General features: G+C 31.9%; 4 protein-coding genes and 1 long non-coding RNA gene across 14 annotated transcripts in view; 4 read left to right on the plus strand and 1 right to left on the minus strand.

The window, feature by feature from the left end:
- The first annotated feature begins 4397 nt into the window (after positions 1-4397).
- Positions 4398-9685, plus strand: LOC136274066 (uncharacterized). 2 transcript variants are annotated; one of them, XR_010712357.1, is made up of 3 exons: positions 4398-4451; positions 6575-6617; positions 8688-9685. It is a non-coding gene; the product is annotated as an uncharacterized lncRNA (long non-coding RNA). The 2 variants fall into 2 exon arrangements; XR_010712356.1 differs by lacking the exon at positions 4398-4451 and having other exon boundaries at positions 6313-6617; positions 8688-9170; positions 9323-9685.
- Positions 9686-22357: 12672 nt separating this feature from the next.
- Positions 22358-41098, plus strand: LOC105344909 (uncharacterized). Of its 7 annotated transcripts, none has more exons than XR_010714200.1 (7): positions 22358-22648; positions 24448-26130; positions 26626-26694; positions 28941-29801; positions 29951-30021; positions 35057-35159; positions 40874-41098. XR_010714200.1 is itself a non-coding variant. In XM_034464593.2 (7 exons), exons 2-7 carry the CDS (start codon positions 24984-24986, stop codon positions 30855-30857), a joined length of 2124 nt encoding a protein of 707 aa, XP_034320484.2. In that variant the 5' UTR covers positions 22358-22648; positions 24448-24983; the 3' UTR covers positions 30858-31638. The 7 variants fall into 7 exon arrangements, 6 of the variants coding, with proteins under 6 accessions (XP_034320484.2, XP_065941415.1, XP_065941475.1 ...); XM_034464593.2 differs by lacking the exons at positions 35057-35159; positions 40874-41098 and adding an exon at positions 30792-31638 and having other exon boundaries at positions 28941-29033; positions 29124-29801; XM_066085343.1 differs by lacking the exon at positions 35057-35159.
- Positions 41099-42188: 1090 nt separating this feature from the next.
- On the minus strand, positions 42189-45120 carry LOC105332177 (C-type lectin lectoxin-Thr1). The gene is made up of 4 exons (XM_011434642.4): positions 44962-45120; positions 44778-44860; positions 43415-43502; positions 42189-42449 (listed from the first exon to the last, which is right to left on the minus strand). Exons 1-4 carry the CDS (start codon positions 45020-45022, stop codon positions 42235-42237), a joined length of 447 nt encoding a protein of 148 aa, XP_011432944.3. The 5' UTR covers positions 45023-45120; the 3' UTR covers positions 42189-42234.
- A 12715-nt stretch (positions 45121-57835) lies between these two features.
- Positions 57836-61073, plus strand: LOC105332176 (U-actitoxin-Avd3l). The gene is made up of 6 exons (XM_011434640.4): positions 57836-57928; positions 58063-58119; positions 58230-58275; positions 58476-58643; positions 59255-59342; positions 60952-61073. The coding sequence occupies exons 2-6, from the start codon at positions 58084-58086 to the stop codon at positions 61034-61036; spliced, it is 423 nt and encodes a 140-aa protein (XP_011432942.2). The 5' UTR covers positions 57836-57928; positions 58063-58083; the 3' UTR covers positions 61037-61073.
- Positions 61074-62352: 1279 nt separating this feature from the next.
- The window catches only part of LOC105332175 (galactoside alpha-(1,2)-fucosyltransferase 1), a 15011-nt gene continuing 5274 nt past the window's right edge, over positions 62353-72089 (plus strand). Inside the window, exon 1 of one of the 3 annotated variants that reach the window (XM_066085810.1) lies at positions 62353-62452. The gene's annotated coding sequence lies outside the window, so the exon portion shown is untranslated. The remainder of the gene's footprint in view (positions 62453-72089) is intronic. The other 2 variants (XM_066085859.1, XM_066085838.1) reach the window with 2 other exon arrangements.

Consider the following 72089-nt stretch of genomic DNA (forward strand, 5'->3'; position numbering starts at 1 on the left):
GGCATTTTTACGCTTGTACTTCCTAACAACCGATTCGGACCTATGATCGGTTCTACTCATATCTTGCTCGTCGATGCCCGCTTGATAGAGCTGGGTAGCACAGGTCTATTACCGGAATAATTTGTAAAATCCCAACAAGTCCATCGTTTCCGGTTATTTCTCTCACCAGACCCTTGATTTTGTTTATCCCAAGAACTTGCTCGCTGTACTTGATAACACTTGCCAAAGGTTGTCGGTAAAATGCACCCCTGTATCCGAGGGCTTCGATATGTCAGCAAAATATTTCCCCGCTAAAATACAAAATTAGAGATCGATGGTAACGTTAAATACTGTATTTACAGATACAAAAAAAAACAATATAGCTTCTCTATTTCCACAATCCTAATACCACGTAACCTTAACTAATATCTCATTGAAAATGCACATTATAAAAATATACATTTTAAACTTTATTAATATTCACAAAGTTTAACTCACCATTGAGGCAGTAGTGTTTGATATCCTTGTTTTGCAACTGAATAGGCCTTAGGCCTCCTTTATAAGTTGTTGATGATCGTCCATGAAAATGAAAATGAATGTATTTCCCTCTGTCATCACAGCCTAAATCAAACTGATCGCATTCCAGTGATTTGTGTTCATCATACACACATAGCCCAAAAAGTTTACAGTTATAAAAAACGTGTATAGCAACGCTTTAGAAGAATGCATACCAAATACATTTTGGCTCCAATTTTTTTCTTCGTCTTCTGGTAAAATTGGATCCGCCTGGCGAACTTTTGTTCCTAATCCCTTTGACAGCAGAGGCGAGTTCAACAGAGCAAGCGCTAGCGAGCGCTCGGCAAAATTTCCTATACCCGCAACACAAATTTTGGCTCGCCCTGTTGAACACGCCTCAGTTCTTTCATTCGCGCGTCTAAAACCCGGTGATTTTGAGAAACATACAAGTATATAGAATTTTACACATAGAATATCCGTATTTCTTGATGTAATACTATTGACTATGGTAATATCAAATTTAAAAAGTCTGCTTTATATAGAGTTTAGTCTTTATTTGCAATATACAAAAACTCAATTGTCAACAGATTCGAAAAAGAAATATAATATGCATTCATTAATCAAGTTTCCATCCTTTCTTTTGGTTGTTAAGGTGCTTTTTGTTCAGAGTATCTGAATTGTTATTCATTTTTTAATCAAAGTCACATTTCATTATTACAATTTGGGTATCGTGTTTTCTCCTTTTCATTATCATTTGAACCTTGTTGGAAAGAGATATTGTTGTTTTTCTTTATTCAAAGATCTCTGAACACATCCTCTCTTTGAATAAAGTCATTGAGCCCTTGGAAGTTTACTGTAAATATTTCTATCTTTGTTCTGTTAGATACAACTATAACCATTACCCCATTGTAGAAAAAAAAGAAATATAAAACTTATGAAAGTAACGTAATAAAAAGTAATGTGCCGGCATGTCTTGGTTAGAGATTGGCGTGTAGAGTAACCAAAACAATTAATCTTAAAGTATCTTGTACCATGGTAATAAATAAATATTTTAAAAAACTGTGACATAACGAAAATACTCATATCGGATGTACTTGATGCCATACATGTAAGCACGCTCATTCGTCTAAAATATATGGACTCTAGAATTGTGGAACCTGAAGAAAACAGTTGAAGAAAAAAATTAAAGGGTTAACAGAAAGAAAAGAAAATACAATTGAAATAGTTCACATATCAGAAAATGCGGCAGTTTACGTGCACATAAGAATTACCTTTGTAAAAATATGTCTAAGGAATGCATGTACAAGCTTAAACTCAAGATTTGTAAAACTTATAGAAAATTAATCCGAAAAAAGTGAAAAAATTAAATAGTTCACAAATAAATTAAAAAAACACGTTTAAAATAGTTCATATATCATAATAATATTGGAAATATTCGTGAAGTTTCTGTGCACATGATGATCACTTATATATTAACCTAATTCATGTATTTATACCATTTAACATAAACTAACGGTTTACCTGAAAATGCTTTAACAATCTTTGTAGAATCTAATCATTCCAGTCTCATGAATTCGACCAGCGATCGTCTGACATGTTTATACGGTGGCATGACCGCTGAAGTGGTTCCCGTTATCTTCAACAGAGCAAGTGCTGATCACGGTTTTTACCTCTTCACCTGTAATATCTTTGTCGGCAATGAGTCTTGGTCCAAGTGTGTCCCTGTAACCGAGTTACTATAGATGAACACTTATTTGTCTATATTTATTTTCGTGTCTATGTATTTCTCTGCATACTTTTGTTGTATGTTATAAAGTAGTTTCCCTCTTTCGCCCATTTCTTCAGGAAGTTGGTTTTCAACGCCTGCAGTTGATTTGTATTCCTTTAAACTTTTAAGTTTTTCATTTTTTTATCTTTTCTTGTCTACCGGCTAATTGGGTAAATATGGATCTTGGGAATTTTCTTTGGGAATCAAATCTTTCCATTCTCTGAAATTTCCCAAACTATCGACAATAGATTCACCCATCCTCTTATCATTTAGGAATACATTTTTGAAAACCAATGGCAATTTCTCAGTTTTTGTTTTTTCGGTAGCCTTTTCTTCTACTCCGTTAACTATAAATTGCGTTTCATCAATCGTGATTATAATTTTAGAATCTTGGGAGGTTGTGGTATTTATTTGGGATTCGAACCGAATGACATAGTCTCTTAACATTGCCATCTCTCATTCAATTTATTTTTAAATGATTTCTGTTCAACATTTGTAAATGTGAATTCAGTGTCATGTGCCTTTTCTTGTGTGAAATTAAATCTGTCATTTATTCCATCTTTTGATTTTTTTTTTGTCATCGAGTCATTGGTTTTTTTTCCAGTTTTTGAAAATAGTAGTTTATCCAACTTTATATTTGGTGAACTTTGGAAGACTGCGGTTGGTCATGATGTAACTCTACGGAGGAGTGATCATCCTCTGCTTACAACCACAACCGCCCTGTGCTTTGTCATAATCGGAGAAAGAAAAAATCGTTAGACAATTTGGCTATTAATTATGGTCTAATAATTAGTATAAAACTTTTGATTAAGTTTATCCTTGAGATCTTATTCGTCCTTTACTTTGCCCTCGTCACGTTTAAAGACCAGAATTATCTACTCCACTTCATGGGGAGTAGTATGTTTACTTTAAAATAAGAGGAGGCAAAAGAAAGCTCCAAGTTGACTACTCTTATATTCAGATATATCAATTTAGTAGGACATTTTAACAATAAAAGGATGCTCACTCCTCCTAGGCACCTGATCCTACCTTTATCGTTTTAGAGATCCGTGTTGCTGTGCTTTATATTTGTATTTCGTTTTATGGATTTTTGAGATGGCTGACAGTTTGTTATTGTCATTTTTTCATCAATATTAATTATATTGAAGTCGATCAACTCTAATATTTATTACAAAAATTTCTGAAAATGAAATATTAGTTGTACCCCGCATCAACCCCCCTCTCCCTCTGAATCTAATAATTTTACTTAAATTAATAATGCGCGCAAGTGTAATAATTTATCATACCTGTATAGAAAGAGTAGGCGGAAAGACGGCTTCCAGATGATTACTGGGAAGCTGTGCTTTTCACAACCCAAATTTTATACGCACGGACAAGGCGGTACCACATCCCCATCCTAATTGTCAAATGTGGTCAAGTTCAAATGTGATCAGTCAAATGATCTGATGCACCGTGGTTAACAATAGCATTTTATTTATATTTTATGACCCGGCGCAGACATATTGCATATTTCTCTTTGAATATAAACAATTATACACTATCTATATAACGCATGTACTTTTACAAATTTTCTATTGAATTTTGGTTATGTTAGGACTAATGATTTTTTAAATGCATAATTTTGCCTGTGTTCATTAATGAGTCATTAATCTTTTGACAATTAACAACTGGTATTGTTATATGAACGTAAGATATTTAGAAAAAATTGAAATATGACCAAATTAACAATTTAAGTTAAAGACAGAGCATACGGATGACGTATTATAAGAGGTTTGTTTAGAAATATCTTTACACTATCTTGATGTTTCAAAAACATGTAAAAGACGTCGACGAGTAGGGTATTCTTTCCTAGATGATGCTATGAACAATATTTAATTGACATGTCAATATATATCATGAAAAACTCTGTTACCACCTCATTGGCACATAACGAAGGCTTACCAAATGACAATTTTAATCATGTGTCAACAAGAAAAATACAGGTTTTACATGTTAATGCAATTATTCAAATTAATGCAAACAAAGAGAATGATTGTTGCTGGCCTCTTCAGACATGCATGACTAAATGCATTCAGATAACATCCTATATAAAAGAAACACATAATAGCTTGTGTCATTGTTATAACAAGGATCTTAGCAAAGAAACATGGAGAAAGTTCTGGTCTTAGGATTACTGTTTGCTCTATCAGTAAGTTCAGTAAATAATTATATACCAAATCGCCACATGCATTCAATGCTAACGTTATGGAGCTTGAAATTCATATTTATTTGTATGAAAATAAGGGGGAAAATATTATTAAAATGATAATAATGTTAAAATAGATTCATCAAGTCAAACATGAAAGGCTGTGTCGACTTGCATTGAATAATAAAGTTTGCGGAAAAATCAAGGTCGTGGAAGGTAAACACGTGAAGTCATCTATAACGGTAAAATGCTGAAAGACGTTACACGTTATCGACTTCCGGTATTTTATGATATGCATAAAGCCAAAGAACAACGCACAATTTATTCAAAGTGCCGATGAATTTTAAAAGTGAGGACTTATTGACAGAGCATTTAGGGAAACATTAGAGCATTGTAAGTTATTTTATTTAAAAATAATTTTTAAAGCAAATATATACCACAATATGCTAACCTTTGAAGGAAAAACCATCTTTGATATTATCCATGGACCAAATGTACACAATATTTTTGTTATTTCAATTTTGCGACGTTACATGTGTAACCAAGCAGAAAGGAGGCAGTTTATGGTTTCAGTCAATTTATTAAATAGATGAATAAAGGCAATGACCTATAAACAAAGAAATAATACATTAGACATAAAATACAGTTTTACATGTACACTTGATATATTTTGTTTCTGAAATATTTGACAATAAGTAACCTTTACTCCAGTATTCATTTATAATATCAAAACATTTCCCCCAGGGTCGAATAGTAAAAATTGTAAACTCTCTTTTGACGACCCATAAGGAAATAAGGGTGGTAAATAAATAATTTTTTGATCTTAAAATAATTTATATGGAAGTAAAATAAAAGTCATTTCATCAAAATATATAAGGTAGAAATAATGAGATTCGACATCGTTTATATCTTAGAAGAAATAAGTTTTATTGTTTTTCAAAAGCTATTTGCATTTGAGACATGAATTTTCTAGGGAGGTGTAACTACTGTATAATCGAACATAAAAAATTGTTTTTCTTACAGTGATTTTCAAAAGCTTGGTTTTCTTGTACTAAATCGGCTATAGCAAGTTTTTAAAAAAGACTATTAAAAACAAGACACCGAAATTGTTACAAAGCAAAGAATTGCGAGATAATATCTCGACAAATGGCTGACTATTAGAGAAAATTGTGGACGCTTCACCACTTTTTAAGAAAATGAAAAGTTTTTTGCATAAATCGTTGTTACGCTTCCTTAAACGAAAAGGTAAACAAATATATTATGCTAAATATTCCATATGCATTAATTTTTAAAAAAATATTTTTCTTTTCTTTAAGGTCAGACACTTCGAGACAACGTTGTGGAATATATCTTGTCATTGTCAAGAAATCCTGACAAGAAAGCAAAATAATAAACTCGACAAATCTTGTATATGTAACAATTACGAATAACTCCGTTTAAAGTCGTTGTTACTTTAACGGAACAAACGTAGCGAAATGGTGTTTGAGAAAAACAAAACAAGAGAACAGAAACACAATGTAATACAGTTTATTCATTATTCTTTATCGGTGACGAATTAATTAAGGTCGAAGTCTTATACACAGTCAAACAGACAATATAACCAAATGATGGCATCAGTTTGATCATCTTATTTTTGCAGCAAGGTCAGGTCAATGTCATAAATTTTTCCTCTAGTTAAGAGGATGATAAAAATAGATGTAGTTAATTATTCTTGTGGTGCTGACATATTTTTAAGTAATTAAAAGTAGTTTTGAATTCCAAAAACATGTGATATTTTCCCTAACCTTTGTTGAGAAAAAATAAAATAAACCTGTAATCCATGTTAATTCGTAAACTTTAATTACTATATACAAACTGTAGCTGTGAGGAAGACAGAAGAAATCTGGTATTTTAATGATAAATTTTCTTGCATCTTAATTTAATAGGTATTTGTTCAAAGTAACCTCTTGATATTTTTATAAGTCCAAAACATGACATCTTCCATAAAACTTTTAAAAGCAGTTTTCTCTATGTCTTCTCTATGTAATCATTGTATCAGGGATTTGAGTAAACACATGAAGCGTTTAAAATACATACACTTCATTTTCGTTCATTGAATTTTGAATTGATATAATAATTCTTTTCAGATTGTAGTCAATAGCTATGGAAGTAATGGAAACTATCCTGATGGTAAGTTCGCACACATAAATGACAGTTATATAATAGCATACACATAATCTTTATAAATATTAATGAAACAAAAATGTATAATCTGCCTTGGGTGAACGTGTCACTTTTGCCTTGCATCAAATAAATAAGAAAGCCCTTTGCACTCATTTTTGTAAGGATACGGATTTTGTTGCGATTAAACGCGAAACTGTCGCAAATAAAAACGTAACTTTTGCTAAAAAAAACCCCGTAATTTTCGCAAATAAACGCACACCTTTGGCGAAATAACGCATTACTTTTGCAATGTTACGGCATTTTTCTCGAATAAACGCGAAACTTAAAATATAAATATTGTTATTTCAAACCGAAGCATTTAAGACTAAAAAATGGAACAATTAGTGAAAACAAATGAATATGGATTTAAATGAATTTTAGATGTAAGATTTTCCGTTTGTAGTTTACAACTCTTTTTTAATTCAAGCATGGGAGGTCTTCAAAAGATTGATACTAATTTGAAACGACATACATACTACTTATATTTGATAATCTAAGAGGACGTCACTCAGAATATGAACAACAAAAAACTCTATAGATGAACAATACCTAGAAAAAATATGTGGATTTATCTTTTTTCAACTTAACAATTTAAATATACTTACATTGACTTTTTATTTGTCTTAACTAATCTATCATAATTTCCAAATTTACAAATTGTGTTACATTATCTGAAATAAAAAAAAAGGTTGTAACCTAATAACAAAACTTAATGATCAAAGTAATGACCTTTTTTCTATAGTCAACTCTCCTTTCTTATGTAGCAATATACCTTCATATGGAGTTTTTGTCTCTTAGTTAATTCGATACGCAAGGGTATGCTCTACGTATGAACATTTTCTAAGGCGCAGCAAGCTAGTGACAAACACGTTGATAAATTAGGATTATCAAAAGTCTCGATTAAAATCACCTTTTCGTAAGTTCTGTGGTCGATACAACGACCTTGACAGCAAATACAATTTTCCACTTGGTTGCATGCTGACTGACGTTTTTCATACTTATTGTTAGACCATAAATAATTACCTAGTTGTCTACTGATTTTTTTGGTTTTCCCGATTACGACAAAGAGCACTCGGCGGGTTTGACCGGTCAATAGAAGATGCTCTCTTGATTTTTAACACTGTTTGTTATCACCACATGTCATGTCGCGTAGATATCACTTATGTGTAACGTTTTGAAAAACCATGCTCTTTTCAATTTACCGATGATAATTGATAATACTTGTTAGTATACAAAGTTGATCATCTGTAATACAGCTCTCTTGGAAAAAAAGCGCAATATGTGACATTACTTTTGGATCACCTTTGTAGTTTGATATTTTTGTGAATCAATGTAAAAAAAATTCCTATATATGTATTGCATCCACATTTTTCATTCAAATTGTATTATTAGTTTTGCGATTAAACGCGAATTTTATGCGTTTATGTGCGAATAATTTGCGTTACATTGCGAAGGATTCGCGTTTATTTGCGAAAATTTAGCGTTATATCGCGGAACTTACGCTCTTACTCATGAAAGTTTCACGTTAATTTTGCGATATATTTATTTTTTTACTTACGAAAATGAGGTCAATGAGCTTTGGTTAATAATTATCGTTTAAGCTATACTGATTATTAAAAAATAGAACATATATGTATGTCATCTTAGAATTGTAACGAAAGTATACGAATATAGGAGCACTGTGAAACGAAAACTCTTTATATGTACCAATTTTGAAGCAGAAAATCATAGTGAATGATTCGGTATAGATACATGTATACGTATTTATATTCGTATTAGTTTTAGCCAAACGACTTCAAAACCCATAAATAAAGTAATTTTAAAGAGATGTACATGCATGTATCTAAAAGTAACAGTTTTAATATGTTTTAAATGACTTTATTTTAGTATCAAATATGTATCAAATATATTAAAAACACGTTAATTTGTTCTATTTACAAGGTAAAGTTCTCTTAACTAGGCGACATCATAATTTGATTAATTTATTGATGAGGTTATATAACAACCACGATTATTTAAGGTTGTTTTTATTTTCAGATATTCTTTGCAGACACGTAAATTTCTCAGTGCATCAAGTATACAATAAAGTATAATATGTCTTAAAACCTACTCTGAAATAATAATGGTCATAAATGGTCATAAATAACATAAATGTTGGTCATTGAGTACAAATGCATCCTATAGTCTAGTGACATAGCGAGCGCAGCTTGCCGGTGTAAATCACTGGTGCAAAGTGAGCTCTACCGACAAGGCGTTTGCAATGTTGACCAGCTGCACATTGATCCTATGGATTTTCAACGCTATCCCAATGTTCACGGATACAACATCTAACAACTAGCATCGTTACAATTTCAAACTAAGCACGACGGCATACAATCGAGTGACGTCATAATGGTGTGCATCTTGATACAATAGAACTCTATGGCTTCAACAAGTTTTTGTTCACAATTCAAAAAAATTGAATATGGCTTCCCATGTCATGTTCTCGCAATAAAGAAAAACTATTAGGGACAACAACATGTAAGTTAATGCATTTTAAAAAATACACTTCTGTTCCTTTGCAAAGACTGGTTGAAAATGAAAGAAACTCTAACTTATCACTCATCACGTGCAAAACCTAGCTCATAAATATTTTTCAGTGACAGAAACATGTTTTGTTCTTCTGTTGATAGATTGCCCTAACGTTTTCTGTTTTATCGGACCTTGTACAATTCAAACCTGCTCTAACTTTCCAATGGCCACGTGTGTGTAAGTAAACACTGTGGATTATAAAGTGACGTACGAACCAGGTTATACAAGTTTAACTAAATTTTTTATCAAATCAAATGTCGCCTTACAACCAGAATACAATTATTAAGCATTTAATTTGAAAGTCCTACATTATCCTGATAAATAACCTTTCTTTATAAATATAACTTGCAAATATTATATATTCTATAAATATCCATATTGAAGCGGTTTTTCTGTTTAATGTTTATTCTTGCATTTTGATATTTACAGAGCTGTTTGTCCGTGTACATCATTGTGGTTCTTCAACGGAGAAGATGTGTCAAATCAATGTTGAAATAAATATATTCTTTTTCTTTGCTATGTTGTCCTTCTTTCTTTGATTTGACAATGTTTAATGAATTTTCAAGTAATAAATTTCCCTCGTTCTTTCAACTGACTGACCCACCGCTGTGACCAATTTAATAACGCGATTAAGATTAGCACTTCATATTGCAGATTTAAGGTAAATCTATGCCAAATATAAGAGAGACAATTCTAGGAACAATACTCTATCACAAAAGGTCTAGTATTATAATTCAAAATTCCACTCCCTTGAAATCCACTGTTAGACTGCATGTAGCTTGCACTACCTAGATATATCATTTACCATGATGTTTAAAATTAAAACAGAAAAAAAACTTTCTTTTAGAAGTACTCAATATTCACATGATGACTTTAGAAATAAACTGTTCCTATTGTACCTATTAACTTTTAAACACCATAAATGAAAGTAACTCCGAAATATAAATACTATTGTCAATTGAACATATGTATGGCCTCAAAATTCAACTTTATTCCAGGGCACACAAGTTTATTCATTTGCAATTTTAACCCGTTATTCCCTTCCTCCTTTTCAGAATAGCGACCGATTATTTTACACAGATTTTACACTGCTTTTGAAGATTCTAAAATATTTCAGTAGCATATAAGCCAAGACTTGGAACACTTGTTTTGTTTTGTTTTAGTTTTGTTTTTGTTTTTGTTTTTGTTTTTTGTTTTATTTTTTTTTTTTTGGGGGGGGGGGAGGGTGTGTGTTTATCCCCCCTGCAAACAAAGTTTTGGGGGTATATAGGAATCACCTTGTCCGTTCGTCCGTCCGCCCGACCGCCTGTCTGTGCAATCGTGTCCGGTCCATATCTTTCTAATGGAGAAACATTGGAAGTTCTTTCTTCACACAAGGATCGCTTATGACCTAAGGGTGTGTCATGACCTTGACCCAAGGTCATTCGGGCAAGGTCAAGGTAACTGGCAGAAAAAATGCAAAATTCGTGTCCGGTCCATACCTTTATGGAGAAACATTGGAAGTTCTTACTTCACACAAAGATTGCTTATGAGCTAAATGTCTTATGACCTTAACCTAAGGTCACTCGGACAAGGTCGAGGTCACTGGCAGAAAAAGTGCAAAATTCGTGACCGGTCCATATCTTTCTTATGGAGAAACACTGGAAGTTCTTACTTCACACAAAGATTGCTTATGACAAAAGGGTGTGTCATAAACTTAACCCAAGGTCATTCGGGCAAGGTGAAGGTCATTGTTTCAAAAATGCTATACTCTGTATGTGTCATGTCTGGGCAGGGCACACGGGACAATCTGGATTACCACCTCATTGGCATATATTGATAAACAAAGTGTACCAAATGACAGATTTGGTATGTTCCTTGTTGACACATGTGTCAATTCCTAAATAATATATAAAACAGCCTACTCTTTTGGATGTCATACCCTCAGGTCTAAGATGTATCATCTGACCAGTCTTATTATCCTAGTCAACACATTAACTAAAAATAATGATAACATATATAACAAGAGATCTATGGTCAACAACACACGTTTTACACATACTTCCTATATCATTCCATTTCGAAATGTTTAAAAATGAAACTCTCTTAAAATATTGTAAAACTCTCATATATTCCAATATTCTATGAGCCCTGTATCTTGCATATAACTCTACGACTTACTCTCAAACTTCATTTAATCATTAGAAACGCATTCCTAGAGCATTGTAAAAAAAAATTTAAAAAGTAGAATTTGACAAAAATAGTAAATATGTCCCTTTAAATGGTAGACATAGTTTTTTAGTAAGGATATAGCCGCTGTGTATCAGTTGCTCGGTTGTAAGTCTGTTCCAGGGGAGTTTTTCAATATGATGATTTATTTCCTCAACTGTTAGCGTCTTGTTCCGAGAGAAAGTTAACCGTCTACATTCAATGGTCTTCTAGAACGTAGCAGTTCATAATGGGTGTTGTGTAACTCATATTTTTCCGATATGGTTTGATGTGCAAATTTAATTTTAAACATTATACGTGTTTATACAGACACGTTCAACTGAAAAAGACCTTTGAAAAACTGGCGAAAACATGTTATTGTATTTAGTTAAAGTTTATTAATTTTTCGTTTGAACCAAGAGAAAAAATATTTAAATGTTATTTTGTAATATCTAACCTTCACAAAAACAAAAATAAGTTTTGAAGAAAGATGCATGGGGAAAATTAAGCAGTAAATAATGTTTTACGATTTGAAAATACATTTCAATTTTTCTTTTGTAGCGTCTACAATTAATCTCTAATAGTCAGTCAAATAATGACAGCCAGAGACAATACACTGTGTTGTAAACACGATTTATGTCTAATTTTTATGAACATTTAAGACATATAATATGTACAATATTAGCAAGCAGCCGCGGGAAAAAGAACGAGCTAAACCTATAGATTCATCAAACAAAATTTTTTGTCTGCGTCCCATAATGCTCTCTAATGTTTTCATCCGTGGTGCTATGCCAAAAATGGCCGACATTTAACTCGCAATTTACGGTGTCTTAAGGTTTGAAGACACGTTCTGAATACTGCACAAGCTTTGGCGAGACCCAAGAGATTTTTTACATGCTTCCATACCTTCGTTTTGAGTCGAGACACGTAAACAAAAACAAACAAGTATTCCTTTTAAAGGAATGATCGGCAATAATGATATATTGATAGCTGGAAGCAATCAACCTGATCAGTTTGATATAAAATAATTAAAAAAATACTGTATTTTTACAAAATATAGAATATTTTGAATCTGTACACCATAATTTCATTATTATAAACCGTCAACAAATTTAGTTTTGAAATAAATTTGGGGAAAGCCGTTCGTAGACTCCTTGCCTAGTTTTATAATGTATCTTCTTCTTTAGAATACTGAGTAGGGCTCTTCAAAGAACATTAACACGTATACAAAGAAAGAGTTGTATTAAAATAATTTAATGCGACTGAAAAACATTGAATGCCATTATAACTTGCTATCGAGGTCGCATTATAATTAAGGTAACCTAGCTTGTTTGTTAATCAAGCCGTCTTCCTAGCATCTATTATGCAACATCAATGGATCGAGGTCAGTTCATAGAGCATCTTCTTATGATTGAGGTCAGTTTATCGAGGTCAACTGCATTACTGAATGAATCTTTCAATCGGAATTATTACGCGTGAGACAAAATGTGCATTCTTGAATTAACAGGTCGAGCTGTATTTTATTTATGTATGTTTGCATCTCTTAAGGTAAATGAATTGAAATAAAACTGAGTAAAATGTTATATAAATACTATACCAAACTTCAAGTTTTTATAAGAACTACTTATGCAAGCGGAATGTGTGCGCACGTGGAAGCATTTGCCGGATGCCTTATATGGACACAACAGGGATCGGCCAAAGCCCATCACAAAAAGGTCATGGATGACGTCACAGTGCTCTCTTGAAATATGAGGTCTCATAACAGCAACTAGCGTGCGTTATTCAGTTTGTATGCACACACCGTTTCAGTTTTAAGACCAAATCTTTCAAAAAATAATGATTCAATGATGAGTAAAATGAGTAAAATTTTTAACATGAGTTTGAGTACAAATATACATTGTGCTTCTAATAATTAGACGTTTCACAAACCCTACACCGTAAAACATGTTCTTTCTTTCGTTATTTGTCTCTAAACTTTGTTACACGGTTGATGAATATTAATGTGATACTCCATTTGTAACGCCACTGCGCATAAACACAATGGAAGTACAGCTTGTTTACAAATTAGAATCACGTTTTACATGTCTTAAATTAGACAATTCTTATATGATTGCGCCCATGAGAAAAGGGTCCTTATGACATTTTTTTCACAATTTCAGATTTTTATGGATTTATATATATATATATATATATATATTTGTCAGAAGATTAAAGTTATGAAGTTTCATGAAGATCCATTAACTATAAATATCATTATTTGGCTTTTAAAGTTACGGGTTTTTTTACCTATGACGTTGTTCACCTTGCGACGTTACGTTATGATTTCATCAACGTCATTTTTATGTTAGGTATATAGCTCCATAGTTGTATTTGTTAATCATATATTTGCTTTTCAAGATATCATTACTAAATTCTTTTTTGATTCCTTATTAATAACTTTAAGTAATAATAATGCATTTATATCAATGCATATTTTTTACACAATTCGTGCACATTGAAAATGTAATTGTCACTAAAACTGTGAAGTTTTTTTAACGCACATTCATGTTTTCTGAATAAATCATATCTTAGTCGGTAACGAACTACTTATATAAACTACATGTACAATTCAATTAATTTTTCTAGAGTTATTCGTTATCAATAATTAAGTACAATGAACATGGCATTTTTCATTTGCATGGTGTTAATAGATATGCACATTGGACACTTAAGCACATGCTATATGAAAAAAAAAACTTTGCCAAAAGTAGATCTTTCCTTTTTTATTTTGCTCTTTTATTTTTTTTTACATTTACACATGATTGACACTTTAGTGTTTGCTTATCAATGGTTATAATTTTTTTTACTTTGATTCGTTCGTTTTTATTTCTTCATGGCTTGCTTAATTCTTGTTGATTTAATATTTTTTTTTAATCCGTAATAATTTAAATAACTATCTTTTATATTTACTCTTGTTCCTTACTACATTACTTTACCTAAAAATGTCTCTATTCACGCGTGAATTCGATCGAGTCGTTTAAATAAAAAGTCGCATTTTAAGCAAAGCGGTAGTGTATGTGCTGTAATTGGTTTATGAAAATACGCAGCAGGCTTAGTAAGATTGCTGGACGTTTCGGTCTTAGAGACAATTCGCGCCGGTCATTTTGCTCCTACGTGCATCAATAAAAGATACAACGAGTTCACCAAATTCTAAATTAGTTTATATCCATATGGTGATAATAATCATCTTCGCAAGCTTGGCATGGATTTCGAGAGTTTGACAATTAGCATAGGCATCTGCAAAACTAAATGGGGACTACATCTTGAAAGTAAGCATAATAATGTGCGAGACAGATACATGTACATTTCAATAAATTCGTAAATGTGTTTGAGTTAAAATTAAAATTAAAGTTAAAAAAGAAAATAATATTTATCTAGTCAAAGTATGAAATGAGATATGCTCTTGTTTGAGTTTAATTAAATTTGTCCAGGATCGAACGTATGTTTATTTTATCTGGCTGATTCTCAGAACGCCTACTGCCCAATTATCATTATTCAATGATACTGGACAATTATGTGGCCTTCTAAAGGGGCACAGGTAGACTTTACCTGTGTTTCATTGAATGAAAAATAATATAACAGTTTGTCATTTTTGTTAAATTTTGAATGTCTTTATAATATGATTAAAATTGTTGCATAAATATGAAAATAAAATATTGAATCAATTTTAATATATTTATTTAATTTATTAGCACTTCATATAATTTAAAACAATAAAATAATGTTTTAAAATTGCATAACATTTTATATACAATTTTCTTTTTATTTTGACACATACATGTAGCATTGTTTTATAACAAACCCATAAATACATGGTTGTCTCTGATTTTAATTTATACCTTATAATATAATGTTTTATTTCTATTTTGTTAAGATGTAAATGTAAAAATGAAGAAAGATATTTAATTTTTATTATTTTTTAATAATATTTAATGATTATTTTATTTCACCGAAACATTAAGGTTATTAAAAAAATATGGTATTTTTGATATAATGTCAGGTACATGCAGCCATTAGCACTATTTATTGCATCTTTTTATTTTTTTTAAATTAAAAATAAGACAATGTCGTCTACCTGATAACCAAAGTATATACAGGTAAAGTCTACCTGTGTCCCAAAGTATATACAGGTAAAGTCTACCTGTGTCCCCTTAGAGGGCCCCATAATTGCCTTGACCAATTACTATTTTTAATTGAGGAGTAGGCGTTCGGAGAATACACCTTTTATCTCACGTTTATTGCCGCAATTAAAACTCTTCATTGTAGTTAATTTTGTTTCCTTTTTATGTGTAAATCAATATGTAACGTTGCTGATATTACAGATTTTCATATTTTACGCGAGCACTTATTCCGCATTGTTTCTGTTTTGTGTGAAATTGCAAGAATATAAAATCGTGGAAATCGCAAGCACCAATATTTTCATAAAGTTAATTGACAACAGTTTACAGCATGTATGACAAATAAAAGCGTAGTGGGATTGATAAAAAAAAAGTTGGTTCCATTTTAATGGGAGTGATATGGGAATGATATTGTACAGAGGTATCGAATCGTGAACCTTGATTTATTTACCCTCTCCACTCGACATTTCTTTTACTGATATCTCAATACGAGCACTAAAGCTTGTGATTTTCTCTCGTAGCATTTTCTTAATGTTTTTGAAGCACGCACTATTTTTGTCAAGACAACATTGTTCATTATTTAGGTTATCAAGTTCCTGAAGCAATAAATTATAATGTGATTTTTTCAAAGAATAAAATCGGGCACAAGTTAAATACTCTTAAGTTTAATGAAAACTATAGTTTACGTCTAAATTTTATTAGAATGTAATGACTCAAAGTGTACACATGTTACTACAATGAGTTGACTCATTTGTTTTGGGGTTATTTGTCGACATTTGATTAATGTGATTAAACACACGTTAATACAATGAGTTAGCTCATTTGTTAACATGGGGTATTTGTAGACACATGAATAATTTAGCGCTTAAATATGTAGCTCAAATGTCCCGTAGTTTTTAAATGAATAGCACACTAACCTTTTTTAATTAAAAACTTCTTTCATGTTTTTAAGCGTCCTCTAAAATTACTAGTATCTTATCTGCCGAAATGCATCTACGTGTATTATAAAACAAAGTGAGCGCAGGTTATATTGTAAAAGCTATTTACAATAGATCTTGTACGCACAATTTACATGCATATACCGTTTGTCATTTAGGAAATTTTTCAGAAGAAATGGTTCAATACCTCTCCCCCTCCAAAAAAAAATATATATATATTGAAAGAAATCAGGCTCCCAAAACTTTTGGACAACTAACTTGAATTAAAAAAAAAACTAATCAATAATTAATTATTGTTTAATTCATTTGCATTGACTTGTCATCAATACAGTAGCATAAAATAATCTAAACCAGTACATGTACATCGCTAGCCAACATAAGTATTTGAAATATTAGATTACTGAATCGCTGCACAAAAAGGATCTGTAAACGTAACTTCGGAGGTAAATTTGGCCTTATTTTTTTTAATGTATTATTATTATACTACAATAAACATGTACGCTTTTTTAACACATTTTGATGACTCAGAGAAAGTAGCCGATTAAATGTTCGTGGTCAATGTCTATCTGTTCTTTACAATTTTGTTGCACTCAAACAAATGAAGAGTTGAAAAAAAATATTTAGATTTTTATTCGGAATAATCCGCACTTTATAAGCACCTATTAAATAATGACGCTATTGTGCCTAAATATATAACTGGCCGACCACAATAGAAAAAGAGCGGGGTCAAAAAGTAAGGTGTTGGTTATATTGTATAAATCTATATTCGCAACAAATAAATGACTATTGTAAAGCTCACTTGCGCCTTTGCGCCTTTAAAATCTGTATGCAACACATTTTATAGTTACGTGTAAACATTTTTTTTTGTTATACTTTCATGTTAAATACTGAAATCTGATTGGTTAAGACGCAGTTAATAATATTTACTATTACCCTCAGCGTTAGCAACGCACTTGGCAACGGGTAACATTAAAAATTGTTACATGCGCGAAAATTATGCGCGTATGGTTCGCTGTAGAATTCAGGTTATTCCTATATAAAAGCAGTAAAATTTTCTTAAAATTTTTTAAAAAGACATTCAGTATAACAAAATAAATAGTGCCTGTTTGGGAGGATAACAGTTGAAATTGACATCCCTCGAAAACCATTGTCAACCTCCGCTTCGCGTCGGTTGACAATGGTTTTCTTGGGGTGTCAATTTCAACTGTTACCCTCCCAAACAGGCACTATTTATATAATAACATTCAGTTAAAACAGTTTTCGGAGTGTATATATAATCTATAAAATCTCTAGAAAGTCTGAATAATAGACGGAGTTAAAAAGAAAACCTATCATATTATCTATTTTAAAAAATCAACAAAATTGGCTTTCTAAAAAGCTTACAATTTGAAACAACATCAAGTTATATCAATTGATAAACGACTGGATCTACAAGTAGTATCAACCTATAGACTAAACACATATTTTTGATAATAATTCCTTAAATCTTATTTAATATCAGTTTCCCCGTGCGGAGCCTCATGGTATTTTCTACAGAAGTGGATTATCTTTCTTGTTTTCCGAAATGCCTTTATAAACAGTGATAAAAATATTTATCTTGTAATGAAAAGGTTATGGTTTTCACCCAGATTCTTAAACTTCTTTGTGGACCCGAATCTTCAGATATTCAGAGCCTCATACAGGCCTCCCTGTTTCGATGAAAATGGTAGACCTACATGAAGTTAAAGTCGGTCGAGCGAGTAAACAGATGCCGACGGGCGGATCAACAAGTTATAATCGGTAGAAAAAACGTGGTCGTGATTATAATGATTTCTCATTAACCGGTAACTCTAAAATTATATTATATTCAAAACATTCAGAAATCAGATTCCGTACCGCAAGTTAATCTACGGAATATAAATTTAATCGTGTTATTTTTTCCGATGCTGCAGTTTGCAGTACAAGTTTTTCTTATGGGGATGATCAAGAGTTATGTTTTTTTTTCGTATCAAACACGCACGTAATCTACATTCGATCGTGACTTATATAAATGAGTAAAATATTAAAAAAATATCAATATGTTCATTTTATTTATTATAAAAGATACTGCAGTATGGGGCACTGCTATTAAACACGTTTCAGCATTAAGACACATGTTCATAAACAAAGTAACGAAATTACCGCGCTGCTGTTTTGTACTTTTTATTTTATGTAACGTCATTTCTTTATGACGTTATTTCTCTGTTTTATACAAAACGTCATACGGACCCTTTTCTCATGGGCGCAATCATATCAGATGATACCTGCAGCATTATTATTCCGTTATTCATTAATGTAGAAAGGTATAAATTGCTAATTATGTGTAATAACGATGGAACACGAAACGGTAAAATGAGTGAATACCCGCTCTCCCTGAAGGATGCTTGTACTGTGAGTGTCTATTTATTCTTTAATAAAAAAAATCATCTACTTGAAGTTTATAACTTATAAAGTAAAGACATGGAGGAGGCACGAACCTGAATAGTTCTTGATATTCCTTTAATTGCTGGGTCAATTCAACCCGCATTTGATTCATATATTGCAAACAAAATCAATTTCAAAAACAATAAATATAGGTTTATTTTTTTTATTTTAATTACATAAACATTTTCTTTTTTAATTCTTATGTTCTTAATTAATAGCGAATGCCAAAGCCAGGGGCGAAACTTAATACGGGGCGAAACAACAAGGTACCCTTTTATGTGATGTTTATTTTGTAGATTTGTAATTTTTCAATTCAAATTGGCTAAATTGAGCGGGGACATTACTGCAATCTTTATTTAAATATACAAACTACGCAAACCTGTCGTCCTTAACCGTACATAGAATTTGACATAAACTCAGAACAAGCTAATTTTAACTTCCTGTTTTCGGTAGACGGATCGCTATGTCACCGGATATCACTGGATATATAAGTCCATTCTACTGCCATATGTTAAAGATTAGGTTAGTTAAACACCACTTCATTACAAATAAATAATAAAAAGTATGGAACCTGGGTGTCGCTTGATCTACAAATGTGGAAATCAGATACCCTTCTAAAAAGTGAGTATAATTCAAATTTCTACTTTCGTTTTAGAAAAAACACGTGTTGAAATCAATTAACTCTTATTTTTAACCTGTTGTCTTGTATGGCAGTTATTTTCTAACATAGACGCGTATTAATTCATTAAACTTTAATATAAATTACGCTAAAATGAATAAACGAATAAAGAATCCAATATTTTTGAGGTGATTATTTTGATTGGGCGTGGTCAATTCGCATAAAATTCAATAACAATATTCAAAGAATGATTCCTTGTTACTTTTATTAAAAAAATATTTGCAATTGTAGTAAAAATGTGTAAATGCTGTATTTTAGAGCGATAAGATTTTATAAAATATTGTTGCCGAAGGGCCTTAGTTAACTGGGTCAACGAGGCACAATTTTTTAAATTGTTCATCAGCTTGATTTTCATGAACTTGATTTTTTTTTCTGTTCAATGCCTAAACTAGCTAGAATAATCATATTCTTTTCAAATAGTATAGTAAAAATAATTGGGTTTGTGGTTATTCAACGAAGGGCATTAATAAAAATACAGAATGATCAAAGTCTGAAATACCAATGATTTTTTTTATTTTAAAATGTTTATTAACTTACCCTAAACACCCGAAACGTCCATATTTTAATTTTATGAAATTAATAGCTATAGACTTGTGTCAAATATTTCTTTTAATTTTTTTTTTTAGAATACATGTGTATGATATACAAGTATAGACATGAACTAAATTCAGGAATTTTAAATAAATAAGCAATGCTGCTTAACTGTCTGGCGGTCAATATGCTGTAATGTTCGACACATTGTCATCCTAAATTTTTAGACATTTTTAAATTAGCATAGTGTTGTTCACAAAAATATTGTTGCATTAACATAGATATCAATATTCTGGAATATCATCGGAAAAGAATGTTATGTGTATATAGAAAATAAAAACAAACAATGATAAAGATGTACCTGTTAAATCTAGACAGTTTTTTAGGGGCAATTGACCCGATTTTATAAAACTATTGATTTTAAACTATACCATATACATGCATGTTTATATGTGAAACGCATTTACTATTATTTTCTGCATCATAATATCATTGTACTATTTTTGTTTTATTATTACTTATTATTAAAAAATGAATTAAAACACAGTGAAGCTAGGCGTATTTTGAGCAATGTTACAATCTAGTTTATTTAAAAAATTAGGATCTGTTTACAATAATTCATAAGAAAACATATTATGAGATTACTTGTATTTTGATATCTTATTCAGCAGATCATTAACCCTTCCGTTTATGTTAAAAAAAATTTACGTTTCGTACGTTATTTTAAATGATTTTATCTAATTTATTCATAACACACTTTTTTCCTTACCTACATCGCTGCATTAAAAAAATATATATGAATACAGTCGACGAAAACAATTAAATCACTTTTGCAACAAAAAAAAACTATGAAGGCAAGTTTGTTAAATTACTCAAAGAAGTTCAGTCATATTTGGCTTTGTTGACAAGTGAATTCTTAAACATTACGTCGTAAAAAGTGCATTTTCCCAATTTTTTATTGAATGTTAGGGGAAGCTTATTTTAAAGTAGATTTTCAAAATGAATGCTCGCAGTCATCGTTTATAATTATTTACATCATAGTTTTATCGTGCAATAATTTATACTTATAAATACTGACTATGAAAACGATAGCAAGTTAATTGTTCCCCGAGACAGCAACTTTTTCCCGGGACAAAGCTAATAGTCGGTATAAAGGTGTGGTAGTGTTGATTTTGCGTGTGTTTGTGTAAAAAAAGATCAATACGTGTAATTAAATGGGAAAAATGTGTTAATGTTCATGTTTTCATCAAATCATCATTTCATTCTATATATTCATCTTCTTTTTTGCATGTTTCTAATAAAAATTAAACGACCCGACCGACGAGACATCAACTTATTTGATTGACCAAGCCATTTTGGCGGGTAGTGAATTTTATAAAAACCATTTAACAGGTTCTAAAAATGACCAGACTAGTTACGACCCAGGGCGAAGTCGGTGCATGATTCTAGCCATATACTGTATATATAGAGAGAGAAAGTTATTTACAGCACGCACAGTAAGTAGTTTTTATCTCCTACTAATATTTCCTCTATCGAATGAGTGAATGAATGAATATTTTATAGTCTGCCATGCTTATATAATAATTCATTATTCTGATAATTTTACTTTTTAATTAAAACATGTAATGTTGAAGTTTACTTGTAACGCTCTATTCTATCCTTTAATATTTCATGTACCTTTTGATTTTTGAAATACGGCACTGCTCCATTTATTTGTAATTGTTACAGCTACATTGCCCAGAGATATTTATGTAGACTCAGCTTGATTCCATACATCGGTACAATATCCTAAAATATGCACATTATTACAATGGTATCATATGTAATTCTAGGTTACTATTTTATAGCTAATTATAACGAGTAACTGAATAAATAGTTGCTGATATCGTTTTTGATTATCAAGTTCAATAACATAACGTAATAATTTTATCACAAATGTTAAAGGCTGTGAAGCTGTGTGTTTTATTCATATAGCAAATACATGTGAACACACAAACGAAATTGTTATTTGTCATATTTTATATTAATATTTATGTTAATTTTTGTAGGGTTGATCCCATATAAATTATTATCCTGTGGTCAGGCAAATAAATGAGTTAACCCTCTACCGGACTTGTTTTACACCGGCTACATAGGCACTTATTATTCTGAGGAAACTTATTTTTTTTGCCGTGCATATTTTTTTATGGTAAACATTATAGTTATTTAACTTTGAATTTAACGTTGTGACTTGAATTTTACCGTGTTCCGAGAATGAAAATGTAAGAAATTAAATTCCGCTGGTGAATAGTGTCGATGTTCACCAGATGCAAATAACAAGGGAACTATTACACGGTTAAATATTATATCATGTTTATTTACATTCAGTAATGGTTCCATTGACATTGATTACGATGCATTATGTGTATTCCTGAGTTTAAAAAAAAAAATTTAAATTTTACAGCGAAAAAAAAAGAAGAAAAATGAGCCTTCATCTTTAAGTCAACATGCAAGGTAATTATGTCTTTTGGCGAGGAATCGATGTGATGTTGGTCATTCTAAAGATCCGAGTTTTAAAATATGTATATGATAAACGTACAAACACTAGTATCTGACAATGTGCATGCAAGATTAAACATATTAATCTTGAGATCAGCCATTCTAAAGTTAACAGCAAGTGATTGTATCAATATGCGAAATAAGAATAATAATTTGCGGATTATATATCTAAACAATAAAAATAACGATGTTGTTATGCCAATAGTATCACTTTTCTTAAGTTTGTTACTGACTGACTACAAAAATATATCGGGTTGATCAATCTCATAGATGGCGAGGCGAAGTCAGTCAGTAACAAACCTAAGAAGTGTTGTGTTTTCCCGACGACATTTAAGTGACATATTTATTTATAAAAAACGATGATCTACGCAAACCCTCGTTAATAAGTTTACATTCCGTCAAATTTAACACATTTAAACTCGATCTCACCTTTCAAATACTCTTTGAAATATTCACTACACTAATTCTTGATTACTATGTTTTGTTGGTATTTAATTTTGAACGTTCTATACCTTTCCCCTTTAGAGATTTGAACAAATCTGGACGCTGCAATTTTGTTCTGCTTCAGACAAAACAGTGTGATGTCAATATTTAACGGGCATCTACTCTAATTTTAAGAAATTCAAAGAGTAATTACTCCAAGAACTTACTGCGTGCGGTTTATGTATTTAAGGTCAAGATCTAGTAAATGATTCCATGATTCCAGACTGTCTTTTTGGTGCTAGAACCATAATGACGTCATAATTGATTTGATTAATTTTTACTCGTATTTTACGGTTTTTAAGGACTTATGTAGAACATAAAACAATATTTTAACATTCTATATTTAATCACGGAAAAGTAATCCCGGTACATATATTCTATTTGACATCATTTTAAAGAGAAGGTCAAGAGCTTGTATAATGCCGTTTTTGGAGAGACTGTAGGCATTTTAGATATATTTCATTAGTCAAAAATGGATAAAACCCTGATATTTGTTACTTTTATCCTTCATATTTCATGGAAAATGATTGTTTAAAACATGATTTTTCGTTGTGTTTACCAAAAAATAAAGCCCCGGTACACCCTATGAAACAAAGATATTATTATGAAGCATCATTAAAAGAGTTTATATTTTGAATTTCATATATTCATATATATTCATATGTAGGCACCTTTCATTTACTAGATCTTGACCTTAATAATAATAATAGACATCGGAATAAGTAGACGACGCGTAGGCCAACGAAGGCCATATTGCCATATATTCAATCTCGGCTAACAAACATAGAGATATATGAGGAAGTCACGTGCTATGTTTAAATCAATGAAATTGAAACATTTTAGTCCGGGGGAAAACAAATATGTTCTATGTTGCATGTTAATATGTTCACATAAATAAAGCAGATTCCTACTTGCTTTTAATATCTGTAGACATAATAAAGTGGCATATAAACATCCTCTTGCATGCTGACGTAAATATAGTTACAAAACATTAACATTTACATTTTACCTTTTTACATTTATAATCAGCATGTTAATGAAAGTTATTGCTATGTTAAATTGAAAACTTCCACATGCAATACAATACAATTGATACCCATGCATATTGCAGGTATAATGTTGTAGGTAAGTAAATTTTCTAGGACTTATTATAACTCACATTAAATATATTGAAACCTGTTACATCACATATATATATAGTATATATAATATATATAGTCCAACCACCAAGGTCGGACTTAATAACATACACAATATGTTTTGTTTATCAGGTTAGCGATTGAGACTACAATCTGAGCAATCATGAGTACGACAATCAATTATAAGATACGTCAGTGTTCAAAGTGTACCAGGAACACAGAGTACTTTTGTAAATCGTGTCCTTGTGATCTGTGTCGACAATGCACCGAAAACCATATACACGATCTCACAACAATAGACCACGATGTTGTGGTATACCGTGATACATTGAACTTCATCCCAAATCAAAACTCATGTGTGACACATGGTAGTATTGGCTATGGGCTGTACTGTAAAAACTGCCAAACACCAGCCTGTTCAATTTGCTTTAAGCATAAAGAACACAGATTACTAGATGTCAGAACAGAATATGAATCGATGCAAAAGCGACTCAAAGAAATAATTCACACCATTAAAAGTGTAACTTTGTTTCAGAGATCTGCTCTAAAAACAAAACTCACTGCTGATTTAAAAACGTGTCACACAGAATTTAGGTGCCGTCAGTCCGAAATGTTAACAAAAAAAAAAGGAAGTGAAGGATTTTATTGATTATGTACTAGACGATCTCATGGTTAATGTGTTCAGTGATTTCGACACCAAACACAGATGTTTAAAACAAACGATTGAAATGAGCATATATCTTGCTAGCATACAAAGTTATGAAAACATGCACGTACAGTCTGCAATGAAACCAATTCACTACCTTTTGTCCAAAAACAAACATCCTCGCACCATGACTTTTAAAAACCACACCAGCAAACTTTTAATGAGTCAGGCAATCAACAAAGAGATGGTGACACTGTTATTGACTGAAATTGAAGTCAAACAGGGGGGAAAACGACGCCGACGCGTAGTAAATGAGGATTTGCTTAAACTAATGCCTAGCCCTGAGATTCACCAATCTCTCACCGTTACAGATGCTGATTGTTGTTATCACATGTCCCCTGTGACATCGAACCTGTTTTGGGTCAGCTATATCTTTAAACTCATATTGACAGACGTGTCTGGTGAAACATTTTATTGTCGAAAAGATCTTTATAGAGATCAGTTCATTCATAAATCATTTTTTTATGGATCACATACGGTGAATAAAGATGGTGATCTTTTTTTCATAGATAGGGAGTTGGATATTATCAAACTATCCAAGGATAGGAAAACAATGAAAATATTCCTAAAGTGGAATTACTCAACTAGGAGACCATATTGTGTGTACTTCTCCGCTTTTACGGGTGATTTGCTGGTCGGTGTGTATGACAGAAAATCCAAAATAGGAGAAGTAAACCGGTACAATCATCAGACCGGGCAAAATACACTTACATTTAAATACGAAAACTTAGATTTTATACCTCACTATATAACGGAAAATAACAATGGGGATGTTGTTGTTTCTGACGCTGCTTTGATAGCAGCGACCGATCGTCAAGGAAGGCCTCGTTTCCACTACACAGGATGTCCATCAGGACCAGGATTACATACACTAGGACTATCTACCGACGCTCTTTCACACATATTAGTGTGTGATGGCAAAACCCACACGGTACAGATGATAGATAAAGATGGCCAGTTTTTGTCACATCTACTGATAAGACCATTTGGAATATTTGAACCATGCAGTCTAAGTTATGATGCCAACACTCACCGTCTATGGGTCGGATCATTCCAGAACAGCAAAGTTTGTGTCTACAAGTATATTACCCGGAAGATCGCTCTTAATGGTAATTATTGATAAAGATTGTTTAGAAATAATACACTTTTCTAAGCTAAGAAACTTAAATATGCTAATTTGTCTTCATCGGGGTTTTTCTCGTGGCAACAATTAAACCATATTATATTTGTACGTCGTTCCATACACATGACTAAAGTCGCCTATTGTGATGTTCTTTTTTCAATGTTTTCTACAAATTTCATTTCATCATCTAAAAACTAATTTCAACAGTAACATTAAACGATGTCAATCGTTTTAATTTACGTCACAATAAAGTTTGATAGAGTTGAAAGCATTTTTTAAGGAATATAATTTTTTTTACCTCAATGTTAGTAGCATTTTCACCTTGGTCCTTGCACACATTTCACGAACCTTTTAATTAGGAACTTGTTCCCATTTTTAAAAATCAATAACTCAGAACCGATATTTCAAAATAAACAAAACATTAAAACGAATTATAGAAATGATTACGTACGATAATTGTTTAATTACCAATTGATTTCAGATGAAGAATGTGAATTGGATGTTATGTTTGGCTCAACTCCAGAAGTGTTAACCAAAACAATACTCTGTGGTATGACAATTATATTCATTAATTCTGGATCTGTCACAATAGATGAAGCTTCATGCATGTCTTCAATAATACACATTCCTAAAAAAACACTCTTGACCTCTGCCTTTTGTGGCAGAGAAAGTATAGAGACAATTAGGGTTTTAGTTGAACTTGATGTGTTAAGTATTATACAATTTAAACCTTGAAAGTTATTTCATAACTTTTAACAGTACTCAAAAATGACATTGATGAAAATGTTAATTCATTAAAACACTAGCACTTAATGTTTCTGACAGTGATTACGAGTTGCGTTCAAAATAAAGTACATGTAATGTCTACGTTTAGAAAGTACTTCACATCAATATACATGTACGAGGGGTGCTCAATAAATAATGTCATCGTTATTACAAAAATAGCACAATAAGATGTTTTTGTTATTTTTAATGGCTACCTTTAAAATACTCTCCTTTAACAGACACACATAATTTCTATTGATTTATCCAAATTTTGAATGCATTCATATCATGTTTTGGGGAATGGTATTCGTTTACTGATATAAGTGAAAGAGCCAAAAGCATTCTTTGAAGCATATCTTCTTCGTAACAACTGCATTTTTTAATTTAAAAAAAAGAAAAAAGTCACCGGGAGACAAGTCAGGAGAATTGAAGAGGGGATGGGGCAAAATATAAACCGTTTTGTGTTTTTTTTAAAAATAATATCACAATCTTGAAATAATGTGCAAGGGCGTTGTCATGAATAAGTCGAATGTTGCGAATTTAAGACTTTGGTCTCTTTCTTAATTTTCTTCAGCACGTATTCTTTGTAAACATGGTCGGTGATCGATCGTTCTTTTGGAATACCAACTTGAACTACAGTGCCTTCAATATTAAAGAAAATTTTCAGTAATACTTTCTTTGTACTTTGGCATCGTTTTGCTTTAACTGGTCGTTTTGCTGTTTTAGTCAACCACATCTTGTTATAATTTTTTTCTGAGGTTCAAAATAATATATCCATGTTTCATTACCTGTAACAATTTCTGATAAATATTGATTGCAATATTTGTATATTTCTAAGTAGCTTTTTTTTTACACATTTCAGCCCGCAATCAATTTTGTATTTCTGATCATAGATGAGGTATCCATTTTGCACTAACATTTCGGAGGCAAACTTGTTTCTTTAGAATTGTAAATACTGTCCACGATGAAATGCTTACTAAATTTACAAATTTTTGTATGGTAAACAAACCACCATTTATAATGATAACGGTTGTTTTTGCAATTATTGCATCAGTTGAAGTCGTATGAGGTGCCCCAGACCTTGCCTTTCCTAAGGACTGATTGGCCAATTTCGAATTTGCTGACCCACCTGTAAACTTGTCTAAATGACATCCACTTGTTTCCGTACACATCAAACAACACTTTGAAAATTTATTACGAGTCTGACACATGCTTTTTTGTAGCCTCAAATTTCAGCCACATTAAATGATGACTTACCAGTCATATTTTCATACAGTGTTTCGATAGGATGGTTATATCAGCTTTTCAAAGGAGTATTCGATAATGAAACGTAGTCAGATAAACGGCAACAAATAAAATAAGAAACAGGCATGCGAGAAAATGTATTTAAAGGTCAATTAAACCCTGTTTATTATGAGATCTGATTACGGACATTATTTGTTGAACTTGCTTTAAAAAGTTCAGCGTTTACCTCGCAATTAAATTGTGATAATTTTTTTAGCATCAAATTGGGATATGATAGAGAAAGGTTAACGTAACATATACATTTGGGATACCTATAATGTGTGATTTAATAATTGCTTTACTACACGAATTTGTTGAAATTATATATATATATATATATATATATATATATATATATATATATATATATATCTATATCTATATCTATATCTATCTATATCTATATCTATATATATATATATATCTATATCTATCTATATCTATCTATATATATCTATCTCTCTATCTATCTATCTATCTATCTATCTATCACACGAACCTCTTAATTAGGAACTTGTTCCCGTTTTTAAAATTTCATCACTCAAACCCGATATTTAAAAATAAACAAAACATTAAAACGAATTATTAAAAATAAATAATAAAACAAATGCCTTTTAAAATGTTAAAAACGCCATTGCTCACGAAAGTTTTGTACAGTCCTCTTAAACTTATTTTCATTGTTTTGTGTTGAGGTCATTTTATAAATATAGAATTGAATTCATATTGACTGAATTGAATTGTATTTAGATACCAACTCAGTGGGATCTCTGAAAACGAACCACACCACAGATGAAGACACTATACAAAAAGTTCGCTTCAATCACTTGATCTCAGTCACAGGTATTTACAGCTGCTATCACATTTCCTTTGTTCAGCCAAACATGATGTGGGTCAGTGATACAAACAATCTTATCTTGACAAACAACACAGGTGAAATTGAGCATCATTTAACTGATCTTAGCAGTAGTTACAATGGATCTCACACAGTGAACAGTGAGAGTGAATTGATTTATATAAGTGGTGATGGTAATATTAAAAAGCTGTCAAAAGATATGAAAACAACAACCACATTTATAGAACAATCAGAACCAAAGAAATCGACACCACAATGTGTATACTGGTCCTCTTCAACTGATGAACTACTTATCGGTATGCGTTGCAAGGTTTCCAGGTTCAACATGAATGGTCAACTGACACAGACAGTGCAATATGACAAAACAGGAAAACTCGAAATATATTGTAATCCTAATTATATAACAGAAAACAATAATGGGGATATTGTGGTGTCAGACTTTGGAGCTGTAGTGGTGACAAACAGTTTAGGAGATCATCGTTTCTCTTACACGGGGCATCCATCAGGATCAGGACTCGACCCTTGTGGAATCTGCACTGACGCACTTTTACACATCCTTTTGTGTGATGCTGCAACAAAAACTGTACATATGCTGAATAAAGACGGCAAATTCTTGTCTCATTTACTGGCATTAAGAGAACAAATGGACTCACCGTTTAGTCTTAGTTACGACGTCAACACAAACAATCTCTACGTTGGATCAGACTCACATAACAATAATACGGTGCATGTCTACAAATATATTACCGAACAGGGTAAGTCTCATGAACGTGTTAGAATTATTGATCTGTTGTTAAGGAACAAACATTGATATACATGGTATATATTGATTTTATGAACTGACATAAATTAATGTATAGAGAGGATTACGTACGATAATTGTTTAATTACCAATTGATTTCAGATGAAGAAAATGAATTGGATGTTATGTTTGGCTCAACTCCAGAAGTGTTAACAAAAAACAACTCTAATGTGGTATGAAAATTATATTCATTAATTCTGGATCTGTCACAATAGATAAAGCTTAATGCATGTATTCCATAACATATATTCCTTTAAAAACTTCTCTGATCCTATGCCTTTTGTGGCAGAGTAATTACAGAGACAATAATGGTATAAGTTCAACAATATGTGTTTAGTATTATACAATTTAAACCATGAAAGTTATTTCATAACTTTTAACAGTGCTCAAATATGACATTGATGGTAATGTTAATTCATTAAAACACTACCTTAATGTTTCTGACAGTGATTATGAGGCGCGTTAAAAATAAAGTGCATGAGATGAAAAAAACGAATCGCGCACTTGGCTAGCAAAGATGCCCTATCCCCTCCCTATCCACTTTCAAAAACCATGATATGTGCCTGGATATGGTGCGATTAGGCGCGCTCGTCAAATATCTCAACTGTTTTTTTTAATATTTTAATATAACAGCATCTTTTAATTGCACAATCCTCTTTCTACATTGACAATTTACATCAATAAGCGATTAAACAAAACAAAAATGTTTATTTGAACCATTTGTTTATACTGGTTAGATAGCGCCATACCTGCTCTAATGGAGAGATAACTCGTGTTACGAACGATAACTCCGGGTTATGAAAATCCCGAATTGATTTATCTAAGTTTTGAATGCATTCATATCATGTTTTTGAGGAATGGTATTCGTTTACTGATAAGTGACAGAGCCCAAAATATTCTTTGAAGCATGTCTTCTTCCTAACAACTGCATTTTTTAATTTAGAAAAAAGAAAAAGTCACCGGGAAACCATTCAGAAGAATTGAAGAGGGAGGATGGGGCAAAATATGAACCTTTTCAAAGGAGTATTCGATAATAAAACGTAGTCAGATAAACGGCAACAAATAAAATATGAAACAGGCATGCGAGAAAATTTATTTAAATGTCAATTAAACCCTGTTTATTATGAGATCTGATTATGGACATAATTTGTTGAACTTACTTAAAAAATTTCAGCGTTTAACTCGCAATGAAATTGTGATATTTTTTTGAGGATTTGCTTTATTAGGAATTGTATATGCTGTTTCAATAATTACTTTCCTAACAATGACAACATTAAAGATTTCAGCATTACACTATAAATTAGATTGGGATATGACAGAGAAAAGTAACCGTAACACGTACATTTGGGATATATATATATATATATATATATATATATATATATATATATATATATATATATATATATATATATATATATATATATATAGACCAATGTTTGCGAAGCGTAATAAATCATTTCAACAAGTTTGATACAATAAGATTAGAATCACACAATTTTTATATGTTTTATTTATCTCATACCACTTGATTTATATTATAAAGTTATTAGCAATTATTCTGACCATGTGCAATACAATATAGTTTGGCATTTCAGAGATAAATATAGCGGTAATATAATAAAATTTCCCTGAAAAAGACATTGTAATACACAAGGGTGTTAAGGAAGATATATAATCTGAGTTGCTTGTCATTCCGTGAAATCACAAATCTTATTCATTATATATGTACATATTCAAATATTTAGGCAATAAAACGTAGACCAAAAAAAAAACAGTACTGACTACATTTTTTTTACTTCAAATAAGATTGTATTACGTAGATTTACACGCTGATAACGTTATGACTGAAAGTGGAATGTCGTGTAAATTTTATCGGAGAGCGTTGTAAACAAATTCAAAATAATAGTAATATAAGAACTCGTATAAAGTATTTTGGAGTGATTTAATGAGAATTGAACATAGGAATACTGGGAGAGATGTTAGTTATATCAATCAGTTCCTAAAAAGTATATAGATTTGCTTTTATTCTCGGCCATGCCTTCTTCTCCCCTTGTTTACGATACTAAAATCCGACTAGAACAACACTACCTCGTATATTGAACTTCAAATTTTACATGTATTGAAAGTGTGTTCAATTCTTAAATTATAAAGTGCTGCTAGAATCCCATGTTTTGTGCTGTTTTGATGCAACATTCCGTTTTTCGGTTAAACTGTATAAAAACTGTATAAAAGGTTTTTCGAGAACCGAATGAATAACTATATAAATAAGAAAGTATTACTTTTAAAGGAATGAACGGCATGGAATCCATTGGTCAGCTCTGTTTATATTATATACGCTACATGCAGTAAACTATATATAGCACTGTTTTATTGATTTTCGAAATGGCAAGGCATGAATGAGCTTTATTTTTAGTAGGCGAATTATACTTCCGACTAATATTCTTACGCATATGTGAAGAAAATAAACGAGATTTAAATCATTTTGTATGTAACTCTATAAATGTTTTATTTTCAGAGTAAACGTTTAAGATTACCGTTTTCAGTAATGTACGTCTAATTAAAGATTTAAATAAGGTTGTCATTGCATAGTAAATAAAATAGTGCAAGGCGCATTACGTACGCAATAGGTAAATTTGCTGGATGCCTCATATGGACACAACTGTGATCGGCCGAAGCCGATCACAAAAAAATAGGATTCTAGCAGCGGTTTTAATCAAACTGATAGGTTTGCAAATTATGCATACAAGAACAGGACAATGCCATTTTAATCAATCAAACCATTCAAACTGCGCAGCTACATACTTATTTTGAAGACTTAGCAACCTGAAAAAATATCTAGAGGGTCCATTGGTGTACTCTCTACAACCATTTGTTGAGAAAAAGTTTAAATCTTGCACATCATTGTTGTAACTTTGTCTCAAAATAGGGTACCCAATTTTTATCAGTCGGTATGAGATCTAATTCTAGAACAAGAAAAATCCAGTCTATACTAGGAACTCATGTGTCTACGGAGACACATTAATGTTATACCGATATTTTCATAGAAAAACTTTAATGTCAGTTCAAAACAATCCGTGTTGAATTTGATATACATCTCTATACTGTCCCCTGTTTCTTTAAGGGGGTTTTTCCAGCTGTATAGGTATGAATTAAAGTAAATTCTATTTAGAAGTGGGGTAGGGGTCCAAAACAGTGATTCTCTTTAATTAAAAAGTATGCATTTGGTTTCAATGAGAATATGTCTTCAATGTTCCTCCATAGTTACAGAAAAATATATCTTGTGGGAATTGATAGTTTTTTAAAGCCGATTTTAAGAATAGGGTACCTCAATTTGAGACAAAGTAATGACTTAAATAAGCAACCTTAGACCTTTTTCTCAACAAATGATTGTTAAGTGGCCAACAATGAACTCCCTTGATATTTTTCAGATTTTTAAAACTGAAAAAAAAGTTTGTAGTTGCGCAGTTAGACAGCTGTTTTAAGAGATTAAAAAAGCATTATCCCGTTCTAGTATGCATACATTTCAAACTAAATGACATTTAGGACTTCATATCTATTGATTTTGTATCCTTTGGCAACGTTTTGGCCAGTTTTGGGCAGAAATAGGTCAGTTTAAAATGTTTACATTCTTATCCTGAAATGTACAAGATGGCAGCACACCCCCCTTAACCTTCCCACGTAATTGTTTATCTCTAGCTATTTTTTTCTCTAAAAGCTTAAAAATTACTGAAAACTTACACAGTCAGGTTTAATGACAGGCACTAAGTTTTTATCCTTGTTAGTTTGAATTAACATGAATGAGGAACAGTTGTTTATGTTTCATAAAAGAAATTCGAATGATTCGAAGAGAAATATATTGATTAAGGATGTATTATTTAATATTTATTCGTTTGATGAGATATCGGTGCTTCTGATTGGTTGAAAAATTTCTTTGATACCTACATCAACAAAATTTTTGCCGGATCTACTTTTCTCAACTGTTCTGGTCTAACACTATTTATAGAACGGGTATTTCCAAGATAAACACTGTCAACTAAATGTAAAGTTGTGTCTGTTTTATTGTCAGCAAAGAAAATGCAATCTTGTGAATATAAAAACTTGAAAGTTTAACCTTCAAAAATAAATAAAACACATTATTTGATTCACGAAATAGAAAATTAAGCGTCTTCTCACGATTTCGTCTGCTTGAGATCAATCAACATTTACAGCGAGGCTGGCTGTTCCTTTTCCAGGAATATTATTATAACGAACATATAGGCCTATAAACTTTCACGGTAACACTGCTGTTCAAATTTGGTAACTATAATTTTTAAATTTACACACGTACATGATCGGTCATCAGAATAAGCGTCGTAAAGAAAAGCTATGAGTAATGCATCAACTCCTTCGGCGCATTCCAAGCGGCAGATATACCATTTAAGTACATCACTGGCTAGCTAGTTACCACAACGTTTACAAAAGTCGCTTATACATACTATTCTTTGTCGACATATCAACTATTTTCATCTACGATCGCCTCTCCTTGGATGGTTATGTCCAGTTGCATATTCCAGCGATCTCACATGATAACTAGTTGTATTACGAATTTTTCAGCACAGTGAATAATATCACAAGCTATCGCATGTATTTTCCTTTTGTTTGCAATTTAGCCGGTTCAGATTTTAACTTACTATTTGTGTTTAATCCATTAATTCAACTCAGTAGCTCTGCATCAGCTGAAGGTGCATCCATTTTGAATATTGTTGCTGTTGTTGTTTTGTATTCATACGCGCCGCTTCATTTACATTATTTACATTTTTGATCAATGACACTTAACATTTTTTTATTTGAAAATGTTTTATTAAATGATAAGAAATGAATATAATAATTTTTCTATTGATCGACGTATCAAAGAAAAAATTGACCGGAAAACTTTTTCATCAATGCGCGTAGCGCATTGATGAACTTTTCCGGTCAATTTTTTCTTTGATACGTCGATCAATAGAAAAATCATTATCTTCATTTCTTAAATACTTGTAGTAATATAAAGGTCTGGGGAGGCTTTAGTTTGTTTAGGGTGTTGTGTAAAGAAACTGTTTCCATTTCGTTATTAGTATCTCATGTATAATTCCTTAATAACAATGCCTTTTGTGGTTTGCACTTCATTTTCACAACTAAATGCTTATTTTTGTGTTCCATCATTTTTTGTTAAATATAAATTTTCAGCAATATTCGATCAAAGAGTAGTAGAAAGGGGATGTGGAATACACCGTAATATCTTTACAAACTGAATCAATAAAAGGGGGATGAGTCAAAAATAGTTCTGACCGTAAGTATTTGATATTGCATCATCTTTGTGATTAACGATGAACATGACATATCACGTGACTATCATTGCAATGATGCTTTGATGTGCTAACTCTATTATGACGTCATAATTGATTTGATTGTATACGCGGCTATGTTAAGGGTGTTGTTTACTCAGGGTTTGAGTTCTCAAATTCCGATTCTTATAAAGTTCAATGTCATGAGTAAAATTTGTTCTAAACACAAAAAGTATTTATGAAATGAATTATTAATGACATAACATTCGATATTTCTACTATATTTTTGAATTAGGTTCAAACAAAAATAGACTTCTAGCCAAACAGAGGAAATTCGGACTAAATTTTACAGATTTTGTTTTCCGCTAAATCATTTTTGGCAGTACTCTAGTATAATAAGTTAAGATTTTATATTTTAGTTTTTATAATTTTGCATATGTTCTGTTGGTTATACTTCACTTTTTCAATAAAATAATCGTATGGCACGAATTACAAAAATATTTTAAAATGCTTAAAAACGATAAAAGACACCATATCTCAAAATTTTGATCATTGACTTCATAAAAATTTCATACCAACAGAGAAAGGTAAATATACTTAGTTTAATACTATTAATGTTTTAGCATTATCATCATTCAGTTTTTTTGGTTATATTGAATCAAAAATGGGTAGTAATTTTAAAACTGATAGAGGAAACTCGGACTAGAATATCTATAAAAATAGTGAATGACAACTTAATGCTTTGTATCTATTTAATGTCACTACCATTCATAAACTGTATTTCATTTGTTAAAGAGTTAAGCAATTTGTATTATTTTCACAATTAAGAAAATCTTAATCATAGTGTAAAATTTTTATGGATTTTTCTTTAATTTTCAAAAAATATTCAATGGCCATTAACTAAAAAAGTAGGTCATTGACCTACTTTTTTTAAAGTGAAGAATAACACTACCATGTAAGGTCTATAACACACAATAGTTGGTTTTTCATTATCATCAGTGGAATTTTTTATCATTCTGAATAAACGTCAAGGAGCCCGATTAATTTCTCTGTACTTCATAAGGTATGACGTCATAGTTAACTTTGACGTCACGATCTGCATTCCTTTCGATCGTTCTTAGGGAATGTATCGTTACGTAATAAGTGATATTCATTGTGCATAATAAAACCGCTTCATTCCTTTACATAGACTCTGTTGTAAATACTAGTGATACTAAATTCAATATCACCGATATGGAGTGTAAAAAAAATCAACAGTTTTAAACTTCGTAATAGGTAAATAACTATTCATAAACTAATGGTTTTGAGACTCCCCCTGCTACGTGTTATTTAATGAATGGTGATATGTATATGCATATAAAACGGCTTGGCGCAAGTGAAAGTTAAAAACAATCTTAGTATATTTTACGTGAAATCGGGAGATAAAATAAGTACCAATGTGAATCTTGCTGGGGGAAACCTACCGATTGACCCGATTTTGTTTAAACCGAGCCTAAAAGGTAAAAATGTGCCTAATTTCGATGGCGGTACGAAATGTTTTGACAATATTTCAAATAAACGAAATATCTATATGAACCCCCAGCAAGAACTGCAAAATGCATTACTTATCGAAGGATTTTTCATAAAATATTTTTGATTTAATGTCATTATTCACTTGCGCCGATGCGATTTTTATAGATTATTTACCGTGATAGAAAACACCCGTCACGTGCTTAAGAAAAATATATGACGTCACAAAATACACCAAATATAGTGTTGGATGTCACTGTTAATTTATGTAATAAAAGTTTAAAGAAACTCGCTCGGTTAAAGTAATTTTCAATAATTAAAATAGTATCATTTTTCGATATATATTTAGCTTCGGGCAGCCTTAACATAGCCGCATATCCCTATAATGTCATTTATTCATAATGACGTTATACAGGATTTGATAGATGTTTTCCCTTACTAACCGACTCTAAAGTAGTCATTGTCAAAACAAGAGCTGGTGGAAATTTAACAAATTTAATTTTAGAAATGTAAATGTACAAAATCATAAGCGGTTAATACAATCATATATTCTGATAATGATCTTTTCGTGTTAAATCTAAACTATGCCTTAATTTTTTATGGTTCCAAACAGAATCTGTCACAAACGGTGATCATTCCAGTGTAAGAGTTAGGGGTGATTTCTATTGTAATATATCTTTTAAATGCCTAGAAATTTTTATAAGTTATAAAGTACATGGTTATGTCATTTTTAGCTCACCGAGACGAAGTCAAGGAGAGCTTATGCTATACCCTCGGCGTCGGCGGTGGCGTCGGCGTCGGCGTCCGGACCTGGTTAAAGTTTTTGTTGCAGGTCCTGTATCTAAGCTATTACTTGTCCTATCTTCACCAAACTTGCATGGATGATGCATCTGGACCTACTTATGGACTTGAAAGACTTGGATGCTGAATCTGGGTCCTAAATTTCAGATGCTGGAGGAGGTTAAGGTTGTTGGACCAGGTTAAAGTTTTTGATGCAGGTGCCCTTTGATAGCAGTATCTTAGTTACTGCTGGTCTGTACTTCACCAAACTTGCATGGATGGTGTGCCTTATGATACTGATGCACCAGACAGGCTTGAGTGCTGAATCTGAGCTATAGGTTTCGGATGCTGGAGGAGGTTGAGGTTTTTGGAGCAGGTTAAAGTTTTTGTTGCGGGTGCCCATTGATAGCAATATCTAAGTTACTACTGGTCCTAACTTCACCAAACTTGTATGGATGATGCGTCTTATGATACTGATGCACCTGACAAGCTTGAATGCTGAATCTGAGCAATAGGTTTCGGATGCTGGAAGAGGTTAAGGTTTTTAGAGCTGGTGAAAGTTTTTGTTGCTGGTGCCCTCTGATGATTAATCTTAGTTACTACTGGTCCTAACTTCACCAAACTTGTATGGATGGTGCGTCTTATGATACTGATGCACCTGACAAGCTTGAATGCTGAATCTGAGCAATAGGTTTCGGATGCTGGAAGAGGTTAAGGTTTTTAGAGCTGGTTAAGTTTTTGTTGCAGGTGCCCTCTGATGATTATATCTTAGTTACTACTGGTCCTAACTTCACCAAACTTGTATGGATGGTGCGTCTTATGATACTGATGCACCTGACAAGCTTGAATGCTGAATCTGAGCAATAGGTTTCGGATGCTGGAGGAGGTTAAGGTTTTAAGAGCTGGTTAGATAAAGTTTTTGAAACAGGTGCCCTCTGATGATGATATCTTAGTTATTACTTATCCTTACTTCACCAGACTTCCATGGATGGTGTGTCTTATGATACTGATGCACCTGACAGGCTTGAATGCATAGTCTGGTTTCGGATGCTGGATAAAGTTAAGTTTTTAGGAACAGGTCACATGTTTAATAGATGATAGTACTATTTAAAACTTGCATAGTTGATTTAACTGTAATATGAATGAATCACAGAGGTAGCTTCAGATGCAGAGCTTGATCTCCATTATCAAGGATGCTAACTATGCTGGTCCTAACTTCACCAAACTTGAATGGATGGTGTGTCTTATGATACAGATGCACCTGACAGGCATGGATGCTGAATCTGAGCCATAGGTTGCGGATGCTGGAGGAAGTTAAGGTTTTAATTGCTAGTGCCCTCTGATGATGATATCTTAGTTATTACTGGTCCAAACTTCACCAAAATTGCATGGATGATGCGTCTTATGATACAAATGCACATGATGGGCTTGAATGCTGAATCTGAGCCATAGGTTTCGGATGCTGGATGAGGTTTAGTTTTTTGGAACAGGTCACATGTTTTATAGATGATAGCTTGCATAGTTGATTTAATTTTATTATAAATTAAATGCAGAGGTTGCTTCAGAAGCAGAGCCTGATCTCCATTATCAAGGATGCTTAAGAAATCTCCTTCCTCACTCAAACCAGCTCGATAGACAAATGTGTTTGTTGATAAATGATATAACATGATTCCTATGATAAAGTATTGTATGATATGAAACAATATTGTTTGATATGATACAATATGATATCATATGTTATATTATAAAAAGTTATACGATACGATATGATATTGTATCAATTTTTTTGATATGTTATGATATGATTATGTATCATGATATTGTTATGTATAGTATTGTATATTATGATACAATATTGTATAATATTATATTGTATTTTTAATTTATTATTTTATCACATGATACAATTACATAAGATATTGCAAAATATTATATTGTATCCTATGATACAATATTGTATATTCTATAATATTGTATCATACAATATTGTATAATATGATATTGGTTTCAGTAATATAGAATTATATCACATGAAATTGTATTATATGATATTGTAATATTATATAATATTGTATCATACGATATTGTATGATATGATATTGGTTTATATGATATATTATCATATCACATGAAATTGTATTATATGATATTGTAATATATTTTATTGTGTCATATGATACAATATGTATAATATAATAATGTTTTTTATAATATTTTACCATATCACATAATATTGTATCATTTGATAAGATACAATGTTGGAATCAAATTATATTGTATTATATGATATAATATCATATAATGTATCAAATATGTTTCAGTGTCATTCAATACAATATCATTCTATATTATACAATATAATATCATGTTTCAGTGTTATGATGTATTATGTAATATGATATTGTAATATGATACTATATTGTATTATATTTTATGATATTGTATTATGTGATCAAATACAATAAGGTATAACACAATACAATGTCATATCATACGTTACAATATCAAATCTCATTATTGTTTATTACGGTATTTTATTTATTATATGATATATATTATATTAGAAATATGACATGATGCAATATTTAATTTTATATCATTGTATTGATTAACATATTAACATATGATTATCATAAAAAAATTTATCAGATGATATACGATATTTTGTCAAAACAGAATCCATGAATATCCAAGATCATAAAGTATGATTTTCATATAAAATGATAAAGGTGGTCTTATGAAGGTGATGTCTCATATGGGTGATGCTCCGTCTCGGTGAGCTTAGTAATCTATGATTACCTATGTTTTTATATTTTATTTTCAATTCTATTGACAATATTTTATGTGCTATCACATTATTTTTCAAATTTAGGATAAAAAACTTCAAAATTTGAAGTGTTGATTTCAGCAATATTTTGATAAAATTATGATATTGGAATGTAAACAGCCAATGTTGTAAACAGTTTCGAAATTTGTTTTCATTTTAAAAAAATAATGAATATAATTTGCAAATGAATTCCATTAAATAAAATAATTATTGCAAAAGATTTTTTTCAAATCATAATGCCAGAAAAGGGAAACAATTCCTATCAAAATATCTCCCTTTCAAGATAAGGAGGTATTCATGAAAATAATATGTTGTAATGGACATCTTAATGTAAATGTGTTAAAATAAAAAGCAAAAATAATCATCGAAAACAAATTTAACACTGCAACCCCCTGTTACCCCTTAAGGAATTTTAGGTATATTGCACATGTAGTATACACCACAAGTATGAGATAAATTATTTCCGACTTTGTTTTCAATTGAATGTTAAATTTAGGAATTAAATACTTATTGGGTTCCAAGATGGCTACGAAACATGAGTATCTTGTTTATATAATATGTGCTGCAGTAAACACAAGTTTTGTACTATTTTTTTTATTTCAGATTAAAAGGAAGAAAATACGAAGAAACTAGAACTAGCTTTCTTATGAACATTGAAGTGCTTCATGATTATGTTCACTCATTTCATATGAACATCATGTACTATGATAAGATCTTTATTTCTGTGTTGGTACACATTTAGGATACACATTTAAATCTTTGGTCAGTGTCATTTTCTCCGCGTGCATAAAGATGCCATGCAATATTAAAATGTTTTTAAATTTACATTTCATAAAGAAAGAACTGTCATAATTTTTTTTTATCTTGAACATTAATTGATAGTTTGGCTTAAAGAGGCATGGTCACGATTTTGGTCAAGTTTTATTTTTGGGATTTTAATATTAAAAATGCTTTAGGAAAGCATTTCCAATCATCAAATAAAATTTGAGAGTCAGTCCTAGAGTTATGAGCAAGATACAGAGTTCACAGTTCTTTGTCATATAAACAAGCTCATGTCCTATTTTTGTTTACATAGGTTCAATATACCGGTAAAAATATGTTTCAAGCTAATTGATTTGTCTGTCTTCGAATCATTTTAAGCATATAGATAAACAGTTTCTAATGTTTAACACATTCATTTTAAGTCTAAAACTGGAATTTTCACATCAACATTCAAAATGTAAACAAAAGCTTTGTTTTGTTTACATAGCAAAGAATTGCAAGCTCTGCAACTCGTTATAACTTATCAAAAACACTGAAGTTTGGTTGCTTATTAAAATGCCTTACTAAAGCATTGTAAACATTATAATCTGAAAAATAATTTTTGACCAAAATCGTGACCATGCCCCTCTAATGCAAAACCTTTAAACAGAGCCTCATGCACAGAAACTGATATCTGATCGAGTTTTCCTTTATTATCCAATACGATGTCGGTCTTTGAATATGAATTGTTCTCATTTAAAACAATTTATATCATCTACTCAGTAAACTTCAATAAACAAAATGTCATGTTAGTCAAGTTGCGTTTATATTTTACGTTAATATCAAACATTGTGTGTGCATTTTAGGGATATATAGGGATTGTATTTAAGAATAACGTGTACTCAGGGTTTGAGATTTCAAAATGTACTTTTACAATGTCCAAGTCCTATGGTCCAAAATCGTTAATATTCAGTTTGGTTAACATTGACGTTAGATGGAGCACTGCTCATTTACCTGCAATGCATGTCTGTCTTAATAAAAAGGATACCCCTTAAGTAACCCTTTATTAAGCTTGCAAGCCTTATGATACTAAAGAAATGGGTAATTGATATTTTAGACTTTAAATAAGTAAATTTATTTTTCTAATTAACTCATTTATATAAAAAAAAAAATCAAAAACATTTTAATAATTTATTTGACTATTAATATAGTTTCAGTGGATATTAATATTTGCACACGAACTGTAATTTTCCTGTACAGTTATAATCAATCCAGCCTAAAGCCTCCGTTGTATATACTGCACAGTGCTCCTTTCCACCAGCATTGTTCGGCTCGCCTCTTTTCCAGCTGGAATAGGTCATCTTAGTTCTGTTAGAGAGGGCTATCCAATGACCTTCTTTTTGGATATCTGTAAATCCTAACCACACGCTATTCATTCCTAAAAAATAAATAGGATTCTTTTAGTTACTTTGTAAGTAGTTGATAATATAATTACGTGTTTTGAAAAAACTGCCAATTTGATTTTGACAAGAGACAAATTCCGTTGTTCCCCCTCGAAATTAATGTTTCCAAAAATGGTGAATAGTTTCAAATAAAAATGACACAGAACTCATATTTCTATAATTTGAGATAAAATGTAGAATCTAAATCTGAAAGTTAGTAGTTTTTCTTTCGTTGCAAAACGATTTGATATTATAACATTAGTCATTCGTTTACGAATGCATTTGAATTTAAACCAATATATTGGCAAAAATTATCCCGGACAAAAAAAGTGGCACAAAGGTTTTCAAACACACTTGTTTTATTTTCAATTAAATACATACATATTATAAGTAAATTAGACAAATGCAACAAATTTCCCACGTAACTGAGCGTCGTAGATGCTTTATAAATACTCTGTTTATAAGCTTGATATTGCTCTAATAACAAAAACAGTTATGAATTTTAAAAAATATTTGGTTAAATTAAGCTCGATAAAGGTATAAAGTGTTTTTATTTAAAGCTAGGTTTAGAACAAATTGTAAGTGATTTTAATTATCCTGTAAATGAAATGCATTTTCCCGAATTTCAAATTATAGGAAAATATGTTTATTTTCCAATAAAACATTTCAAAAGCGGTCATGAGAATACTAAGCATCATTATAGTTTGTTTAGTATAATTTAATATAAGCGTGGATATGAAATGCTCTATCTTTTTTTAAAAATTGCGTCTGTGTTCCTATATTTAAGTACCTTATATCCAGTATTTTTCGGAATGATCTAATTTTTGCTTTTTTGCAATTGCTTTTGAATCGCAAAATATTCAATTTTGGCACATTTTGGGATATGCGACAAAAAAACACACGGATATACTGTATTCCTGTATGAAACAAAAATTATTTTATTTAAAAAAAAAAACAACACCTTGAAGACGTAAATATAAATCCAACCACCATTGTTCTTTTTTGTTCTGCAATTCAAGAAGTTGGCATCTAGCCCGATAGGCGACCATCTGTAAGAAATATGTAAAGGGTTAACACGCACGTTCGAATCTTATGGTAAAAATTCTAAAAACATTCTCGAAGTAACTAAAATATGTGATATCTAAGAATGAACCGATATCGTTCTGCGTCAACAACGAGTTATAATGGGACTCGATGCAGAGAAAGATCAATTTTTAATGCATGTATATGGCAAACAATGTGAGAAAGAGTGATCTGTTGTAGTTTTAGCCGGATTCATTACGTAAGCAATAGCAAGGCTACATGCAGTTACAGAGTACGATACTGGATGTTGACTGAACAACCGTTGAAATCGTTCTGCGCACAAAAATATAATTCCAACTTAAAAGTGAAGATCGAATGTATAGCAAGTCATTTGGTCATTTTAAGGTTGGATCTAATAAACATATTTAGTAAAACACGGTTATGACGAAGTGCCTGGGATTTTGCTTCGTTATAAGCGTAATGCGTTATATCCGTCAAGCTCAAAACATATAGTATAGTCACGGGGAATGAAAATCACTCCGATGTAAGCGTTTGTTTTTCTTCTAAAAATTGTATTGAGTATTTGCATTTTCCTGATGCAAATGAATTTTGTTTTAATAATCTTACATAAAATGTTTCCTGTAATAATCAATAAGACATATGTAATCTGTAATAATCTGTAATAAGACATAAGTTTTTAATGTTACAAATGTTTGATTCAGTTGAGCTTTGAAATTGAACATTAAAAATTTTAGAGCTGATTTTCAGTTAATGATACATTGTAGAATCATCATTGTTCGTGTAGGACCAATGTTTGTCGCTATTGTGGTTAACCCTTGCCACGAAATGACATCCCCACGAATGTATATACAAGCATTTGTTTAATACTAGTAAAATTTATACTGAACTTGCTAGTAACGAAATAATGTCCCCACGACCAGAAAAATTCTGGCTGCCCACGAACATTGACCCCTACGATAAAAATTATTCCACAGTATATTATTTGTGACTTATTGCCGTCCTTAAACTTGGTCGGAAAAAACTTATTCTTCATATTCACAATCCAGTAAACTAAAAACACAACTTTTTTATCAGACATAGACTAAATATAATGTATTTATCTTATTTTGTTCGCATCATTACGCGAAAACATATCTTTAAATGCATAATCATTAAATAAGATTAAAGAGTAAATCCGAAAATTATGGCATTGCTATTTGAAAACGTTAACAAACACTTTGTTTCTCTAAGTTTGTGAAAGATTTTGAAGTAAGAAAAAATGATAAAAATATATGTCTTACCAAAGCATCAAAAAATGTTTTTGGTTCCTTCACAAACCAATAGCATTTGCCGCCATACTCTACTCTACCATGGCCACATCTTCCTAAAATAGTCAATAAAGCTCGTTATGATCTGAAACGTCCCCTGAACACCAAATTTTTTTTACAATATTCAAATAATGAAAAATAAAAAAAATTAACTAACCTGCACTTTGTTTCAAAGAAACAATTATAATCAGTAATGTTGGAAACAGATAACTTCCCATTCCGTGCAAAAAAGGACTGAATACTTAATATGCGAAATAGCAGACGATCTGCTGCAAGCTTTTTTTCATTAGAAAGCCAGGTCTATGAATTACATTACTATATATAAGGGCACGACATCGTAATATTCGTGACTTAAATACCATTCGTGATAAAAGTACTTTTATGCCCATGATACTGAATAAAACGTGTGACACGTAATTAAAGACTAAAATTCTTCTCTTATTTCAGTTTAATGAACATTTTTGGAATCTTAGATATCGACAACGAATTTCACATCGCGAACTTTTCTTTCAAATGGATATGTCTAAATATTCTTTGAATAATGCCAATATTTTTTTAACCTAAAACGACTGGTCGTTTTAACCAGATATAATTCTAATACCTTTGTATATTATAAAACATTTAATATTACCTTCTTTCTTAATTAATTAATTTTTTTCATCCATTCAATCATCTATATGTGTTTTTATTATATACTAAGTATTTATTTCAATGGAAAAGTTTAGGAACCACGATTTTAGGTTGATAACAACCAGTTTGATTATATAATATTGAAAATATAATAACATTTGTCTAACATTTTCGTTTTTATTTAAATTATTTCAATTGCTTCAAATGTGTACATTCTACATATTTTCGTTTTTTCCACCCATAGTAGGAGCATCAAACATTTCTATGGTAAAAGACGTTCATCAATTTTATTTTTATGATTCTGTCGATTTTAAAACTGTTTAGGAGTCTCGACTAAAATATTGACTCTACATTCTGTATTTGCATGCGCTGTTTTTTTTTAAACAGGGTATAGAATAAATGCATCTGTTTACGGGCAAATATTGAAGTTTTCAAGTCACCTGAGTCAAAGGTCCAAGTGAGCTCTCTGATCACCTGTTGTCTGTCGTCCATCCGTTTGTCTGACCGTCTGTAAACTTTTCACATTTTGTTTACTTCTTTGAGAACCATTTGGCCAACTTTACCTAAACTTAGTACAAAGCATCATTATGGAAATCGAATTCGTAATTCTTAAAATAAAGGGCACTGTCCTTTATAAAAGGGAGATAATTGTAAAACAGTGAAAAAAAGTGTGCATGTCTTTAAAATTCTTCTTTTCAAGAACCACTGCACAAGAAAGTAAAATTTTTACATCAAAGAATTTATATATTGTGAGGATTTTGAATTAAAATATTAAAATCGTGACCTCTGGAGTAATAAAGGGACCTTAATAGGGGTTCAAAGTTTAACATAGAACTATATAGAAAAAATGTTTATTTATTTCCTTCTCAAGAACTACAATGCTACAATTCATGAAATTACTGTGCAAGCATCCTTATATAATGTAGATTCTAAATTGTCAAAACCGCCCCGCCCCCCTCCGGACTAATACTGTGGCCCCGAGAAGGGTGCAAATTTAACACAAGAGACCCAGGGGAAACATCGCTCACCTGAGCAACAATTACAATAACTCTAATAAAATCAGCATAACAGTTTTGAATTCAAAATATTTTGACAATTTAGTAGAGTAGATCTTGTACAAAAAGTTAAATAGTCTTACTTTTTTCATCCCAACTTTTAAGTGTTAAAATTCATGCCCCTTTTGTCGCTTCAGTATTTGTGAATAGTCTCCAAATGAAAAAGAAAAGAAATTTTGGTGATTACTTTATCATAGTTATATTGTCTGGTTATAAATTAATCTACTAGTTATTTTGATATTTGATCCCAACATTAATTAGTAAAACTTAATCGGGATTATATATCACTGTATTCAAGCAACTAAGGAGTGGGTCTTAGTTCTTAGGAAATACAAATGAACAAAAGATAGTAAAGATATTGGAAAGAATTGTAGGAATCAATGATAAACTGTATACTAAGTATACTTTCCATGTTAAGATTTGTTTGTAAAACAGATAAGAATGCAACAGCTTAAGTCCTCAACACACCAATATTTTATTTGATGGATCGATAAAGAATATTATAATAAAATACCATTTCACAAAACAGAGACAAAAATCAATTCTATTATTTTATTAATATTTCTATCTATTTTTTTCAGTGAAATGTGGAAAACTGCCAATAGGGTATTATAGAGCTTCAAATTTGTTTAAATTTGATGTATTATAATATAATTATGAATACCAACATGTTAAAAATGTTCTGTTCAAATCTTTAATGAAAAAATGACAATAACGAACTGTCAACCATCTCAAAAATCCATAAAACAAAATACAAATTCAAAGCAGAGCAACAAGGTCCTCTAAAAAGATAGAGGTAAGATTAGGTGCCATGAAGGAGTGGGCTTCCTCTGCTGACCGATCACACCCGCCGTGTGCTGTTTGTCGTAATCGGGGAAAAAACGGAAAAGTCCGTAGACAATTAGGTGATTAATTTTGGTCTAACAATTAGTATTAAAAACGTCAGTCTTTTTAAGTTATACAATGTTTCTGAAAATGTCTACTGTTATTTATTAATATATTTAAATCAATCAACAAAAGCCAAAGAATAACAAAATATCACATAAAGAACTTATCAACGATAATATTTCACATAGAAATTAATTTGAATGAAAATGCATATTTAAGAAAAATAGCATGCAGTTTATAGATAATTGAACTGATCCTGATTGAAAAAAAAGTGATTCCGATTAGATTATTTTTTTTGGAATTGAAAGAATCTGGGGGAATAAATCGTTGCAAATGCCCACGACCCTCTCAAACGTCTTATAAGAAGTAATGAACGTACGAGTAAGCTATGCATTTAAACGGTGGACAGTATAATGTCCAAAAATGCGAGAAAGGGGCAATCGACATTTGAAAGGCGTAAATGCGCTTAAATTTTGTAGCATTTACATATACTTTAAACTGGCAAATTTAGAATGACAATCACATACTCATTTAAAGAGTTAAAATACAAAAATGTTGATTACTTTCTAACAATATTTAATTTACAAATTTACCTCAGGCATCGTATACAACCCCTAACGCAGGGGAGACAAAGAGTATGGGGGAGTCGATTTTTCCGCTTCGGAGACAGAAAGAATTTAGTTAACTCCTTTTGTAGGTATTCAAAACAAGTATTTTCAAAAAAAATATATATAGTGGCGTCGGAAGCAAATTGAAAGTGGGTGGGGGGGGGGGGGGGGGGGATGGGGGGCTAGACTTATAAAAAATCTTGACAAACTAAAAAAGGTCTTTGCTATATATGTATTAATTTGCAAAAAAGTGGGGGGAGGGGCTAAGTCCCCCTTTGCCCCCCCCCTCCCGGTTGATATATACCACACGGAAGACAGCGATAGTCAAACCAGTAACGTATAACAAGGGGGCTTGTTATAGGTACTGGTCAAACTTTGTGCTGGTCATTGGTCCTAGTGGTCTTTGTGTCTTTTAGTAGAACTACTATGCTTTTTCTTTCACAACAAAACACGCATTTGTAATGTGATTTTGCTGCCGATACAATTGGAAGTGAAATGCATGCAATATGAAATCGTGCAATCTCAAAGAGAATAACATACATTTTATAGTTTATAAAGGTAGTAGAAAACGCATATCAAATAATTTCTACTTATTATAAGGACATTTTTATTATTAAGAAAAAAAGGGAAATTACATTTTAACAATGTATATTACTAAGTAAAAAAATTTACATTCTAACAATGTAAACAAAAAGATAAACAAAACTAGAGCAAAGCTCGTTGCAAAGCAACGAGTGGGTCTTCCGTTAATGTCGGAAGTAAAGCTGGAAGTTCCTGTAAGAAGCAGAGCTCTTAAACCAATAACAAGAGTACCTTAAATAAAAAAATTGAAAAAATCGAATTATTCCTGGTACGACTTAACAAAAACCGAATAATTTTACGTACGACTTAACAAAAACCTTTCCCATTTCAAGAACGACTTAGCAAAAAAAATCCGAATGTGTTACAGTACGACTTAACAATTAATTTTTAGGTACAAGTTAATTTAACCAAGAACTTGATACTAATTTCTTAACCAAAAAACGCGGAATCAAAATTTCTGGAAAAATCATTTTTTGAACTCGTATATCTCTGTAATGCATCGTCCGATTTTAAAACGGCTTTCAGTGTTAGATTCAGCTAAATAAGCTCTATAAAACACATATTCATTTTTGATTTGATCAGAAAATTCATTTTTTCGAAAAATTTGATTCCCTTCCAGTTTCGACCGGAAGTGACAGATTTTCATTTCCAGCCTTATTACAGAGGTAAATCGATTAAATCATAACCATTGAAAATTTCAAGCCTCTATCTTAAAGCGTTTTTGAGAAACGCCGCGGACAAAATGACTTTTTGAAAATTTTTAAAATGACGTAACGTAAAAACGGAAGTGACGTTTTCAAAGAAACTTCACAAACTTTGAGGTTTTATAGTTGCACACAACCTCTGAAAATTTCTTTAAAATCGGCTGTAAACTTTTTGAGTTATAAAGCCGAAGAGGAGTCAGAAAAAAAAATAAAAAGAATAATAATAACTCGAGCAAAGCTCGTTGCAAAGCAACGAGTGGGTCTTCCGTTAACATCGGAAGTAAAGCTGGAAGTTCCTGTATGAAGCAGAGCCCTTAAACCAACAACAAAAGTAACTTAAATGCAAAGATGAAAAAAATCGAATTATTCCTGGTACGACTTAACAAAATACGAATGATTTTACGTACGACTTAACAAAAACCTTTCTGATTTCAAGAACGACTTAACAAAAAAAATCCGAATGTGTTCAAGTACGACTTAACAATTATTTTTGGTACGAGTTAATTTTACTTTGAACATTACGCTATTTTTTAAACCAAGGACGCGGAATGAAAATTTCCGGAAAAATCAATTTTTAAACCCTGATATCTCTGTAATGCATCGTCCGATTTTCAAACGGATTTCAGATTCGTGTTCAGCATAACAAACTCTACAAACCTCGTAAACATTTTAAATTAAAACGAAAAAGTCGAAAATTCGAAAATTTTAAAACACTTCCGGTTTAGACCGGAAGTGACGGAAACTAATTTCCAGTCTTATGTCCAAATAAACACGATCATTGCTTCAACACAGAAAATTCCAAGTCTTTATCTTGAACCGTTTTTGAAAAACGCCCTGGACAAAATTACTTTTTTAAAATTTAAAAATTGACGTAACGTAAAAACGGAAGTGACGTTGTAGTTGAAAATTTTAAAACTTTGAGGCACTATAATGCTTCATAATCCCTGAAAGTTTCATGTAAATCTGTTGAAAACTTTTTGAGATATTAAGCTTTGAAAAAGTCAGAAAAATAAAGAAAAAGAAAAATAATAATAACTAGAGCAAAGCTCGTTGCAAAGCAACGAGTGGGTCTCCCGTTAATGTCGGAAGTAAAGCTGGAAGTTCCTGTAAGAAGCAGAGCTCTTAAACCAATAACAAGAGAAAATACAATAAAAAGATGAAAATATCGAATTAATCCTGGTACGACTTAACAAAATCCGAATGATTTTAAGTACGACTTAACAAAAACCTTCTTGATTTTAAGAACAACTTAACAAAAAAAATCCGAATGTGTTTAAGTACGACTTAACAATTTTTTTTTGGTACGAGTTAATTTTACTATTAACATTACGCTATTTTTTAAACCAAGGACGCGGAAACAAAATTTCCGGAAAAATCAATTTTTAAACCCCGATATCTCTGTAATGCATCGTCCGATTTTCAAACGGATTTCAGTTTCGTATTCAGCATGACCAACTCTACAAACCTCGTAAACATTTGAAATTAAAACGGAAAATTCGAAAATTCGAAAATTTTAAAACACTTCCGGTTTGGACCGGAAGTGACGGAAACTAAATTCTAGCCTTATGTCCAAATAAAAACGATCAATGCTTCAACACAGAAAATTCCAAGTCTCTATCTTGAAGCGTTTTTCAAAAACGCCCTGGACAAAATCACTTTTTTAAAATTTAAAAATTGACGTAACGTTGAAACGGAGGGGACGTTGTCGTAAAAAATCTAACATCTTTGAGGGACAATAGTGTTCCATCATCCCTGTAAGTTTCATGTAAATCCGTTGAAAACTTTTTGAGATATTAAGCTTTAAAAAAGTCAGAAAAATAAAGAAAAAGAATAATAATAATAACTAGAGCAAAGCTCGTTGCAAAGCAACGAGTGGGTCTTCCGTTAATGTCGGAAGTAAAGCTTGAAGTTCCTGTAAGAAGCAGAGCTCTTAAACCATTAACAAGAGTAACTAAAATAAAAAGATGAAAAAATCGAATATTCCTGGTACGACTTAACAAAATACGAATGAATTTAGGTACGACTTAACAAAAACCTTTTCGATTTTAAGAACGACTTAACAAAAAAAATCCGAATGTGTTCAGGTACGACTTAACAATTATTTTTGGTACGAGTTAACTTTACTTTGAACATTACGCTATTTCTTAAACCAAGGACGCGGAATCAAAGTTTCCGGAAAAATCAATTTTTAAACTCCGATATCTCTGTAATGCATCGTCCGATTTTCAAACGGATTTCAGTTTCGTATTCAGCATGACCAACTCTACAAACTTCGTAAACATTTGAAATTGAAACGAAAAATTCGAAAAATCGAAAATTTTAAAACACTTCCGGTTTGGACCGGAAGTGACGGAAACTAAATTCCAACCTTATGTCCAAATAAAAACGATCAATGCTTCAACACAGAAAATTCCCAGTCTTTATCTTAAAGCGTTTTTGAAAAACGCCCTGGACAAAATCACTTTTTTTAAATTTAAAAATTGACGTAACGTAAAAACGGATGTGACGTTGTAAATAAAAATTTAACATCTTTGAGGCACAATAATGCTACATCATCCCTGAAAGTTTCATGTAAATCCGTTGAAAACTATTGGAGATATTAAGCTTTAAAAAAGTCAGAAAAATAAAGAAAAAGAAAAAAAATAATAATAAAAAGAAACAATAGAATAACAAGAGGGTCTTCCGTTCAAAAACGGAAGACCCTAATAATAACTAGACACGATCTCGTTGCGAGCAACGAGGAGGTCTTCCGTCCGATTTTTAGAAGAGGAAATGACTTTGCCTTTTATCTTCATCAACGAAACATATCAGGAAATTCAGATGTGATCTAAAACAGCGATGGATGAAGGATTGTACACCCCGTTGCATCCCCAATTTAGGGACCAGCCACATTTTATTTCATTTCAAATAAGAGGTCTTTTGATTTCGATACATTTTATGTAAAAAGTTATTTGTAACCGTTCTTGATTTATCTGGAAGAGATCGTTGGAACTGATAACAAACAGGTTTTGGTTGCAGATTATTAATCACATTTTTTAGCGTATTTTGTTCAACATTGCTCCTTAAATTTCCTTTTTTTTAATTTTGGGACGTTGATGATAAGTTCGGACTTTTGACCCCTTAAAATTCCTTATTACATAACATAGGAGTAAACAATTTTCATGTTTAGGTACATAACATTTCGATTAACATAATTGCTTCCGTAATGTATTACAAAATAGTTCACAATTAAAGGTTATGATTAAAAGATTTTAGAACTCTATCGGCTCCTAATTTGAATAGCCAGCCCCTTTTTCGTGATATAAAAAGAAAGCTCTTGTCATTTTAAACACATTTTGTTCAACAAGTATGTAGAAATTATGTACCGTTCTCGAGATGTCTGGAAGAGATCGTATTAAGAGCCGACCCTATAACTCCTTTTAGGGACCGGATAACAAAAAAATTATGGTTGCAAATTGTTAACGACATTATTTGGAGCATCTTTTGTTCAACATTGCTTTTCAATATTTCTCTCCATTTTCAGATATATAAGATCAAAATTTCGGACTGCTGGCCCCTTAAAACCCCTAAATACGTAACAAAGGAGTAAACAACTGTCATGTATAGGTACATAACGTTACGGTGAATATAATTGCTTCTATAAAGTATAACAAAATATTTCACATTAAAAAGATATTATCAGAATACTTTAGAGCCCTTTCGGCCCTTAATTTAAAGGGCCAGCCCCTTATCCCTAATGTCAAATGAAAGTTCTAGACTTTTTAAAGTTTTTTTGTTCTATAAGTCTTAACAAAATACTTTTGAGAAAAAAGATATTCAAAGAAAACCACAAAAAAATCATGACGCTTTTTATCTCAATTTTTAAGCGCAGACGAGCTTCGGTGTTTTTCGTCACAGAACAATGAAAATGCTTCTGTCATATCCACAAACATAGGTCTACAAACCCTGAAAATTTGAATCAAATATCTGTTTTCGTTTAGGAGAAAAACACCGGACAAGCCGACCCTCTAAAAATCGTAAAAACGTCAATATCTCTAAAACGGAAATGACGTCATCAATGTAAAAAATTTCCAATAAGGTTCAGATCAATATCTGTTAGTTCTGAAAGTTTCATTAAAATCAGCGAAGCCGTTCCCGAGAACTCGCGTGCACAAAAATGCGTAAGAAAAAAAAAGAATAATAATAAGGGAAACAGAAACAAAGCAATAACAAGAAGGTCTTCCGTTGGAAACGGAAGACCTTAATAATAACTAGAGCAAAGCTCGTTGCAAAGCAACGAGTGGGTCTCCCGTTAATGTCGGAAGTAAAGCTGGAAGTTCCTGTAAGAAGCAGAGCTCTTAAACCAGTAACAAGAGAAAGTAAAATAAAAAGATGAAAAAATCGAATTATTCCTGGTACGACTTAACAAAATCCGAATGATTTTAAGTACGACTTTACAAAAACCTTCTTGATTTTAAGAACAACTTAACAAAAAAAATCCGAATGTGTCTAAGTAAGACTTAACACTTATTTTTGGTACAAGTTAATTTTACTATTAACATTACGCTATTTTTTAAACCAAGGACGCGGAAACAAAATTTCCGGAAAAATCAATTTTTAAACCCCGATATCTCTGTAATGCGTCGTCCGATTTTCAAACGGATTTCACTTTCGTATTCAGCATGAACAACTCTACAAACCTCGTAAACATTTAAAATTAAAACGAAAAATTCGAAAATTCGAAAATTTTAAAACACTTCCGGTTTAGACCGGAAGTGACGGAAACTAAATTCCAGCCTTATGTCCAAATAAAAACGATCAATGCTTCAACACAAAAAATTCCAAGTCTCTATCTTGAAGCATTTTTGAAAAACGCCCTGGACAAAATCACGTTTTTAAAATATAAAAATTGACGTAGCGTTGAAACAGAAGTGACGTTGTAGTTGAAAATTTAACATCTTTTAGGGACGATAATGGTACATAATCCCTGAAAGTTTCATGTAAATCTGTTGAAAACTTTTTGAGATATTAAGCTTTAAAAAAGTCAGAAAAATAAAGAAAAAGAATAATAATAATAATAATAATAAAAAGAAACAATAGAATAACAAGAGGGTCTTCCGTTGGAAACGGAAGACCCTAATAATAATAAAAAGAAACAATAGAATAACAAGAGGGTCTTCCGTTGGAAACGGAAGACCCTAAAAAAACCCAAAACGCGTACGATTGGAACACCCACTTTTACAGTTACATTTGTTTAAAGAACTCCTCGCTTACCACTACACCACCGATTCGCTTGATTAAATGCTATAATAAAGCTGATTCTATTGGTATCAGTTTTACGCAAACAACTGGACTTAGTCCTTTAAAGACCAATCTCAAAAATTAAAAGAAGAAAACTTACTTTTTACCATAGAGTGGGTTTTCGTACCATTTTTTGGAAAATTGAAAAAGATAGACGTTAATATGTGTTAACAATATTCGTTCTTTAAAAAATGGTACGATGACCCACTCTATGAAAAAATATAATTTGAACATCCGATTTCTATATCATTTTGTTGCCAAATTAGCATATAACTATTTTGTTGTCTTAATATCAATTAAATGTTATGTTACTTTTTGCGGGTTATGGTAGCACTGAATGTATATGATCACATATGTTTAATAAATGTAACAAAAGTGAAATTTGCTAGAAATAAAATATTACTTTTTTAATGAACCTATGTGTTTTTTTTGCCTCGGCTTATTCCCCCAGATTCAAATTTTACAAAATACTAAATGCTCATAAAAAAATATAGAGATTTTTTTTTTAATTTTTTTTTCAAAAAATACAATGCTACCTTTAGTTATTTTACTATGTCTGCATCCTCATATCTTTATATCCCCGTATAAGGATTACAGTAACCTTCTATCACTCTTTACAATTTTTCATAGTTCATTTCAGAATTTCGTAATCTTTAATGCCTTGATGCCAAGGATATTAAGATTGGTCAGTTGAAGCATCTTAGGTGTTATGATATGATGTTCCAAAAAGGATGTTTTATGTATTATTTTAATGTATCATTAAATCTTGAAATGAATGAGAATTTAGCTGCATTTTAAAATAATTTAAGAGAGTTCAATGTATAATAAACCATTTCGATTTAGTAAAATACACGAACTATTGTTCAGGTGAGGGATACCTCGACCATGGGCCTCTTGTTTTAATTCCGGACGTTTTGTGCGGTTTTTTTTTTTACAGTAAGTAGATTATTTATAACAGTAATATCTTTCTTTAACAGTTACAAAGACTTGTATATATTTTATAAAAGCACATGTTAGAAAACCCTTAAAATCCAATAAACCCCCTGCTGATCGAATTAATATTGCATTTAATTCATGAAAATACAAATGATTATAAATCAAACCATTGTTTAATATTTTTTAACATGTAGAATTAATTAATCTGGTCGATCTAGAGGGATGTTTGGAAGATGTCTGTATTATGCAATTAGATTTTCTTTTATAACACATTCAAGAATTATGGTTAAACAAAAGACATTTTAAATCTGTTATGAAGAAACCATTAGAAAACAGGTAAGAAAACGAAAGGTCATTCGGTCACATCGCTTTCAACAATGTTACATTAATCCAACTTTTAAAAAATTCTTTTTTACTTTCGGATACTGAACACTCCTAGTTAAACGCGAGGAAATAATATCTGCGTACAATCGCAAGAAGCATATCTCGCGAGTTTCGGAATCTCGCTTTTATTTTTTGGACAGAAAAAACTACATAAAACTATGGGGAAAAAATGGCATTCGTGATTTTATATTTTTGCAATTTGATGGAAAATGGTAGAATCGCGGAATTAAGTACTCACGTATAATAAGGAATCTGCAGTGTTAAACTAAAAGGTCTCTGGTTTATTCGGGTGGGTGGGGGGGGGGGGGTGTTAATACTTTAACACATTGTAAACCTCTTCTTTTTGGAGTTTTTCTATATACATGTATATTAATGTGATAAATTCCATAATTATACATTTCAGTTTTCTTCAGATCTGTTCCTAATGGATAGTGACATGAACTTTAGAATTATTCTACCTTGCCCATTGTGATAGTAATGTTTAACTAACAGTCCCAGTAATATTATTAAGCATGTTTTTTACGGCAATTTACAGCTGATCTATAAGAAACTTTCACCCTGATTAACAACAAATGAAACTTAATAAATAATGATATTTTTCTTACAATTACAAGTAATGTCGAGTCCAAAGAAATATAAAAAAAAACCCAGATATTAAAAAAAATGAGCACAGATCGGTGATATCAGGATGGCTGTCAGATTCCGGCAAATGCAAATGAGAATTTCAACAGTCTATAAAGTAAGACATGTGTGACATTGTGACATAAATAAAATAGATCAACCAGTGGCAATGAATCACTCAATAAATGGCCCCAAATGCAAAGGTTTGTCAACTGCATGTTCAACCCTCTTAAACCATTCAATGAGTAATGCCCGTAAATGAATTTAACAATATGAAGATGACAGGTAAGAAAATCTTAACATCTTAAAATCAAGACATGTGCTGTTTATACTCATAAAAAATCTAATAAACAAGTAAATTAAAATTAACCAAAAAGTGTACCTTACTAAATCATTCTTGAACAGAAACCATATGCAATTCCAGCGAAATGGTTTTGTAAAAATGGTGTTATGCAAAGGCAAACGTGGGTTCAGACTTAAGCGATTCTTTGACACCTTTTTATATGAAACAATAAGATATATTTATAAAAAATCTGAAATCCGTCCAATAAACTTACGTATTTAAATAGTGAAGTAAATCCCATAAGACTATACGCCTACACGTTGACAATAACATGCTTCTTGCGTGCATGTATTAGAATGGAAGGAGTTAACAAACATTGCAAAATGGTCCTATATTTTCACAATAACATGCTTTTTGCGTGTCTAATAAGACAGCTTGGTCTTCCACCGGCCAAAATCAAAATGTCACACATATGTTTCAAATCAATATTATAAACCAGCGAAGATCAAGTTTATTTTCTGTGATATTCAACCTTTTTAACATAAGCATACATCTCCTTATTGATTTTTTAGTGCACAATATGAAAAGTGCAATCTAAAACTATAGATTGCAGTAAAATACGACGGAAAATGTTTATTAACTAACAAATTTGATAAAGTGAAAAATAGCAATCGATTCTGTCAAAGTAATCCATCATATCATAGGACATAAGGCACGGAAAACATTTAAAATTTTTAATGTCATATTTTGTCAATTTGAATTGTCTTGATGATGTCTTTCAAGCTTATGATGACAATCATTTATTACATATATTGATTTTAAAAAGAATATCATACTTCATGAGCGAATATTAACGTTAAATGCATTTAAACATTTATTTTCTCTATACTTCTTGTGTCAATTGTCAAACTTCTGTGTGCATTAAGAAAAGTTTGTATTTTGAAAAAAAGTTGATTATCTATATGTGTCAAATATACAGAAATGCTAATTGGACATATTCAAATCAGCCAGGCGTACGTCATTGTTTACTTGATGTTTACTACGTGTTTTCTGTAGGCTTTGGGGAAATCAAAAAATACAGATAAGATTGAAATCATTTAAACACATATAACAGAGGAATATCAACGATCTATAAAGTGTGTGGGTGCATAAGGTGAGGCTTTTTGAGCCTCCATACACATTTTCTTAAAGCTGTTATAATGTGACCATAGTATAGTTGAATAGAACTCAGTGAACTGTGAGATAACATGGTAAAAGTCTGTCTTTCTATATTACACTTCTTTCCAGTGTTATAGATTTGTGGACAACATGGTGGAACACAAAGCGTTATTCTTTGTCATCAAGGTAAACGTCTACTTTCTTTTACAAGAATTTCATAATTCAGCTTACAGTACACCTGTCTCGTAGTACTGACAAGTAACTACTGTACTACTAGAGGTATGTTCGTTTTGTAGGTCTTCCTTATCGTCCATGCTTATTCCTTGGTGACGTCAGCAAAGTGTAAGATGTCTCTCTTGTATAAAGAATACATTTTTAACAAAAAAAAACAACAAACAAACAAAAACACGAAACAAAATAAAAATAAGAAAGAAAGGAAAGAATTGCTCTATATGAATAGTGCCACATTTTGATTTATAGTATAGTGTTGAAATGTGACAGGTTTTTTTTTTTTAGTTCTTTCTTTTTTTTTATTTGTGTAGCATCCGTATGTCATCTACCTATGGACCCCGGGGATTGTGATGGCATATGCCCCCGCTGGTTCTTCAACACACACTCTGGCAGGTGTGAGGAGTTTTCTTACGGATGTTGTGGCGGGAATGACAACAAGTTCCGCACAGAGCAAGAATGTCTGAATGCCTGCAACAACGGTACATGGTTATATTATCACTTACTTATTTGTGTCTGCCATCCCTTCTGGTTCATTTAGGTCGCTGACAAGATTTCTCCAGGTCCTTCTATCATGTGCACTCTTTTTTGATTATATTATAAATAATGAATTATTTCATGAGCAGATATTAAGAAACAATATAGCTAAAGCGGATTTTGAATTAACTTTGAAATGTGTAACTTTTTTCTTAAACTTTCGTGCATTTACCAGAAAAGTATTTTGTCTCATCACCTACAGGCCCAGATAAAATGAGTTATATATTTTCTACCTCAGTTTTAATTCTCGCATGACCGTTTCATATAGCCGGTTTCATCGATCATTACTTTGTGTTTGGATAAGAGTCACTGACCCCCCCCCCCCTTCCCACTCCCCCTCCCTTCCACCCCAGCATCTATATGTTACTGCATGGTCCATCACGGACAACGTTATCTTCTAGCAGATTTACGTATATATCAATCATTGGACCATTTTGCAGGGGGTGGGAATTTTTCTACCCCTTCAATCCCTGTAAAAAAAATTGCACTGATATTTAGGATTAATTTGAATGATAAAATTCATAAACTAGTGTTTTTTCCTTTTTCTTTTCTCTAGGATGCCCAAATGGCCAATCCACCATTGTTTGTAAAGCGCCTGCGTGCCAAGTGACGACCTGTCCAAATTACCCATCAGCCACCTGCACGTAAGCATTTTTCTGAAACAAAATGGCGTTTTCTATACCTTTAAAAGTCCTTAGAGCTTAATATGTACCTTAATTAGATTTCGGCCTCGTTAAAGTTAGGATATGACTCGAAATCGATCACAATTATAATGTATACTACTTAATTTTGCTATGCTGGATCCAGTAAGGTGTTCGTCTGGTTGATGTATAAGGAAAACAATGTATATGGTGGAAAAATAAATTGTATCTCTTAAGGTAGTCCTATACTCGGCACTAAATGGGCTCAATCATTAAAAGCTTAGCTTTAAATGATAAATATACATTCTAGCAATACATATACAATATTACTTATTAGGTTTGTTACTGACTGTTTAAAGAAATTTGTGGGGTCGGTAAAGTCCATAGAAGGCGAGGCGGAGCCGAGCCTTCTATGGACTTTACCGACCCCACAAATTTCTTTAAACAGTCAGTAACAAACCTAATAAGTGTTTTGTTTTGTCGAGGACCTAAAGTTTGATAAGTAAACTAACGTTTGTGTAGAAAATCAGTTCAAATAACGTTACGTCCGCCATGTTGCGCTATAAATTTTGACGCTTGCCTTTTAAAGAAATTTGTAAGGCAGCCACGTGACGCGTTTCATCCAATGACGTCGCGACATTCTAGTCCGAGGCAAAACAAAAGAAAATAGGTAGCCTATGTTTACATGCTAGTTTGTTTGCTATCACCTCTCAGACGGGTGTACCCCCTTGCGAAAATTATTGACAATTATGAAATTTGCCAGACGTCCGTTTTTCCTAAAAATAATTACCAATTTTGGGAAAATTAGAACTGAACATACAAAATAGAATATAAATATTTATTTAAGCCATATCTCATCAATAATTTTGCGCAAATTTTTGTAAGTAAGTACGCTTTATGGACCTGATGTATCAAAATAGAATACAAAAAATGCAATGCTAGTATCGCGTTTGGTAATTTTTTTACTATTTTATGGACTCAAACTTAAATTCATGGTGTTTATTCTATAGATTGACATCTTAGAAAAAAGATTTGGTAAAATAAATTATATGTTGACGGATTACTTTTCACGCTATAAGCTCTAAACCAAGTAGACCCTGACGGAAAAATCCGTAAAAATCACATTTTGCTACAGTTTTCTGCCTAGATCTGTCAACAATGTTAGATATCATTTAAACATTAATCAATTGACGATTGATTAAATTCGAAATAGCTTCTGTCTCTTAATTTAAACCGGTTTTAGTAAAAGAAAAGGAAAAATTCGGAGGGGGGGGGGGGTGTCAAAACAAAGAAGATATAAGCATACCTGAGATCCTGGTTAATCAGAAACTTTGTTTTTCATTTTACTTTAACAGAATCGAGTTTCTCAACATTAATCATTTCTATCTCTCATAGAATACATATATTACCGTTCTTACTGCTTATTATTGCCATTGTTTACAACAGCGATGTAGAGCAAAATCAATACCGGGTATCAAAAACGCATTGTAAAAGTCGGACCAATATTGTAAAATCCGTATTATGACGTAGTGCGATACTCGGACTACTTTAAAAGTCTTGTAAAATGCCTTGTTTCCGTGTTCAGCAATTATTTTTTTTATTTTTTTTTCAGGGAGGTCTGTAACAGTTGCGTAGCCATTTTCACGTCAGACGGTGTTGACGTCACATCTCGATGCCATCACTCTTTTGGATATTAATTGAAACCGAATAAAGTGAAACAAACAAGAACAAAAATTGATCGGTTTATTTCTTTTTATTAAGTTAGATTTTATAAATATAACTTAAGTTCATAGTTTACACGCAGTACTTGGTTAATTTCCGTCTAAATTAGTTGCAAGACCTTTACAGTAATTGATTTCCACCTCAATCAAGTCTTGCACTGCTACTCATTCGCAACTTTTTAGGCCTTTTCGGGAGAGCTCGGATTTGCCGGAAAGACCTGAGACTCCATAAAGCAGACAAGATAAAGCTTTTTTTTTTTTTATTAATATTAACAAATATTAAACCAATAATTAAACCAAATAAACTTAGCGAATTTCCGTCTGAGTTTGTTCAATGTCTCATTGTGAGCTGGGATAGTACGATAAAAGTTGGATCACGATACGGGCTTATAGAATCATTTTAACAGGAGCTTGGACTTTGGGTAGGTTTGCCAAACAGCAATGTGGCGTAGGCCTGTCTATTTCATTGCTGGCCACTCAGCTATGGCTCTTTGAAATCAACCAGATTTGTCTGGCTTTTGAGCTATGACTACGCAATCTGTGTATATTTCACCAAAAACCAGCATCATATTTAACTTGTTTTGACGCAAGAAAAAGATGGTTACATCCTATCGAAAGTCCAAGGTAAATGCATGGTTCTAAGAAGCTAGTGACAGTGGCGTCGGAAGCAAATTTATAGGGGGGGGGGGGGGGGGGTACTTATCAAAAATCTTGACAAGCAAATAAAAAAAGGATCTTTGTTTACAAATGGTAATGTATAACCCCCCCCCCCCCCCCCCCCCCCCCCGCCCGGTTCCGACGTCTATGAGTTACATGTAACTGAATTTGTTAGGTTGACAGCTCGTGCTGATAAAAACTCCAAATACTATACGTGCCTTAATTATATTTTTTTCTTCCTGCATGACCAGAAACCTCAAGTTTTCAATAATGCATAGATCTGTACATGTATTAATTATCATATATATATTTTTTTGCAGTAATAAACTGCTCAATACACAGAGTTGGGTTATTCGAATAGTTAAATATTTGAGGTAAAATCTGATTCAGATGAAACACTTTACGTACCAGATTTATTAAGGTATACGTTAATTAAGATCTTTATATATATACGGTCATATCTAATGTTGACAAAATGGTTAAAAAAAATTACAGCACTCCTAAAAAGGAAAAAAAAATACCAAAAAAAAGGGGGTTAAAAAAATAAATAGCATGCCTTAATCAATAAAAAAGATCGTTATGTCGTTTTCACTGATATATCTTTGACTATCAATTGGGAGTGAAGACCCCGGACCTAAAATTAATGGTATCGATTTAAAGAGAGGCCTTGTAATGGATATCGTGTATTGTGTGGGGGAGTCAGGGGGACGGAAAGAATGACAGGGATAGGGTACGGTGAGTGATTTAATGCTTTATCTTGTTTTGATCTCACGTTCCAATACATTTATAATGATGCACTGCTTTAGAGATTTACGGGGAACAGAGAAAATTCGCTTCCCATACCACATGTGCTGATGTTTTTGACTACAGTATAATCCGAGATTCCTCTGACTCTAACCCCCGCTTTTATATTGTGACGTGCGTCACGGTTAGAGTCAGAGGAATCTCGGATTAACTACAGTATTGACCGATCACTGCTCGTTAGCCACAAGTTGTCATGACATGAGACATTTTATTGAAACAATGCACCAGATCTATCTCTCTCTCTTTCTCTCTCTCTCTCTCTCTTTCTCTCTCTCTCTCTCTCTCTCTCTCTCTCTCTCTCTCTCTCTCTCTCTCTTAAAATGCTCACTCATACATTCACATGACATGTAAGTTTGACAATCATGTGTTGCACTTTAACTGTACTGTGTAAGCTGTCCAAAGTAAATTCTATGTTCAACGTTACCCGTGTGCATGAATTTTTAGCAATGGTTGTTTTGATAAAAAAAAACCCAACAAACAAACCCTGAGAACTTTCAGTTAAATATTTCTTTCTTTCTGTTTGATATTATTTTTTTCAAGTAAAATACAACAATCGGTAGAAATATGAAATGTTTAGGGCACGTTATATAAAAAGTGCATAATGCGGAGGGTAAGAGTTGAAATTGACACCCCGAGAAAGCCATTGTCAACCGACGCGAAGGGGTGCATGTTAATTTCAAGTCTTACCCTCCCAAACAGGCACTATTTATTTTATTTATACTGAATGTCTTAATTTCAAAGAAAACTTTACAGCTTTTATATAGGAATGGCGTGAATTCTACGGCGAACCGTACGAAGGTGAAATGAAATGTAGAATTTACTTTGAGCAGCCTAATATCTGTTGTCAAAATCAATAGCAACTGTCAGAAAATTCAATAATAAAAGCGGAAATGGAATTTTCAATTTATTTACACTGCACAGACATTGTATATTGCGGTTAGCCTGTGTGTGCATTACAAATATTTCCATATCAATCATAATTATATGAAACACACATATACATGTACAGACATGATAATTAATGAAAAATATTAAGAAACTTTTAATTGTTGTTCACTGATTATAAAGTATGTTTCTTTAGGGGATTAACCTCATTAAACATCTGTTCAGATTATTAAAGCTACATGTATTTTAAATGACCTTTAGGTAAAAGTGTGAACTATATTTCCAAATACACTGTATATTGGGGGGGGGGGGGGTATTTAAAACTGCCTGAATCAGAAATTCACGTTCTGCATCAATTGTAAAATTAATATTTCACCAACCCCAGACACTAATCACGCTGATATATTAATAGATGAATGTTTGTGAAATGTGTTGATTGATCAATGGGAAATTTACAAGACTGCATGTGTATAAGTATTGTATATGTTTTATATAGTACATGTTTGTATATGCTTAATCTTAGTACCGGTAATTGGTTTTGATAAAAAGAAATATCCAAATAATCGGTCAATAGACAATGCCATGATTCATTAGTCTAGAGATTCAAAATGAGCAATTGAGTAGTACTTACATATAGGCTAGTTTAAGACTTGAAAGTAGGATCAAAACTGAATTTTAATAATATTGAAATCCATCATTTTTAGAATGTGGATGAAAAACAGTCATAACTATTTGGAGTTTATTTTAAGATATAGAGTGACCTCTGAAAAATGAATATGACTGTATTTAAATTATTTTCAGCATTTTTTATCAAATTGATAAGTCTGTAAATTAGTAGAAATGACAAAAATCAGTTATTTTTCAATATGATGTATTTCAGTGGCACCCCTGACTGAATATTCTTATCTCTGTGCTCCACATAATGTACATAATGTATACTGTAGTTTCCTTATTTTACGCGAATACTTAATTCCGCGATTCAACGGTTTTCCTTCAAATCGCGAGAACATAAAATCGCGAATGTCGAAATTTTATCATAGTTTCATGTAGTTTACACATGTTCGAAAATTAAAAGCGAGATTTTAAAATTCTCGAAACGGGCTTCTCGCGATTTTACGTGGATATTAATTCCTCGCGTTTAATTAGGAATTTACAGTAAGCATGCATCTACAGCTGAGTGATTCTGACTGATCAAACTTCATAAAAATATTATGTGCGATTTATTGATTTACTTCATTCTTGTGCCATTAAATTTGAATTGCTTTTTGTTGATGCTCATTGATTTATAGAGCAGATTAAATGTATTATAATAATGCCCTATAGCTAGGGAAGTGGATTATAAAAGTTTAATTAACTGTTCCAACAAAGTTTTTATTCAGATATATTTACCATCATGTTTAGTACCATATTACAATTTCAATGTTTTTTTGTCTATGAGAACACTTCAAATCAAATTTCATTTTTTTATTGTTCAATAATTCCATTATTGTCAAATACTATTAATTTAAAATGAAATGACTGTGGATACGTTTTGTGTCTCTTGGTAAATTGTGTATAACATGGTATGTGGTTGGGAGAGGGGGGGGGGGGGGGGTCATGGTAGGTTCTGTATATGACACAAAAAAGTTGATACGTGGTTGGAGAGGAAGGTTGGGGGGGGGGGGGGGGGCGGTCATTGATCAATGAACCAGGAGCACATACTGTCACTGTGATATTGTTTTTACTCCCAAAGTAGGAAAATGTAAAACTGTGGCTGGCATTTCATCACAAAGGCCAAGTACTGCGCGCGGGGGGGGGGGGGGGGTCATTGATTGATGATTCGGCACATGCTGTGATATTGTTTTTACTCCCAAAGTAGGGAAATGTAAAACTAAGGCCAAGTACTGTGCCATGTCTTTACTTACCGAGTAATGATACATAACTGTACAGAGACAAAAGGTCAGGAATCAATAACACACCGGGTCCCAGTCTGTCAGTATTAGTGAGGTAATCCATATTGCAGAACCCAGGATATTGAGCTATTGTCTTTACAAAGATCAATATACTTTGGATCCAATAACCCATCCAATAGGTGTGATGGCAGTATTTGATGACTGGTTCAAAAATAAATAATTTATCTTTTAAAAATCCTTTAATAGCTACCTGGCCTGCTGTCACCAAAATTTATAAACAATTTTAAAATCACTAAACTCAGTTCTTAACTCAAATCCTTAGAGGAAAAGTGCATGAATTTGAGGTAAAAATAAACTCAGACTTGAGGCTGAGTATATATTGACTTGAGTAAAGTTGGTGACGGTCGGGCCAGAAGATCATGCATTATAAATGTATTTCAAAGATCAATTTAAGGAGAATGAATGAAGTGATATTCCTTAACACCAGGAATCAATCTAAATATGGGGGGGGGGGGGGGGGGGGTTAAAAAAAGCAATGAAAGTTCCAAATAATTAAATCTGACTGTTAAAAAAAAGCAATGAAAGTTGATTTTTGATAATGGTTGGATCAGTTTATAAAATATTAGGTAAGAAAGACTTGTGACAATTAGCCAGGAGTTTGTGACGTGTCCATCGTACATGATGATGTTGATATTTTTACTGAGAGAGAAACATGAAAGTTCTAATAAAATGATATCTAATAATATTCAAACAGTTCATTTAACTTATTGATAAGATGTTTAAAATCAGGTAACAAGCCGGTCTTGTGACAGTATTAATTGTATCAGAAGTGAGAAGTTTGCAACATACTGTAGAATCATTAGATTTCGTGGTGGCTCAGATTTCGTGGAATTTGTGGGTAACTCTCATCCACGAATTAACATCTTCCACAAATTAATAAATTAGGATTATGAAGTCATATTTCGGTTTGTAGGTGTAATAAAACACACGAAATTACGTCTGCACGAACCTATACAATTTCAGCAGTCTACGAAAATTGGCCCCCATGAAATTTGATGATTCTATAGTATTTGTCTTCCATGTTTTTTTTTTTTTTTTTTGTTTTTTTGTTTTTTTTTTAAATTTTCCATAATTTATTTCAAATTTCAACAGAAATACAATATCAAATATAGCTTTAACATTAGTATTACAAGATATAATGTATATATACAATCTTTTCCACAAAGACAAGAGACAAGGGATTCACACATTAGTCCACTCCGTAGTCCTTTGAACCCCTTGTCTTCCAACTGGAGGACTGCAACCCCCAGAATGTGGAATAAAAATTGATGAATGCATAAAGTTACATAATATAATTACTTAAAGTATAGTACATATCATCAGAACATGTAATACTTCCAGCTTTTTTAAGAACACAATTTTCCACAATTAAGTTATTTTTCACAAAATATTTTAAATTTTCTTTTGACATTCTTTCTTGATTTATTCTACAAGACATTTGGTATTTATAAATTAAAAAGCAGATAAATGACCAAATATTATTCAACCTTCTAGTTTTGACATTATTTTCATAATGGAACCCTAATACTATTATCTTCCATGATATTCCAAAATTAAAGAAATTTCCCACCTCTTGCCATATATGTTTTACTAATTTACAACTAAATAAAAGATGTTCACAGTCTTCGACTGTTTGACAACATTCACATTCGGCTGATACATCTTTGTTCCACTTACTAACACTTAAATTATTGTTAAGTACACTGTTTAATAACTTATAATTGAATTCAGCAACTTTCTTATCATACATGCATTTTATTTTTTGATTATATATATTTTTCCAAATAATTCCAGCCGACATACCAAACAATTTGTTCCATCTGTTTTCATATACAGATCTCTTAAATTTCATATTTACAAAAATAGAATAATAAAAGTTACTCTTTAAACATTCTATATTTCTTCTAAGGCCATCTTTAAAGATAAACCTAGTATTTTGTTGTATATTAATGTATTTTGCATAAGAACAATCAAATATTTCTATGTAATTCTTAAAACACGTTCTAAGCATAATATACTCACAAAAAATATTATTTTTCTTTTTCATGATGCTAGAAAAATAATTTATGTCATACAAATTCCCATCTGCATCAAAAATATCTTTCACATATAAAATACCACTTTTGATCCAATTTTCAAAGCACAATGGTTTTGATTTGTAAGTAAAAAGATTATTATTCCAGATAAATTCTGTTAAGAATTCATCTCTCTTCAGATGATTTACATGTCTCAATTTTTTACATTTGTTTAGAGCAATAAAAACTTCAACATAAAAGTGTGGAAGTTTTGTCATTATAAAAAAGTCTGATTTACTATGTTTACAATCACTTGTTTTTAACACATCATAGATTGAGAGATTTGTTTTATCAAGAATATCAGACAGGGTTCTGAATGTAATGCTTCTGTCGTCTGAAATATGTGAAATCCAAGATGCCTTAGCAGCTAGAAATTTACTCTCTATATCTACAATCCCAATACCCCCTTCTTCAATTTCGCCAATAAGGGTGTTTCTTTTAATTCTATCTTTTTTCTTCCACAAAAAATTGAAAATGAGTTTTGTCACATCTTTAAAAAATCCAGTATCTGGGTTAGGTAGTATAAAGGCATTATATACAAGTTTTGATATTGCTAATGTGTTAACAACTGTGCATTTACCAAATATTGTTAAATTTCTTCTTTTCCAAACGCTTAGAATTCGTTCTAACTTTTCTAATTTGCTGGTCCAATTTTTAGCTCACCTGAACCGAAGGTTCAAGTGAGCTTTTCTGATCACCCGTTGTCCGTCGTCCGTCCGTCCGTCCGTCCGTCTGTCTGTCCGTCCGTCTGTAAACTTTTCACATTTTCAACTTCTTCTCAAAAACCACTGGGCCAAAATTAACCAAATTTGGTACAAAGCATCCTTATGGAAAGGGGGTTATAAATTGTAAAAATAAAGGGCACAGCCCTTTTCAAAAGGGAGATAATTGCGAAACAGTAAGTATAGGGTGCATGTCTTTAAAAATCTTCTTCTCAAGAACCACTGCACCAGAAATGCCAATATTTACACAAAAGCTTGTATATATAGTGAAGATTCTAAATTGTAAAAATCGTGACCCTCGGACCAAAACTGGGGCCCCAGGCGGGGTTCAAAGTTTAACATAAAAATACATAGGAAAATGTTTTAAAAATCTTCTTCTCAAGAACCACTGCACCAAAAATGCCAATATTTACACAAAAACTTGTATATATAGTGAAGATTCTAAATTGTTAAAATCGTGACCCTCGGCCAAAACTGGGGCCCCAGGCGGGGTTCAAATTTAACATAGAGATACCTTAGGAAAATGTTTAAAAAATCTTCTTCTCAAGAACCACTGCACCAGAAATGCCAATATTTACACAAAAGCTTGTATATATAGTGAAGATTCTAAATTGTAACAATCGTGACCCTCGGACCAAAACTGGGGCCCCAGGCGGGGTTCAAAGTTTAACATAGATATACCTTCGGAAAATGTTTAAAAAATTTTCTTCTCAAGAACCACTGCACCAGAAATGCCAATATTTACACAAAAGCTTGTATGTATAATGAAGATTAGAAATCGTGACCCTCAAATCAAAACTGCAGCCCCAGGCGGGGTTCAAAGTTTAACATAGAACTACATATGAAAAATGTTTAAAAAAATTTCTTCTCAAAAACCACTTCACCAAAAATGCCAATACATACACAAACGGTTGTATATATAGTGAAGATTGTAAAAATCGTGACCCCTGAACAAAAAGTGGGGCCCCAGTAGGGGTTTAGATTTTAACATGTATAGGAAAATGTTTTAAAATCTTCTTCTCAAGAACTATAGTGCAACTGTTTGGGATATTACTATGCATACATGTACATCCTTAAATAATGTAGATTCAAAAAATTGTAACTCCCGGACAATTGATGGGCACCAAGAGGGGTTCAAAATTTAAACATTTTAAAAAACATAAAGGAAAAGTTTAAAAATTTTCTTCTCAAGAACTACAATGTTTTAGTTTGTGGAATGTCTATGCCTTCGCTCATGTAGATTCCTTAAATTGGTAAAATCGTGACCCCCGGACCAATACTGGGGCCCCAAGATGGGGTCAAAGTTTATTATAGAAATATAAAGGTAACGTTAAAATATCTTCTCCTCGAGAACTACAATGCCTCAATTTGTGAGATTACTATCATGCATACAACCTTGGATAATGAAGGTTCGACAGTTTTAAAATAGTGACCCCTGGACTAATACTAGGGACCCAAGATGGGTTTAAAGTTAAATGTAGAAGTGCCGGTATATATGGAAAATGTTTAAAAATCTTCTTTTCGAGAACTACAATGCATCAATTTGTCAGATAACTACGTAAGCACCCTCAAATAGTGTAGATTCGAAATTATAAAACCTGTGACCTCAATCTAATACTGGGGCCCCAAGAGGTGTTTAAAGTTTAGCATAGAAATATAGAGGGAAAATGTTGAAAAATCTTTTTCTAGGGAACTATAATGCTTCAGCTTGTGAGATAACTATGCAAGCATCCTTAAATAATGTAGATTCCAAATATTTAAAACTTTAGCCCTGGACTAATACTGTGGCCCCAAGAGGGGTTCAAAGTTTAACATAGAAAGATATATTGAAAATGTTTTTAAAAAGTTTTTCTCGAGAACTATAATGCTACAGTTTGTGAGATTATTATGCAAAGATCCTCAAATTGTGTAAACTCTAATGTAGTGGAACCAAGAGTTATCTTTCTTGATGTTCTGTACAGTCTGAGAGTTATTTCTCTTGAAGTGGAACTCTGCTACGTTCAGTTTTTCAGGTTGTGTACGTGCGGTCCTACCGCAGTGCTACACATTTTCATTCCTATGTTACTGTTTATGTTGTTCAAGCCAACCATAAACCTCGGACCATAACTGGGTCCCCAGAAAGGGGTTCAATGTTTAAAATAGAAAAAGCATATGCTACGAAATGTAATGTTACAAGGAACTGCTGTTCAGGTGAGCGATGTGGCCCATGGGCCTCTTGTTTTCATAGCATTCTTTATAGTTATGACCAAAATATATTCCCAAAGACTTAACACAATTTTTATTAATTTTAACTCCATGTATTGAATTATCATTCGAATATATTTCAATCAAAGACCCTGTTAAAAGACATTCCGTTTTTCCTAAGTTTAATTTCGGTCCAGCCATTTTACTGAAATCATTAATTATTTCTATTGCATTTTTAAGAGAATTTGTATCTTTCAACATATTTGTGCAGTCGTCAGCGTGTTGAACTATTTTAATTATCTTACCACTATTTTCATTAAATGTCAGACCATTTATATCTTCACATTTTCTAATCTGAACAGCTAATATTTCAATAACAATTACAAACAAAAGTGCTGACACAGGGCATCCCTGCCGAATGCCTCTTTGCATTTTACAAGATTTTGACAGCCATCCATTATTCTTTATCTTAAAAATAGGTTCATTGTATAGTGTTTTTATCATTTTAATAAACTGTTCTCCAAAGCAAAATTTTTCTAATGTTTTAAACATAAAATTGTATTCAACGGAATCGAACGCCTTTTCAAAATCTAGAAAAAGTAAGATACCATCTAGTTCGTTCTTCATATAATAATCAAATATATCTAGTATCAAGCGCGCATTTACGCCTATATATCTACCTTTAATGTACGCACTTTGTTCTTGTCCAATTAATCTGTTACACACTTTTTGAAGACGTTTAGCTAATACATGAGCAAATATTTTATAATCAACGTTAGTTAGACTAATTGGTCTGTAATTTGATATATTTTCCTTTTCTCCTTTTTTATAAATTAAAGACATAATTGCGCTTCTTTGAGAAAAAGGCAGCATACCTTGCTCAATGCTTTTTAAGAGTGATGCGAAAAAAAGTTCTTTTATATCGTTCCAAAATATTTTATAAAATTCCGCGGGTAGACCGTCTTGACCAGGCGATTTATTATTTTTCATAAGTTTTATAACTTCTTTACATTCCTCCAGTTCGGGGAGCTGATCGCATAATTCTCTCTCCGCTTTTGTTATTTTTTCACAATCTATATCATTTAAATAGGTTTTTACTTCTTCTTCAGATGCGTTTTTACTACTATAAAGTGTACTATAAAAATTGTAAATACATTTCATTACATTTTCATTATCACTATAAGTCATATCGTTATCTTTAACCCTATTAATGGTATTATCATATTGTTGTTTTCTTTCAAGACCTAAAAAATAGGAGGTGCTTTTTTCGCCCTTTTCAATCCATATAGCCCTTGATCTAATGTATGCACCTTTGCATTCTTCGTTATAGTAATCATCTAGTTCTTTTTCGAGCTTTCGTTTGTTTAACATATCTATCTCAGAATGATGTGCTAGTTCTATAGATTTAAGCTGGGCTTCTATGAATTTAATTCGCTTTTTACTCTTCATTGCCTTTTGTTTTGAGTATTGTGAACAATAAGTTTTAATGGTCATTTTGATATGTTCCCATTTTTGTATAGGATCAAGGTTGTTCTGTTCATTTTCGTCTTTTATACGTTTTTATACCCCCCGCAAACAAAGTTTGGGGGGGTATATAGGAATCACCTTGTCCGTCCGTCCGTCTGTCCGTCTGTCTGTCTGTCCGTCTGTCTGTGCAATCGTGTCCGGTCCATATCTTTCTTATGGAGAAACATTGGAAGTTCTTACTTCACACAAAGATTGCTTATGACCTAAGGGTGTGTCATGACCT

This window comes from Magallana gigas, chromosome 1 (assembly GCF_963853765.1).
Source record: "Magallana gigas chromosome 1, xbMagGiga1.1, whole genome shotgun sequence".
Taxonomy (NCBI): domain Eukaryota; kingdom Metazoa; phylum Mollusca; class Bivalvia; order Ostreida; family Ostreidae; genus Magallana; species Magallana gigas.

Excerpts from the sequence above, each read along its gene's own strand:
- LOC105344909 (XM_034464588.2), top strand. The coding sequence starts at position 24,984 with ATGGTTAATGTGTTCAGTGATTTCGACACCAAACACAGATGTTTAAAA. Across the intron at positions 26,131-26,625 it reads CCGGAAGATCGCTCTTAATG|ATGAAGAATGTGAATTGGAT; the intron begins GTAATTATTGAT and ends AATTGATTTCAG. Across the intron at positions 30,022-30,791 it reads CAAAAAACAACTCTAATGTG|AAAAAAGAAAAAGTCACCGG; the intron begins GTATGAAAATTA and ends TTTTTAATTTAG.
- LOC105332177 (XM_011434642.4), bottom strand. The coding sequence starts at position 45,022 with ATGGGAAGTTATCTGTTTCCAACATTACTGATTATAATTGTTTCTTTG. Across the intron at positions 44,861-44,961 it reads TTCTTTGAAACAAAGTGCAG|GAAGATGTGGCCATGGTAGA; the intron begins GTTAGTTAATTT and ends TGACTATTTTAG. Across the intron at positions 42,450-43,414 it reads TTTATATTTACGTCTTCAAG|GAATGAATAGCGTGTGGTTA; the intron begins GTGTTGTTTTTT and ends TTTATTTTTTAG.
- LOC105332176 (XM_011434640.4), top strand. The coding sequence starts at position 58,084 with ATGGTGGAACACAAAGCGTTATTCTTTGTCATCAAG. Across the intron at positions 58,276-58,475 it reads CTTGGTGACGTCAGCAAAGT|CATCCGTATGTCATCTACCT; the intron begins GTAAGATGTCTC and ends TTATTTGTGTAG. Across the intron at positions 58,644-59,254 it reads TCTGAATGCCTGCAACAACG|GATGCCCAAATGGCCAATCC; the intron begins GTACATGGTTAT and ends TCTTTTCTCTAG.